We start from the raw sequence: 72,089 nt of genomic DNA, 5'->3' as shown, positions 1-72,089 counted from the left end.
ATTGCGGGTTCAAACCCAGGCAAGCACCACTATATACATGTGCTTAATTTGTGTTTATAATTCATCTCGTGCTCTCGTAAAGGAAAACATCGTGAGGAAACCTGCATGTGTCTAATTTCATCGAAATTCTGCCACATGTGAACAGCGTGGTGGAATATGTTCCAAACCCTCTCCTTAATGGAAGAGAATTTCTTGTCCCAGCAGTGGGAAATGTACAGGCTATTACTTTACTACTTTTTTATATGCCAATATAAGGTATCTTTAGGTACTAATATTATATATTCAAAAGTCCACCATTTAAACCACCTTTTAGATAAAATTAAGTATGGAGATAGTTTGAGTCCCGAAGACGGATAGGTTTTTATTTTAAATCAACCCTCGAGGGGGTAAAATTTAAGGTATAGGTTACTCATGTTACTCCTGTAACCTATACCTAATAATAAGAAAAAATGGTGATAAACGTCAAATATAATTAAAATGGCCGCCATTTCTCATACTTGATACTTAAAAATACTAGAAACACTGAAGATGAATTAAAATATAATACAAATAATTATTACTTATTAAATCCACAAGCAATTTTATTTGTTATTTAACATGCACATGTTTCAGACCAATATGAATCTATCTAGATAGAAAGATTCATACTAAGTAGATACAATTTCTTATAAGAACAATAGATGAGAAACTAAGTAGATTTTAAATCAGTTTAATTAGTATAAACTTTTTTATAAAACATTTTATTCTCCTTTAGTTTTATTTATAACAGACTTTTTAGGGCGTTTGTTGTAATGTGTTAGGGGAAAAAGTAGCCAAAGGTAGAAAAAGGGCATACTTTCTTGGAGTTCAAGTTTTTTTCATACCAAATTTCATCAAATTCGGTTCAGTGGTTTGGTAGTGAAAGATCGACAGACAGACAGAGTCACTTTCACATTTATAATAATAACATATATTCATGTATGTTATCATTTCTATCACATATCCCGAGACACAGACATATTTAATACCTAAAAAAAAAGTTGTTATATACATCCTTTTTTATCTATTAAATATATAAATTAAAAAAATTACCTTTCGTAATTTTAAAATTGGAACGTTATTGATAATAACAACCTTTTAACCCAATAGTAGAGGAATGTACTACAACTAAATATTGTGTGGTATTTTAACTGCGTATTGAATTGTAATCTTAAAACAATAGGGATTCGAGTTTCTGTAACTTCAGTGCTGGTCCTTCAATTAATATTTTCAATTATAGAACTATTTCCAAATTACTAAGTTATTTATAAATATTATTAAACTTACTTTTATATTTGTGGCAGTATAAATTAATACGTTCTCCTTATCCCGTGCTTTTAAAAAATACATATTCATATTCCTAAAGATCTCAAAATAAGTTTTTTGAAAATCGAACGTCCAAATGTAAGAAAATATATTAAAGTTTTTTTATTTATTTGATTAACACTAAACCTAAAATTAGTTTTTACTAAATAAACAACCATCACATCTAAGAGTATTATAATATTTTTTCGTAATTGTTCAAGTAATTTCGTTAACATAGTTATAACAAAAGCCAGTATAACCTATAATATAACAGCAGTTACGCGAAGGCTGTACCGCTATGCGCCTCACATAAATTTTATTGGCATTATCTGACCTACCCACAAGATTCACTGGGTGGAAATTTTAAGATATACGAATCTTCAACGGTCAGCAAAATAATTATAATAAATAATTTAAACACAACTAAAGTATTTATAATTACTATAATTTATTTTATTATATCATTTTATGATTGTTAACTTATAATTAATATTTATTTAAGTATACCAAAGAGGGTACTATAGTATATTTACTAAAGCAATTCCTTCAGTAAAAAGTATTAGTATGAAATACATAACTTAATTCTGTCAGATCGTTTTAAACTCAGGAATTCCTATTCAAACGTCATTAAGTACCAAGAAAGGATTTTTCAAAATTGATTTTCAAATGTTTCTAAAAGTGGGATGAATGAAGTTAGGTGGAATAAGTATGGTTATTAGTATTTAGTCTAATTGGAAAAAATCCCTAAATGGGTGAAATTTAGGATGAAGCTTGGGTGTGAAAGTTTAGGTCGTAATAATATTTAGATATATGTACAAGAAATCTCTTAGACCTTTTTTGAAAATTTATCAACCAAGAGGATTAAATCGATATGAAGTTGAAGTTCAGAAGTTAGCTTTAACGATACCTATATATTGATTAGTAAAAGGCTGATCTTACCGCATCTTAAAAGATCATCACCAAATATCAAACTCAAACTCAAATTCCTTTATTCAACATAGAAGTATTACACTAACTTATTGATGGTCAAATTAAACACTAGGTACCACCGGTTCAGAAAAAGGAACACCCAGACCTAAGAAGAATCGACGAAAGAAACTCAGTGGGGAAACAACTTATTTTCATGTCATTACAGCTAATATTAATAAGGAATGGTACTTAATGTACTAATATGTTTCTGATCACGTTTTTTCAAAGGACAGATACGATACGAGTTCTATTCAATATTGGGACTCAAAAAACGACTCGAATATGAGTCCTCAAATACTAAGTCCCACCAAGAAGGTCGAATGTGAGACAAATTTCTCTGCCAACGGTACCCTTTTATTGGTTGAACTTCTAACAACGTCTTTGCGTTTAATCAAAGGAAATTTCCAATTAAATTGATTACCATCGAGTCCTATCTACATTAATGTTCAACAAAATTGTTTTACTCTATACGTTGTATAATTTATACATATGTGTATAATTTATACGCTCCTGTATAAACTGATTTTGTTTTCGAATATATATTTGATAACTTAACATAATAATCTTGATGTTTGTAATATTCATGTGATGTTGAAATTTCCCATTGGTCGTTGGATCTATTCCTCTAGAATGCTGGCTGGTGATTGGCTCATTTAAAAAAATATGTAATTTTCTCAACACAACAACAACATCAGACTGTAAATTTTCCACTGCTGGGCTAAGGCCTCCTTTCCCTTTGAAGAGGTTTGGAACATATTCCACCATACTGTTCCACGCTGTGCGGGTTTGTGGAATGCACATGTGGCAGAATTTCTATAAAAAATTTCACATGTTTTCTCATGATATTTTCCTTCAACGCTGAACATGAGATGCATTATAAACACAAATTAAGCACATGAATATTCAGTGGTACTTACCAGGGTTTGAAACCGCAGTCATCGATTAACATCCATTCCAACCACTGGGTCATCTTGGTCTTTTTTACCTTTGTCAACAGCCTGAATAAAATTTACGTTTGCTAGTCATTTATCAACCAACATTGATACAGCATAGCTGGATATGCTCAGACGCTCAATTCGGAATTTGCGCGTGGAATCTAAAGGGCCCTTCACACTGGTTTATATCACACGAACTTTTAATTATCTTTTGACAATAAAGGTGGTATGTATGTAATTAATATACAACATTATATATTATTAATTTACATAGGTAGGTGTTTATTTATTTGGTTTACTAGAGATTTTTACACCGGTATTTCTTATATACATAAACAATTATATTATCTCTATAGATTATGTAATTTTAAAAATAGAAATATGCTTATTAAACTGTTATTTTTTTATTTTATGGAATAGGTTGGCGGACGAGCATATGGGCCATCCGATGGTAAGTGATCACCATCACCCATAGACAATGACGCTGTAAGAAATATTAACTATTCCTTACATCGTCAATGCGCCACCAACCTTGTGAACTAAGATGCTATGTCCCTTGTGCCTGTAGTTACACTGGCTCACTCACACTTCAAACCGGAACACAATAATACTGAGTACTGTTGTTTAGCATTAGTTTTGTTTAGTTTTAGGTAGAATATCTGATGAGTGGGTGGTAACTACCCAGGCGGGCTTGCACAAAGCCCTACCACTGTTTATTACTATTGCCTGCTATGACAATAAGTGTGATAAAAACCAAAACAAAAACTAACCAAAATAGAAAAATCAGAGTACATGCACATACATATATTCCACTTTAAATATAATTCCGATATATTAAACATTTTTTAAGGATGTTCAAAAATATTACTAAGACATGCGTACCTTAAATCTTAATTAAAAAAAATTAAATATTCGACTTATAAGCAAAACTGATGACGACCTCCGTGGTCGAGTAGTGTGTACACCGGTTTTCATACGTACGGTACGTTACTCCGATATCCCGGTTCGAATCCCGGCCGAGTCGATGTAGAAAATTTATTAGTTTTCTATGTTGTCTTGGGTCTTGAGTGTTTGTGGTGCCGTCGTCACTTCTGATTATCCATAACACAAGTGCTTTAGCTGCTTAAATTGGTATCAGAGTAATGTATGTGATTTAGTCCAATATTTATTTATTATTTAAAACCTTCATAGTGACTGGCTGACTACATCCTTTGTGATGAATTTGCGAAAAGTGTTAAGAATATTAAAAATATAATAATAACAAACAGGTCATGAAATACGCAATGCGGTAATACTTGAAATAGAGATATTTTAAACTAGATTAATGTTAAAGAATACGTATTACGTTTAATGGATGACTTAGCTGTAGACATGTTTGTATCTAAAAAAAAAGTAAAGTAACAGCCTGTAAATTTCCCACTGCTGGGTTAAGGCCTCCTCTCCTATTAAGAAGAGGGTTTGGAACACATTCCACCACGCTGTTCCAATGCGGGTTCGTGGAATGCACATGTGGCAGAATTTCGATGAAATTAGACACATGCAGGTTTCCTCAAGATGTTTTCCTTCACCGCCGAGCACGAGATGAATAATAAACACAAATTAAGCACATATACATAGTGGTGCTTGACTGGGTTTGAACCCGATATCATCGGTTAAGATGCACGCATTCTAACCACTGGGCCATCTCAGCTCTCCGTATCTAAGAGATGGTCAATATTTCTTATAGTTAAAGAGTATAATAAATATATATATGGTCATGGGTCACCTGATGGTAAGCGGTCCGTAATCATTCCTTACATTTTAAACATTACCCCAGCAAACTTGGGAACTAAGATGTTATGTCCCTTGTGCCTGTTACACTGGCTCACTCACCCTTCATACCGGAGCACAACAATACTGAATACTTTTGGCCTTTCAATGAGTGGGTGGTACCACCCAGACGGACTTGAACACATCCCTACCGCTATACAAATATCTATATATTAAAGAAAAAAATATTTTGACAATTAAAAATTCGATTACGAGTGAAGTTTATTAATAGAAAAAAATATTAAAAAATAAACATATTTATATAATAATACGTATTTTATTTTAAATTCATCCTTAGTGCCCTGTATTAATTCTACAAACAAACACTTTTCTATATTAAAATGAATATAATAATATATTAACTCCCTTATAAATAGTATACTTTCAGAATTGTATGTGAATTTTTAATACAATATTTTTGAAAGTCACCGCGTTTTATTTTGCAAACAAAGAAGAGCGCAGTGAAAAATTTGACGTGTTGACATCGAACACAAAGATACGCTGTGAATACTAATGAACTAATACAGCTGGAGGTACAACGGGACAAATGTATAATATACTAAAAAGTACCAAATTTATTTGATTTATATTTCATTATAATTTACATTTAAACCTATATAAAAGATACCTACTTCAAATACTTTTTTTTACTATACATTAATGTTTAATTGAACGTAGGAAATAATATTAATAAAATTATAATGTAATGTTATCAAAGCTGACAAACCGAAAGCCCTGCAGTTTGACAACACAACGATGAAACAATTTAATCCTGATGCTTGACATTCAACTTCAGTGGGAAAATTTGTCTACAAATGGAAGTAATAGTCATTGATAAATCTAATTTAAAATTATGTGTCATCATTTAAAAAAAAAACATTAAGTAATTCCTTCGATACCATAAAGTAGTATTATTTTAATTAGAATGTATTTCATCGCCTTGAAATTAAAAATTAAAAGTTGTAATTTAAAAGAATTCATAAAACTTTAGTCAGTGTATCCCAAGCATTACAATACAAGCTGCTGGTCCCGGAAAAAACCCCGGAAAACGAAACGGGCGAACGTAAGCGGGACAGTTTAATGTAACTCATTTCACCTTTCCCAACTATTAACATTCTTTTATTAAATTAAAAAAAAAAACGAATGTAGAAAAAAGGTTTTACTATACAAAAATATATTTAGCTGTCGTTTTAATTGGTTCCAACATTGGTTCCAACAATGGTTGGTGAGCTAGATTAATACCTAAGGTACCAATATATACACAATCTGTTTAGTGTCCTTACTAGACCTACACCTAACAATGGTCTGATTAGGTCAGCCAGTGATTATTACTGACACACCATTATGTTGACTCCCCCGTGTACATATGTGTGATCTGAAGTGTGAATACAAACAATTCCAAAAGGGCTTAAAAATACTTGTCCTCACAGTTAAATTTCAAGTAAAAAAAAATAATACTTTTAAATTTACTCCTAATGAATCCAGCAAACGATAGCTTCTTCTTGATACCTCAGAGGGGATAGTTTCACATATTATGTTAAAAATATAGCTACACTTGAAGCTTAATGGGGAAGATCATAAAGTTACCTATTATATAATCTACATATATAAATGATATATTTAACTTTTGACGATGCAAAAATTAAACATTGGAAACACCGTTGGCCTGAAATATAAATTAATATATAATTGTAAAACATGCTTGTTTGTTTTTTTTATAAAAGAAAGCATTTTTTTTATTATAAATATGTTTTATATCTGAATTAAAAAGTTACTGTATAAATCTTGACAGCGTGGAATGCTGGCAAGAACGCTAGCAGCATTTCCCCGCAATCGCAATTCCGATCAAAAAATGAATCAACCCTTATTTTTTTGTGAATGCAATAAGGTGTTATATTTTTAATTAAGTTTTATGCATTTAGAGACCATTATTATTATTTTCTGAGAAATGATAGTTAAAGTAATAGCTTTAAATTTCATTTTTCAATACAAGTGTGGTGCTTAAGCTTTTTCTCACTCCAGTATTTAACGCAATATTATCGTTAATAATAAAAAAAATATCTCTATATTCATTTATTAAAAACTAGAGACCCGGCCCGGCTTCGCACGGGTGCAATATTGATACTAAATATATTACAGAATTTGTTTATTTACGACATCACATTAAAGACTTCTATTATAAAATGATCAGTGTTTCTTTGCTATATTGTCCATGTATTATATACAAAAACCTTCATCTCGAATCACTCTATCTATTAAAAAAACAGCATCAAGATCCGTTGCGTAATTTTAAAGTTTTAAGCATGCAAAGTGATATAGGGATAGAGAAAGCGACTTTGTTTTATACAATACTATGTAGTGAAACTGACAACAACACTTTGAAGACAAAATAGTTCCCATTCCACGACCAGTGAAGGTGTTGAACCGTGAAATCAATCAAGAGTTCAAACGCCCATTATTAATATCTGTAACAATTAAACAAACACACGTTTGATGTCCTTCTGACCGATTTCGGCCGCACCAGCCTTTCTCGACTACTAACTCTGGTTGATACCCAAGTGCTTTATCTATAGCATTGATCTTGTGTTACGATGATACAAATATTTGATATAGCTTTACGTGCTGTGATGCCTTATTGCCTCGTTTGTCTAGTTTCATATAAGGCCTCGAATCCTGAAGTTCTTTATACAAACCAGAGGTTAGCTGATAACAGCTTATTAGGTTTTTCTGGTGATGTATTCTCAGTAACAAACCATCATCCTCCTGCCCTTATCCCAATTTTATTTGGGGTCGGCGCAGCATTTCTTCTCCTTCCATACTTCTCTGTCAGACGTCATCTCACAAGTAACATTCTTTCTAACCATATCGTCTTTCACACAATCCGTTCATCGTTTCCTTGGTCGTCCTCTATCTCTATATCCATCCACATCCATGATCAAGGCTTTCCTCACAATTCCTGAAAATGGGAGTATTTTCCTTGCTCCGAACAGTACGTGAAGTTAGTGGTCCTGCACCTGAAATCGTTCTGGTTATGTCGGAGTCGCTCATTGGATTATGAGTCCTAAGGGTTAGAGAGTGCATCGGAATTTGAACTTAGTTTTGTATAGATGACTGGTCTTTCAACTTTCAAGAAAGACGTACTCATTTCTTAAAGAACGGCAATGCAACCTGTTGGCCCCCGGTGTTGCAGATGTCCATGGGTGGTGGTAATCACTTTCCATCAGGTGAGATTCTCCAGCTCCTTTGCACTCTATAACATGACAAAAAAGGTTAGCCACTATGTCCAAAATCGGCCTGACGACATCATGTATTTCTAGGGAATTTACGCAGTGATAACAGGATCGCCGGTAGAAGTTGGATGAGGAACCGAGGACGAGCACTGTCCGCCCTCTGGGGGAGGCCTATGTTGAGCAGTGGACATCAGCGGTGTGATGCCGATGATGCTGATACACCCTGAGAGAACTTCCAGACTTTGGATTAGACCCATAAGTTTTTATATCCTGACCCGCGGTTTGTACAGTTGGGGTAAGAAACGGTCGAAACCTTAAGATCTATTTACGTGTGTTCAGTATGAGCGATAAAGTTTTACCGATTGAGAATGACATATTGCGTACCTTTTTGATGTTTAGATTCAAAAGGTACTAAGAGCTTAAGACTTCATAGAGGAATTAATTTGAAAACTGAGGAAGGTTTTCTTTGACTGTACCTAACATTACATACTGAGTCGTTTTTACGTTTGTATCCCATCTCTTTTAAAACTTTGCTCTTTCATATATAAATAACTCAGTTATTAAAACCCCCCTTAACGCCTCCCCGGAGGGCGAGGGTAACTTTTATGTTACACGCAACATTTACGACCGCAATTATGTTAAATTTTAAAAATTTACACAACATTAAAACAAAGCTGATTTGCACTTTTTAACAAAAAAGAGATCTTATGATATTTACTTTCGACTTTGAAGTACTGTTATAATTTGAACATATGGGATTGATCAATGTATATTATTTTTAATCATACAACCACTTTATAGAAAAAAAACCCACTGAGTTTCTTTCGCCGGTTCTTCTCAGGTCTGAGGTATTATATTCAGAACCGGTGGTAGATTTTCGACAATCAATAAGAAAGTGTAAACACTTCTATTTTGAATAAAAGTTTTTGACTTTGACTTTCAATTTGTGGAACCAGCTTTCGCCGGCGGTTTATCCCAATCAATACGACATGGGAATCTTCAAGAAAAGAGCGTACTCCTTTCTTAAAGGCCAGCAACGCACCTGCAAGCCCCCTGGCGTTGCAGATGTCCATGGGTGGTGGTAGTCACTTTCCATCAGGTGAGCCTCCTGCTCTTTATAGCAGAACGTTTGCCAAGATAATTTTGAAATGTAATTTTGTTTTTAATGTAACATTGTACAATGTATTCTACTGTTGGATGTTCTACTTATAACGTACTCAGTCAGTTGGAATTTGTTATGATGTTTAAATATTAAGTACAATATTTATGTTGTAACACATTTACTCATAGTAACAGACACTGTAAAAAATAATTAAAAAGAAATGCTTACATTCGGCTTCAATTGAATCAAATTGAAAATATCAGAGAAAATTTAATATTGAAAACATCACATTATCTCAAGATGTTTTGAGTCAGAGCTTTTATTTTACATAGTTATACATTGTTTTATCAAGATCGTGAATATCTTTATAGCAATAATTGTCAGCAATTCTAAAAACAAATATATTTTTATTGCATTTTTGTGTAAACATATTATTTGACGACACTGAAAAATATCCTAAAGCGAGTATTTTTAAGTATATATAAATATTTCTTAAATTTTCCCGCGTTTTTTAAATTGTATGCCCCTTGAATGCTTTTAGTAAAAACAAAAAACTATCAATAACACAATATAATAAGCTTATAACATCGATAGAGTTTAACCTCTACTGGAATATCTAAAATAGGCATGATTTTATTCATATCTCCATTTATTTTAAAATTGTAAAATCTTCTTATTGTAATTTTTCTAACGAACATATAACAGACCTGCCATTGTACGTTCGTTTGCGACACTTAAAATCATACCTAATTTTGCCAATCGCTTATTACTGAACTAAGAAAAAAAATATATATACGTAATCATACATTAATAAATTACGTACATTTTCATAGTAATCGATGAATACAAATGAACATTGTTTGATCATAATTTATCGAATTACAAAAAGATACATCAATATATTTTCCCACAAGTGCCAATAAATAACAAACATTCATCCACCAACCGATAAACAAAAAGATCACCAAAGAATAAATCCACGAAATAAAAAAATCAAGTCTTCCCTCACCCATTTCACGCTTTTTCCCGCTATCCGCAAACGGGACAGCGTCGAATATAAATGCCTTTTTAAGTGTCCCGTGGCATTTTTTCCCCGGGACGCTGCGGAGGGCTAACAGATTTTTTTCCCGTGTCCCGGCGCGGGTTATTACAGTGATTAATTCACTGACTCGACCGCTTGCTAACACATTTTTTTTTTCATCCTTTTTTAAACCGTACCGTAATTTGTCCGGCGATTTACTGATGAGCCCTGCTTTCGTAGTTCACTTTTTGTTTGGCTAATTTGCGTTTTAACGCCGTACCTGTTGAATGCTGATGGAATGTTTTTTTTTATTTTTATTGCATAATCATGTATTGCAAGGGGAGATCTCAGTAGATCAGATTGAAAAAAATCTATTTGTTTTGAATATATTTTAAAGGGAATATTTATTAGCTGGCTTTGTTGCTTGTCTTGTTGTGGTCCGGTTTGAAGGTGGCCAGTGTTATTACAGACACAAGGGACATAGCAAGTTCGTTTCCAAAGTTGTGGACACATTGTCAACGCCAGGGATGGTTAAAATTTCTCCCAGTGCCGTTGTCATTAGACGGTGGTGACTACTTACCATACCTCTTTAAAAAAAAAACAATACAAATCATCATTTATTAAATTTGACAGATGCAATTGTGGGAAAATAAAAATATTAAAAAAAAATCTGACATTTTTTTGTTATCATATTATTTTAACAGGCAATCTTTATTGGACGAAAATCTTTTTATTCAAATAATACATATCTCCTCATAGGGAGAGGAGGCCTTTAGCCCAGCAGTGGTTGTAAGGCATTTGCTAAATATTCGAAATAGACTCAATAGCTAACACCTAATTTTTCCAACATCAATCATAATCGCATTTCATATTCAATATAATTTCACAGCTTTCTCTCCATTTTCATAACAGCAGTTATATAAAATATTTTTATAGATGAACCGAAGACGATGATACCATCTTCGTCTTTTGTTATGAAAAACAGCTAGCGACATCTGTTATTGACTAGCATAAAACCAAGACTAGAAAAATATAAATGTTGTTTAAAAAAGTGTTATTCATAATTATTAAAAATCGAAATCAATGTAAGTCATTACTATCAAAAATAATATATAAGTAATGGAATAAAATAAATCAAAATGAATTAAAATGTAATTTATGACTGTTAGCTATTGGTAGCCAGATGGCGTGAAAATAAGTTATAGTAACTCAGCGATAGATGGCGTGATTTACTTTTAAAACTATTCCATAAAAGATGGCGCTAAATAATTGGCTTTACATCACTAGATGTCGCTGATAATTTCAACTATTGAATAATAGATGTCACTTTCCCAAATTTTAATTTTTTTTTAAGCAATCGCTGTAAAACTAAATTCATTAATGATAACAAAATAATTAATAGGGAACCTTTTCAGTTAGTTGCGTTGTTAAACAGGTCAGACATGTTATATGAAACATGTATGTATAAACGATTACGAAATTTAGGTTTTAGTGTAAAAAATATTGTTAATTCGAAATATGGTATTTAATTTTTACTTCTTACCTACCACCCTTGAGACCTAAGATGTTATGTCCTTGTACTTTTAGTTACTCTGGCTCACTGACTCTTTAAACCACTGACTTAATACAACACTAAGTATTGGTATTTAACGGTAAAATATTTTAAGAGTGGTAAGCCCCAATATACCTAATATAATATAATAATAAGTCGAACGATGTAATAAAAAATAAAATAAAGGGTTCTAAATTTAAATTTAATATAGTATAGTAAAATTGTATTCAACATACTTTATTGTAATGATATTTCATTGATATTATCAATAGATACCTATATATTTTTAAATTGATACAATACTAGTTTCCGTCTGCGGCTTGTTCGTCTGTGTAACGAGCCTTAAAACGCCTTCGTTTTAGGTTAAAGTAACCTGTGTAGGTACTTCTCTGAACCCCTGAATGTGTGTATGCGAAATTTGGTAAGAGAGCGTAACGTGCGTAACGTGGTAGCGAAACGTGGGCCTTGACTAATCGCCATGTCTAGTGCTTGCAAGTGGCTGAAATGAAGATGCTTCGGTGATATGTGGAGTGACCAGACTTGATAAAATTCGCAACGACTACGTACGCGATAGCCTGGGAGTACGTGACATTGCCGACAAGCTCCAAGAAAGCAAACTGCGTTGGTTTGCTTTCTTGGAACATCAGAAGATCTCCAGAGTCTATAGGAAATTTAGTGACCAATTTTAACGTTACAGGGTCAAGATCCAGAGGGCGACCTAAAACCAGATGGACAGATGTCAGAAAAGGTCTTAGTTCCTGCAATGTTACTGAAAATGATACGTCAAATAGAGCGAAGTGGTAGTAAAAGTCCAGTAAGGCAGACCCCACCTTCATATGGGAATAATAAATGCACAGGAGAGAGAGGTAATATAGCGTAAAAGACAAACAAAATTGCACATTTATTGCAACACTAATTAAATTTCCCGGACAATAATATATTCGATCATCAAGGCAAAATTATATCAAATTAGAATTATTTGATTTTGACGAATAGTCCAAGCAAATATCAAGTGGACTTTCAAAATCAAAATCAACATATCAATACGCTATATTCAATTAGACTTACAAGAATAAATAATTGTTTTAATAAATCTATAAAAAAATAGAACGTGTTCCAATACTTTCTCGTTTCCACCATTAAAATATTACTCCACAATAATTAAGAAACAATAATCAACCCTTACAACGTCTCGGAAAAAAAAGCATCTCAACAGACTGGCTATAAAAATCCCATCATCATACACTAAGATAACCCTTGCGATGCTGCAGATGAAAAAAGTCGGTCGAATGGACCGCGCTATTGTTATTCAAATTAATGGCTCCTTATAACGCCCCAAGGGTGAGACCGTTACGATAATGTTTGTCTTTCATTGTTTAGTGTTGAATGGGACAGAACCTGAGATGTTCTAAGATCATGGTCACAACTAATAATAATATGTATCCGTTGGTACATCGTGTAAAGAGTTATTGTTTAAACGTTGCTATCAATCATTACACGAATGAAATATACTTTGTTGTACACCAAACACAAAAAAGAAAGCTTAAAATTAAAAATAGAGACAAAAAAAGAAAAACAAAATTAGTAAAATACAAATTCAAAAATGTGTTGTACAATGGATTTATGGCTAATTAGCCATTTCTTCAATAGATATTATAAAACAAAGTCTCCCAGCTGCGTCTGTCTGTCTGTATGTTCGCAATAAACTCCAAAAATACTGAGCGAATCTTTATGTGGTTTCCAGTAATTGATAGAAGGATTCAAGAGGAATGTTGAGGTATATAATTCATTCAAGATTTTTGTGTAAATAAGTCAAAATAGAACGACAATTTTTAGAAATGCTGGAAAAAAGCAACGAAAAAATATAAATAAAACGTAAAAATATAAAATAAAGTACTTACGTCCATCCGTGCGACGCCGGGACGGGCCGCTAGTTTGAACTATAAGTCGGAGTTAAAGTTAAAAATAGGATTTTATTGAAGTTATACTTTGATCAGTTTTCAAGGTTAATATGCGTATTGTAACGTATCATACATGTTCGTCCGTTTATACTTATTCGCCGAATTCTTCTTGGTCGACAATGACCTTTACTAGCCGAAGTTAGGTATAGGATTTCCGTACAAGTACTCCATCACTTTGAATGTTATCAGACGGAACATATGGTACATATGGTGTAAATATTAACTTTAGATAAAAAAAAAACACAGATTAAACATAGGTAATAAGCAAAATGTAAAATATCCAAAACATATACACGTATGTTAGACTAAGTACGGGAAGTACGTAAAAAGCTTATAAAATCAAGATACGAGTAATAAAACATATGAAATAACTATTAAATAAAATATATCTCACTGTTTGTATGTAGGTATATAAAATAACTGAATAAATAATTATAAAGTAAGCACACTCTACGCCGTAGACGCGTAGCAATATTATTCATAATATTTTTTTTTATAATATAAAATACTTACGATACTTTTGAAAAATATTAAAAATAATAATCTTATGAAAATATCTACATAGTTTTTATATAAGAATATATGAACTAATAATCTAATTATTATAACACATTACAAAAAAAGCTGTGTGTGGAGTAATTAATACTTTTGTTAACTTGGTGGTAGGGCTTTGTGAAAGCATACCTGCATAGATACCACACACTTATCAAATATTCTACCGCCAAACAGCATCACTTAGTACTGTTATCATCCGGGTTCAAGGGTGAGTGAGTCAGTGGAATTACAGGCACAATGGACATAACATCTTAGTTACTAAGTTGGTATTTTTTAAATAAAGATGGTTAAAGTTTCACACGGTGTTAATGTCGATCAACATGTGACCACTTACCATCAACTCATTTGGTAAACCGTCTACCGATACCATAATTTAATAAAACGTAATTAATGAATATAATAAAAGTGACATCCTTTTAGACGGTAAAATATACATTCCATCTATTATTTTACGTATTGTAAAATAATAGTTGGCGCCTGCGGCTTCGCTTGCATTGTAGGGGTGGTAAACATACAAAAGTAGCCAATGTCTATCCTTAGAATTCATGCTTGATCCATACAAAATCTCATCACATTCGATTCAGTAGTTTGCCCATAGAAGACCAACAGACAAACAGCAAACAACTTTACTTGCTGGTAGGGCTTTGTGCAAGCCCGTCTGGGTAGGTACCATCCACTCATCAGCTATTCTACCGCCAAATAACAGTACTCAGTATTGTTGTGTTCCGGTCTGAAGGGTGAGTGAGCCAGTGTAACTACAGGCACAAGGGACATAACATCTTAGTTCCCAAGGTTGGTGGCATATTGACGATATATAATAGGAATAGTTAATATTTCTTACAGCGTCATTGTCTATGGGTGATGGTGACCACTTACCATCAGGTGGCCCATACGCTCGTCCGCCAACCTATACCATAAAAAAAACAGACAGATTATTTTTTACATTATTATGCATATATTTTAATAATATAAATTCAAACTCAACACTTCCATATTTCAAATCGGTCAAACAGGGTCAAAGCGACCCCGCGTCCACGAGGTGTCAAATAGAGACATGTGCTACCCCCGTGAGAACCGGTTATACCGGAATGCAAATTCGGCCTTTGTAGTGTGGACGATTCTTTATTTTTAATTGTTGGGTTTTTTTTAATCGGATGTCTTGCGGCTTCCCTTTTATCGACTATCGATATTTAATTAGCTGTAAAAATGTATTCCATTTTTGAATTATATTAAAAATATGATATTTAATTTAAAATTCAAACGATGTGTATCAATCATATATGTTTTTAATTATTCAATTTATATTTTTGTAATAAATTACACATATTGTGTTTAATTGTGTAATAACTCTAACGTGTAATATATTTTAATGAAAAATATATGTATTGCGTCCCAGTTAAAAAAAACATCGATAAAAGTTTTATCGATACGAACATCACTAAAAACCGTCAAAACCGGTCAGGTCAGTTTCGCAACAACAATAGGCAACCCAATGGTTACTTAAATAGGTCCAAATATTATAATGCAATCCGGTATTATTAGAAATCGCCTAACCCTTCGCTAAAGGTGATTCTATTGTCCAGTTTAGCCCTTAACTATCTTTTGTCGGTCCCCCAGCAAGATAACTGGTAAGACAACTTTTGACCCCATACGGCTCCGAAAGGGTTAAGTCAGTTGCATTTTGACCATGTCGTAGTATCCTTGTTCCTGTGCTCAGATACTAAATTAAACTAAATTATCAATTAAAAAGTTAAAATGTTGGATAAATCACTCAAAAAGGTAAGATTTTTTTATTACAACTAATGTATAAATTGAGTGTAACGTTAATTATATTTTATCTACCGTCAAATTCAAATTTAGAACGTCAAGTCAAACGGTCCATGTAAGTGACATAAAACCGTTCGTAACGATGAAAATTTAAAATTAGAACGTCGTCCACGAAAAAGGTTTTTCTATAAATTATTATTAAGAACAAAATATATTCAACTCATTGGCTCCGCTCGGGAAGTCAAAGAGGGTAACAGATTAAAAATACAATTCGGTTTTTTATCAAAGTCACCACCCTCGCTATCGATTATATTTTTAAGGGTGGCCGTCATTGGTTCGCATTTTTGTTCGAATTTCTAAAGCTTTTTCTCGTGGGCGTCTTGGGGTGGGGGTGGAGTGGAGGGGGCGATGGCGTTCCTTAAAAATAAAGAACCCTTTATACTTAATATTACTCATTTCGAAGCGAAAATTCGTATTCATTCAATGGCTTTTATGATATTTTGTGCTTTTAAATAGTTATCGCGTCATTGATGTAAAGAAATATTAGTTGTATTCAAGTATCGGTATCTTTTAAATAAAATAATATATTCTGAATTTGTTGTTTTTACAAGCACTTTAATAATGGTTTCATTTAAAACTATTTCTAAGATATTTTTGTGAAACTGTATGCTACATTCATAACATTCATATAATATATGGACGAGTAACTAAATAACGTCGATGAATATGCTTTTTAATTGTCATATTTCAAACTAAGGTAAACAGCGCCTGTTCAGAATGTAGTTTCTACTGAAAATAAACAGATATATATTTATATATCCTATTTGAAATACAATGATGTTTGAATTGTTTCTATATTGTGAATGATCTGTACATAGTATATAAAACGAACTCACTTCCCGCCGTCTGTACGACAAGATCTTTTAAACTACGCTACGAATTTTATTAAGAAATAAATTGATTCAATAGAAAGATCATACGAGCATACGTGTGTATTACAGCAGCCGAAATTTGAACTTTCTTAACTTGAAAAAACATGGATTATTTTATGTTTTACAATCTCTTATTATAGAATTCGACTCTTATTGTGGATATGTGAAGTCAGGGTGAACAGCTTGTGTATGAATAAATAAAAATAGTTTATGAAACCAGTAGTATTTACTTAGTGGTAGGGCTTTGTGCAAGCTCGTCTGGGTAGGTACCACCCACTCATCAGTTATTCTACCGCCTAATAATAGTACTCAGTATTGTTGTGTTCAGGCTTAAAGGGTGAGTGAGCCAGTGTAACTACAGGCACAAAGGACATAACATCTTAGATCCCAAGGTTGGTGACACATTGACGATGTAAGGCATAGTTAATATTTCTTATAGCGTCATTGTCTATGGGTGATGGTGACCACTTACCATCAGGTGACCTATATTATGTTAGTCCGCCAATCTATACCATAAATAAAAGTATGACCATCGATAGTCTTATAGTAATGTATTTATGTTATGTAGTTAGAAAAACTAGCAAGAGACTTTTTAATATACCTACTTATAAAGAAAAATTCCGTACTTATTACTAACATTTATTAACATTCGTATCTTTATAGCGATTCGCTCGTAAAAGTATTTTATTGACGTCATATTAAAATGTATTTAATTCATACATATAAGGATTAATAAAATTAATACCTTATATACAGATAAATATTAAAAAACAAGTTATTTTGCAAATCAACCGTATGGAATGATGGAAATAATGCTAGCAGCATTTTCCCGAATCACAATTCCGATCCTCTGAATAAAAATGAACTAGCCTGTGACTAGTTCATACGTCACCAGTGGAGTCTTTAAGGTGTTATATATACTCTGTATACTCTTGAGTTTTTTACACTATTATTCCAAGGTTCTGTATGTCAACTAAAAATGGGATAAAACATCGATTAAAATAAGGTACTGCAATATTTGGATCATTCAAACTTTCTTTTGCCGTGTATGTTCTTAAAACTGTTACCTTGATATGAGACGGTTCAGTGTATCAACGCATGTATTATTATAGTATTTAATTAGATATAGATATAGAAAGCCTTTTATTTCTCGCATAAAATTAAAAATGAATAATGGTGTAATCTAGTTAAATAAAATATATATAATGAATTTAATATAATTTAAATTAAATGATAAAATCTTAATGTAGTATTTAATTAAATTAAGTTAAAAAAAATTAAGATTGATGTTCAATTCAAAATTTATATAATGTAATGATTGTAGTATTTCTGATTCAACAAGTTCTAATATGCACGCGCTATGATTTATTTTGCTAAATAGCCAAGTGATTAGAACAGTTGAATATGAATCGATGATTGCGGGTTTCGAACCCGGGTTAGCAGTAGTACTTAACGGATCTTTTAAAAACATCAGTTTTACTGATAATCCACTAAACCATATTTGAGCAGAGTAATGAGAACTCTAGCTCGTCCTCCACAAAAAGGAGGTTTTACAGACTTTTATAATTTATTGTTACTAATATTAGAAGTGTTTTACATTTGTACCTGCTTTTATAAATCTTATATAAAAAAGCGCCTCCTTAAATCTCTTCGTTAAAGAAGGGTTCCGTTAAAACTTTGTAATGACAAATATAATTACAAGTGATCTCGAGGGCGACGAGAAAAACTTGTGAAATGAAAACGGAATTGATTTTATTTGCAAAAGAACACGATTTTTTAATAAAGGGGGATTTCTAATGATACGCGTTTTATCGCTGTATAATATGTCTCGCCTTGAGAATAAAAAATACTAGCTTCTTTGATTCTTTTAAATATTTTGCGATATCATAAAGTAAAATTCATATAATGAAATAATAGGTAATCTGCTATCGGACGTACGGAGTATTACTTACAATGCTAAAATAAAATAATTTTCTTTATATTAAACATAATACATAGAGATACTTATTTTGTGTTCGCTAACTTAAAAAAAAACTGCTAAACTAACTTAACACTTATAACAGAAAATTCAGCGCTTAGGATGTAGTCTTAATATAAATTATAACTAACATTTCGTATAAAGCAGATTTCATATGTCGAAGATTTTATTTGTATTAAATAAAACAGAAAAAATAATTTAATGCATTTAATTCTTTATTCAAAACATATGAATAAAATCAAACCTTTCATAATAATGGTAATATATTATTTATTATATATTATTAGAGCTCTGTATCAACCATGTGTAGAGACAAGGACCTTTGCTTGTGTCTATAAATAAATAAAAAAAAAACACAAAACATTACATTACAACAACTGAAATATGTACATGATGCTATTATTTAAAAAAAAATTAAGATCGTTGTAATAATATGAAATATTTCGAGAAAAGATGATAGCGTTTGCAGTTAATAATCACGTTTATTTATATACTGTTGATATGAACTATATACTAAACATTTGACATTCTCTGTTATCTGTATATTCTCTGTATATATTTAACAGATGATGGAGCTTAAGAACACAGTCTCTGAAATCATTTTGTACTATTTTTGTGTTTAATTTTTTATTATATTAATTTGATAATTCATCATCATAAATAATCATTAAATTAAATATAAAATCCAGGATATCAAGCGTCAATAAAATGACATATCAATAAATTTTTTATCACGTCAAAAGTCGTATACGTAATTCCATATATTGTAACCTTTTTCTACAAATAAGTCTACGCGATGATTATTGAATGATAATGTGTTTTTGATTATAACGAGTCAATAATGTTAAGTATGTCACGGTGTGTATTTTTCACTCTGACACGTCGTTCGGGGCCGCGGCGAAAACTTTGAGAGCCAATTTGCTCTTTAAGTGTGCTCATTTGTCTAAAAACATCGCGAACCGCTCCGGGCTTATAATGTGAACAATAAATTTTCAAACGTACAAACGTTTCTTAAAAATGTATACATTTTTTTTTCGTATATATGAGATTCTTGACAGTAGATGTGTAGGTCAATTTTTTTTATTTTAATCGTTAGTACTTACTTTAAAAATAAATTAGAAAATACTGATAAATAATTATTTTTTAAAAGTGTTCGTAAAAATTTAAATGTTACTTTTTTGTTTAAGGAGAACTAGTCAAGTTCCTTTGTCTTACCGTTATTAAAAAATAAAAGACCGCCATTTTGAAATACGACGCGATTAGAAACGAAAATTTCGCGATAGCAAGAAACGAAGGAAAAATATTTAATACCGAGGGAGAGGCGATCCCTCCTTGGACGCCCTCAGGGCCTTAGGTACTTTTTTGACGCCCACTAGCCCTTTTTTCGAAGGGGGAATTTTGCAATTTAAATTTTATCTCTTCGTAATGAGTCTCTGGATTTTACTGGATTCAAATTTGTAAGGAACGAGGAAATAAAATATGTCCTTAATCTTTATAATACTTCTTTTAAGCGGTTGGAGTTTATGAAGTTTTTTTTTTAAATATTTTTTAATAACTAAGCAAATGACGGTCTAAATATATTCGTATGTCATTATAAAGTAATTAAAACGTACGAAATAATAATATTTTTTTCTATAATATATTAAGGCGGATCGGAAAAAGGGCCACGTGGTGACAGTTATAGATAGAAGTTACCACCGACCATGGTGTTTAGCACCGTGAGAATTATAAAACATTCCTTACATCGCTTCCATACCAGACAAGATGTTATATCGCTTGTGTCTGTAGTTACACTGGCTCACTCACCCTTCAAACTGGAAAACAATAATACTAACTATACCTATACTGGACTTACAAAAAGCCTTACCACCAAGTCGTATATTTAATTATGCCTATGAAATCCTTACGTTGACAAATAATTTATGTAAAGACATGATAAAAATGATGAAAATAGTTACTCTAAACAAATGCACTTTGTTTTTTTTTTTTAAATATATAAATGTAATCTTGACGTGGACATAACGTTGAAGGGTTATAAGTTTCATCACATTTTTTTAATAAGCTAATCTAAGTTTGAAAAAAATTCAAAATGGCTCCATAAATTATCAAAATAAAAGCGTAGCTGTTTCTCATTCATTATATCCAATTGGAAGCAAGGGGTTCACAATCAAGGTATAATTTTCTTTGCATTTCTTCCCGGACGCACCCTTCTTCGATTACAGATAAATAAATTCACGGGTAAAGCGACAACAGATAAAATATTAAAAAAAAAACTAAATTAAAGAATAAAATATTTTTTACTGGAAATTACTAATAAGATTTTCGTTTACCTCTTGTGAGTATTTTCTATGAAAAATATAATAATATATCATATGTTTTAAAAATACGTATAAAAATTTTAGTATACATAAAATATATTGCATATAATATTATTAAGTAATTCACTATATTTTTATATACTTAGAGTATAGTACAACTAATAATTCAACAGAATAATCTACAATTCTTTTTTTTTAATATATTACCTGTAGCAAACTTTATTTCTAATAAAAACTCATAAGATACAACATTTTGCCTGTACTTAGTGTTAGTAGACGTGGGATGAGCATAAATCCAGTCAGAAGCTGTCTCCGTGTAGATTAACAGGATTGTATCAGTGACTTAGTATAAATAACATTGATCTCTACGACATTGTAGGGTTCTTTTTTAAATTTACATAACAAATCTCCTTGGTTAAGTTTCTTAAAAATAATGATAAATTGTGTTTGCATCTTTTATTATGGTTATTGAAGAAGGTTTTATATATATTTTTAATCTATGTAAATAAATACAAATAAATATTTGACCGAATACTATAATACCTATTATCGTAACGAAACGTAGTAACGTTTTTTTCAGTTAAATACTTTATTATATTAAATAAAATTCGGAAAAAATATTCTCCTCAATAACCAAAGCCAAATAAACGTGAAAAAAATTAGACCCATTTATCCAGAAACGTCATGACAGAGTGAAAATTAAAAAGTTAAGCTTTCAACCAAAATGGCGGCGGGAATAGTTGGCAATTCGAGAGGGAAAGTGTTCAAAACTTTTTAATTTGCGAACGTCCATGTTCGAAAGTCGAATTTTTCACCGCCAACTTCGAACGCTCGAAGCGCGGAATAGTTTAATAGACTATATTTCAAGTTTATGTACTCGTCTTTAACTTTATAAACTGAATAAACAAAATTATTTACTTATTTATTTTTTAAAAACTAACTCAACATTGAAATGACAAAGGTATTACAATATAAGGACAAAAATATAAAATTAAAAAGTATCGTAGCAATGTTTTTTTTTTTTAATTTTACTTTGAAAAGAAGTAGCCCTTGTACGTAAATAGATAATGAGATTATACTCTCATAGACACTATGTGCCATCCGGCAGTACATCCTGTCTTACCGGAAGCCAGCTATTACGTCACTTCCGAACGTGGAACGGGAACTTTCGAATTAATACGATTTTTACAAGCTCTTATAAATTACTGCATAAATCAATATCTCGGCTGCAAAAATATCGATTTTCCCATTAAGAAAAACTTCGTATAAATATTTCAAATCGTTTATTTTAAGTTACCTATATCTATAAATCTTACATTACTTTACTGTTGAGTTGTATAATTAAAATGAAATAATTGTTTCAAAGTATATTTACATATGACTGGCGACCCGCCCCGGCTACGCACGGGTGCAATGATATGACATCACAGTAGAAACATCCAAAATTATCAATGTTTCTTTATTAAATTTTCCATTTATTATACATAAAAAACTTCTCGAATCACTTTATCTATTAAAAAGACCGCATCAAAATCCGTTGTGTAGTTTTAAACATATATATATATGCATACATAAGGACATAGGGACAGAGAAAGCAACTTTGTTATATACTATGTAGTGAAGACGTTTGTTTTGGTTGTGTAAGAAAAATATATAAAGAAAATCGTCTTAAGCTCGAAGCGATTATTCTTGAGAACAACACAAAAAAGTCGAGGATTTCGAAGGATTGGTCCAATTTAGATTTATTTTTCTCCCTCCGAGAAAGTTTGCCACCCGCGGGGGAGGTCTGATGGATACTGCTAATTACCTTTATTTGAATATTTTTCCCTTAATTTATAAAATATAAAAGAGTTTTACTTCATTTAATTTTATGTATTACGTGAAATGCATAAAGTACAACATTTTATAATTTATTTAAATACATACATACATAGTAGTTAAGTAACGTTTAAAAGTATATCATAAAAGAATATCAGCCTATCGCGTAAGATTATTATTTATTAGATTATTATTATTATTAACAGTTAGTTCCTCATGCTGATTGGAGATAAATGAGTCATATGACATAAAGGCGTGTTCAAACATCTCAGTGTGTAGTTGTCATAGGTGAAAAAAAAATAAAAAAATATATTAAAAGGTCTCAAGTATTAATTATCTAATAGCTATAACCTGTGCTTAATTATATACTCTTTATCTCATTCCCTCATCAGCGGATTGTCATTGGAAAGAAGAAGACGACAATGCTTAACTAATTACCCATATAAACATTTGTACATAGATAAAATTGTTTATGTTTAAAAAAAAATCCAACAAGATTAATATTCGATATTTTTAATCTAATAATCTAATTAAACAATTCCTTATCAGTTTAATTAGTAGTGTACTAATACAATACCCGAAAAATAATAATAATTCGGCTCAAATTCTAAGATATTTGCTGGAAATACGTAAAAAAAGACTAGCAAAACACCGCGGCTTCGCACGAGTGCAAAGGCACTCAATATAATACAAAATGTCTTACAAAATTCACAGTTTTCAATTATTAAGCAATACAAACCGCTATGTCTAATGTATTATTTAGTATATTATACATGATCCATGTGTTATCTCTGAAATCACTCTATATATTAAAAAAAAAACCTTATTTATATCCAGTATGTAATTTTAAAGATCTAAGCATACATACTTCGTATAACTATACTTTGTTTTATACTATGTAATGACGATTAGATGAACTTGCGGCTTTACGCAAGGGAAATTTATAAAAATTCACTCTCTTTTTCTCCATAACAACAACACCATTTCATCTTCTGAAGAGATGAATTAAAAAAGTAAGCCTAAGCCTATTTCGGATCTCAAACTATCTCCAAACTAAATTCCATCTAAATAGGTTTAGTGATTTAATCGTTCAGATGTAACAGACCATCAAATCTAAATTATTTGTTTAGATATAATTGAATATTTCCCATTTAATAACAACAACTTTATTACGATATTACGAAAAACTGTCGTTAGACTCGTGAATTCATTGTCATTAATTATCTAAACTAAATACTAACTAAATATATATAATAAATGTAACGTACAAAAGCAACTAACACAAGAAGAATTAATTATAATAAATTTCATACTTTTTTTGCTCAAAGCGAATTTTTTTTACTTTCAAACGTAGTAAAGCTAAAAAATGTTAACGTTTTAAACAGTTCAGTAACAGTTTCTAGTAGCAGTTAATTGGACTCCGATAAAAAATAAGGGTGAATCACCCTTTTAAAAACTTCAACCACCCTTAGGTAAGCTACATCTGTTTCCATGACATTGTCGGTATATAATTGAGATTTTTTTTTTAATTTATACGTTTGCCAATCCCGTTGACAATATTTAAAAAAAAAGTTTTGCTTTACTTATGTACATTTTTTTTTAATTTCATACGAAGTAAATGGCAAAGGTAATAATTTTTTGTTCCTAATATTGTACATCTTCATTACATAGTATAAAACAAAGTCGCTTACCACTGTCTGTCGCTATGTATGCTTATATCTTTAAAATTACGCAACGGATTTTGATGCGATTTTTTTAATAGATAGAGTGATTCGAGAGGAAGTAAAAAAACGTTTTGTAAAAATGGTCATGGTCAATTTAGTACAGACACAGATAATTTTAGAAGTTTCTATTGTGATGTAATTTCATTGCAAACGTGCGAAGCCGAGCGGGTCGCTAATTGTATATCAAAAATAATGCTAAGTTAAAAAAATAAAGATAAAGAATCATTAGACGTCTCAAATAGTCTCAAAAAAGTCGGGTGTAAAAGTAAATCTTATAATACGCAAACGTCATGACCTAGATGACCTCCGTGGTCGAGTGATGTGTACACCGGTTTTCATGTGTATGACACTCCGAGGTCCCGGATTCGATTCCCGGCCGAATCGATGTACATTACCATTAGTTTTCTATGTTGTCTTGGGTCTGGGTGTTCGTGGTGCCGTCGTTACTTCTGATTTTCCATAACACAAGTGCTTTAGCTACTTACATTGTGATCAGAGTAATATATGTGATGTTGTCCAATATTTATTTATTTATTTATGACCGATTAAAATACTAACTTAACAAGTGCGTTCCAGCCCTTATACACTTAAAACGCCACAACCAATAAATATCTCCGGTAAAAGTATAAATTGTACATTTTGTAAAGACGCCAAATGCAAAGAAAACATTAAACGCGCATTGAAACATATTTTCTGGGTTTTGCGGAAACGGATGGAGACAGACAGACAGAGTCGCTGGAAACCAGCCAGGAATATTCCGAAACAATGCTATTTTTTTTCTTCGAGTCTAAGTTTAGGTTGGCGAGTGTCCATTCTGAACACTCATATCTTATTTGAATACTTCTTTAATACAATAAAAGTGAAATTGTTTTTCTTTCTCGTTATTTTCTTGATAGTTATCAAATCAAAATAAACTTTATTCAAGTGGGCTTTTACAAGCATATTTGAATCGTCATTTAACAATTAAGTGAAGCTACCACCGGTTCGGAAAGATTCTACCGAGAATAACCGGCAAGAAACTCAGTAGTTACTCTTTTTCAACATTTAAAAAAAATTAAATACAATTATACAAATATAGATATACTGTTTTTTTTCTTTTAACATAATGCTATATATGTGTTGGTGTTTATGTGATATATTTTGATGATTATCATATGAAACTAAAGTATATTTTAATATAAATGTTAATTTAAAAATACGTTTAAAAATGTTAACTAAACAAAACGCTACACAGAATTTTTATTTCATCCAATTTGATCTAGTAATTTTTCTCTTTGAAACTCCTCGGCTTTTCTCATTCCGTGCTTAAATTAAAAACAATTATGAGAGAGGGAGGAGGGAGGGCCGTCTCCGAGATGAAAAATTAAGACAATTTGAGCTACGCCCGCCCCTGTATAGACAGCTACCTCGCTATGATAGACTGGACACAGATTAAAAAGATAATTAAATCATTGTTAAAAAACAGTTCACAGATAAAAAAAAAGGTATTTAGTGTAACTCAAAAATGAGAACCTTTTTAATTTTTAAGTATAAAATGTTGTTTTTTAATACTTATAGTTGAAGGTCTATACCGTTGTAATTTTTTTTTATAAAAAAGCATTATTTACGTTTCTTATTTATAATATGATTTAATGATCCTTATTAAATCATGTAATATTTTTTCTCTATAAATATATTTAAATTTTAAATATTTATACATGAAATATAATTCAAAACCAGGGTATGAAAAAGCACAATTAAATTTGACTAACAATATATACTCGTATGTATATATTATACTAATAGTGATTAAGGAAATTAATAACATTGTTAGTTGTTATACTATTTTATAATAATATACCTAAATAATAAAATAACTATCGTTGCTTAATTAGAGCGTAACTACTTTGTAGTTACAAAGAGGTTATTTTATGGTGGTTATTCTTACTTTTTCATATTGACTTGAAAGCTACATAAGTATTTTTCATTGTCCACTTATATTATTTAATTACTTTAAAAAAATATCTGCTTCAATTGTTTTAGATACCAAATCTAATTACTGGGTGATACACTCATTATTATTGAAGATATATTTCTGCTTAATTAAATTTCTCAAAATGGATAAATTGTACCGAAGAATAAATTCAAAAGCTAACTTTGTTTACTAAAAACAGTAACTTTCTTAAAAATGCAAATTACATTTTACGAAGCGTAACGGAACCGTCAAGAGCCACTATCATTACCATTCCAATAACATCTGGTAACCCCACCCATTGAGACTTCGATCACCCTACTTTTTTTCACCCTGCCGCAAAAGGGACAACAATATGGACGTTTAATGAGTTAGAATGAGAGAAACAGTTGACCGTTCCTCGAATTTTAATTTTCTTACTATTTGAATCTTAATTTTTCGCGGGGAGATCGTCTGTTCTTTTCTAACTCGTGCTGAAGATTTTCTTTCTCTTGTTTTTTTTTTTCGGAGGGGGATCTTATTATCGTCGGGTATAGCTATGTATTTTAATTTATTTCTTAAGCCTGTCAGATAAAGACGGATTTGTTTGTTAAATTTTGAAATTAGAATTCGATGAAGATGTTATTAAAATAAAAAAAAAGTATACGAACTCTTTAAACGTATTCCTTATTTAAATAATAACATCATATAAACACTAATAAATACTTAATATATTAAGATGTGCATTTTGGTATGTGTCTTGATGCTATTTAAGGTAGATGCATCAAACATTTTTTTCACATGACCGGGTATATATATATGTGTGTAGATGGTATAGATTGAGTATATATAAGTAAGATAAGCTGTCTATCATGGCTGTGGATTCTATAAGGAGCGGAGCAAGAATCGACTAACATATAGGCAACTAACATATAGATTCGGTTTGTATATGCAACAATTTATAATATAGTTTAATAAAACATTATGTTTAATTAATTACTAAGGAATCTTTTAATTTCTCCTTTTCTTCGCCATCTTGTGTCATAGCAACATAATAAAAAGGTACAGGTTGTGTTGCAATGGTCGTGCTGTCCTTACATCACAATTTTCACGTGTTATACGAAGATTTCTGAGTTTAATGGAACTGAATGGAACGTTAAGTAAACCTAATATGTTAAGTAAATTTGATTGCAAGTTTTAGGGATGATTGCCGGGTTTGAAGACATTATCTTAGAAAGAGTTTCACGTGTTCCATTTAATGGGATGTTTCGCATGTTACGTATCAAGGTAGATTTTTTATATGATGTTTATATTAATTAACTAGGCTAAGATAAAACTGCAGAACAAATTTAGTCACCAACACACTTTAAAATATGAATTTATTAGTAAATCTTAAGTTTTTTACTTTAATTATTCATGATTTAATTTTTATGATGTATAATATCAATATACGAGATTATTTTGTCAGTGCATAAATACATATATATCATAGGTTTTATACGTAGACATTTTACTCATTTTACTTCCACCTGCCTGGTGCCTAGACATATTCCACGTTACTTCGTAGTAACGTGGAATATGTCCTCATTATTCTCTTTGAGAATATAAACGAAACGAAATATAAACTTTTAATACCAGGTTATGTATATATATATCCATGTAAATATACATAATTTTTTATAGTCAATACTACCTCCCTAAAAAAGGGTGGGTATTCGTTTCAATAAATTCCCAACAAAAATGTCATTGGGATAAAAGCTGTTGAGTGTCTTATTGGTTCCCGTTAGAATCTACATTCAGAATCAATATTTAATAACCTTATAAGTATGTAATACTTAAAATAACCTACCTACTAGAGTCTATTGGTTTTATTCATTTGTTTTGGATTATATACAACTTAATATGAATATGATTATTATTATATGCAATAAGTTAGGTTAGTCTAGATATTTAGAAAAAACTATAGAATATAATTCAATGACGTCATAACTATTTCACGAAAATGTCGTCTTAAAAATCACCTTGCCAAACTTTTCTTTTTACCCCTTTCCTTACAAAAAACAAAAGTTTTTTTTGTTTTAATTAAACGCTAAGCGTTACGCTGATCAAAAGAGGGCTCGAGACATTAAAAATGTCCCCCCATCGGGTGGGGGTATTTCTTTGTTCTGTTATCTATACAATTATTTGAAAGTCTCGCAAAAAGATAGCTCGGACCTCCTTGCCGCGTTGTGACGCCGGTTTATTTATACTTAACGTAAATTTCGACCACGTAAAATGATACTTTTTGCTTGGAAACTTTGCGCTTTTAAATTTAACAAGCGTTCAGACCTGATTTGTTTTTTTTTTTTTTTTTGACAGGCGAATATTTCAAACATCCATTTTCAATAAAGTATTCGTTTTTAGGTTAAAATTACACAGATGATATGTTGTCTAAGTTTTCTTTTTTTTTAATTTACAGACCACTTGAAAGTAACAACGCTCTTCAAAACGATCCACGGAAGGGGAGTCGAGGCAAAAATGACGCATCAAATAAAATAAATAGCCATCCATTATAACCGGACCTCCCTCAGCGCTTTCTTCGAAGTAAAAATGGACGATTTCGGGGTAAATTGTTACTAAAACAGAGATCATTTCAACTGGTTCTTTGATAACTGTCTTTGGCAAGCGAAAAGTCCTGAAATATATAGAGTTTTTACTTGCTTCCGTTTATAATATTTAACAAAACAAATATATTTATTTAATTTTGTTGAATTCACACTTTTGCCAAAGGTACGTACAATGAATAATACTAGAAGGAGATTGAATATATGTCGTCAGTTGAAAATATTAAAAAAAAAAACAAACAATTTAAGGTCAGACATATGACGTAACCCAAGTACTCTGTTAAAAATAATTCAAATTTAAAATAAGACAAATCTTTTTTATTATTTATACAGTTAATAAATAAATAATAGTTACAAATTTTACACTAAATATATTATACTATTATACAAATCAAAGTTATCATCCCTCCTTGTCTTGTTATTTACTAGACAGAAAAACTTCAACCCTATTCCGTTACAGGTTGCCAATGAATCTAGACGTAACTATTTAAGATTAAAAATATTATCAAAGAAAAAAAAAAACCATTGTCATATAGTTTCTAATCATTTTAAATTGAATGATTAATTTCATTCCAGTTTTATTTTCATTCATTAGTCCTTCGATATTATGTATCCAATCACCTTATTTTTTTGAAAATGGAACACCTTTAAACACATATACAACAGATATGAAGGTACAAATAGTATATCACACCACCTTTGAGGATTACCCCAGTCACAATCATACAAACTCATAATGCAGTTTCTGAAAAAAAAAATGTTACATAAATATACAAACGGAAACGATAAAAAGCCCGTTTACACACGCTCATGTAATTTAATTAAAAACATTACCTTAAATAAATATTATAAACGAAAAAAAAGGTAAACTATTTAAAAAAAAACATCTTTAATAAACAGTAGGTATCAAAAGGCGCGCTATAAACGCCGGTCACGATGCCGAGAGAAGGCGCTGGCAATTTCCTATCTGACTGACAATTTCCTTGGCTCGCCCGATTTTAATATAAAACGAGAAAAAACACTGCCGTACTCTCTCCAACGATTTGTATGGACATTACTTTCGAATTTTTATTACGCTTCTAACAACGAAATAGGTTGTATATATTGTTGATTGATAAAAAGGGTGTATTGTTAAATATAATTATACAATATAGATTAAAAAAGGGTGTTGGTTTATTTTTAGTTTTTATGCTATTGTAATATATGTAATGATAAAAACAAGAAAGAAGAAAGTCTATTGCAAAATATTTACATTTAGTTCAACATAACATAATACAACCTAATACATTTGGTATAAGGCTGCTGTTTAAACAAAAGTCGCGTGATCGGCATGAAATAGAAGAAATCACTAAAATCCATCATAGATGATAACAACTTTTAAATATGAATTTATAAGAATACATTTATATAAGATTAAAAACTTAAGCTTCTATTTATGAGTTAAGGTTTTTTTTTTAATTTTATATAATCAACTTTAATAAAAGTTTTCTACACCTTCAGGGCGAAATTCAGGATGAAATTCGATCGAGACCTAAACGATGATACCAATGGGATACCCTAACAAGAACACAGTTAATTAATTAATCTATCTCTGAGTCGTATCCTCACTATTTCAACTCACATTTTGGAATGGCTTTGGCGAGAGAAAGAAAAGTGGCGCCCCCCTCCCCCCGCCCGCTTTATAAGATGCTATTTTATTTCCCTCATTGTATTTTTATCGATGTTTCAACTCAGCTCGCTTTTCATGTTGATAAATTTCGTTCAAAAATGTTATTTAATTGTGAAACAAATTATAATTATAGCAGAACAGTATTATTATACTAATATCAAACACTAAGGATATTTCGGAGACATGCTCATGACTTTTTCATCTCATATTTTTCATATTTCGAACATGACAGCGTCTTTCATTTATTATCTATATATAGTCTCTATCCATTCAATATCATTCAATCTATATCAATCGATCCCAGACGTTTTGGAGAGTACTAGTAGACTACCCAAAAAGCTACGACCACACTCTGCTGAATGAAAACATCCTTTTACATTTAGAATAGGCTAGATATTGTATTAGATAGTATGAAAAAATATCGTATCATTTTTATTATACCAATCGCTCTAGCCATGTGTCCGAACGTTTTATTCTTTTTATATAGGTATATCACCCTATCCATCTATAAATATCATGAAACATTTTTATTATTAAATACAGCTGTTTGATTGCCAAAAAAAAAGAAAACCCGCTGAATTTCTTTCGCCGGTTCTTCAGTCAGGGTATTTTCTTTTCCGGACCGGTGGTAGTGTTTCAATTGACCATCAATAAGAAAGTGTAATGCTTCTATATTGAATAAAGTTATTTGAGTTGAGTTGAGTTAATATTACCGATACTAAGTAATACCTTCAGTATCTCATTTATTACAGACTAGAATGTTTACAGTCTATAACGGTAAGATTACACGAACGCAAGCTGAAGTAGGCAAGACAAGTTTGTACAAACTTTGGATACGTTTGGATCAACGGGCTGGTTTCTAGGTTCCAGATTTTTGTTTTCTTGTAATGATGGACATCTGAGAGCCTGTACTTGAGTGTGTAAGTTAATATACATGTTTATATAAATGAAGCAGACTTTAGTTCTGAACATGCATGTTGCCTCGCGATGTCTTTCTTACTTTTTTATTTTTAATCCTCAGTGCATTAGATTTATTATAGGAACGTAGTAAATTCATTGCTTACGTAGATTTTAACACAGAATTGAAAGAATAAAAAATACTTTTTCAAGTATAGGGATCACTTTTGAATAGTCAAAATACACAGTTAAATTAAATTTTAAGATACTGGTTTCAGATCAATGTGTATATTGATCTGAAACCAGTATGTATAAAAGTGGAAAAGTTATTTCGTTGGACTTAAGTTAGAAATATGAACACTGCTTATTGATGTGCCTTTTATGAGCGAAAGACTGCTTTTGCAGCCTTTTTGAAAAAGGCGATTTTAAATTATGATAACATAAAGTGTAATGGTGTTCAGTGAAATATTTATTTTAGTAAAAGGTATTTCTATTCGCCAAAAAGTGACTGTTGCCTTTCTAGACCAGAACAAAATCTGACCTCTAAGTGGTAAAATGTGAATTAATAAAAAAAAAAAATTGGCTTGGCTGTTATAAAACCATTAATACGACACTTTTGCAAACGTTATTTGCCTTAATTTAATTCTTTAATATAAAAAATAAAAAACTCGCCTTTGGAAATCGCTGTGGGCCAATAATCTGTAAATACGAAGGTCCTCAAAAATGAATTGAGTAGCTGACATCCACTATTTCATAGCAAATGTATTTTCAGTCTACCCGTGACCACGAACGCTGTAAAGTGCTCGAAACGTCGGGATGTCAAAAATAATTAATATACGCGATTCAAAGCCGTTATAACGTTTCAAAAGTATTTTTGTTTTATTTCAAATGTATTTTTGTTATAAAAAATGATACATATTTTTGTTAAAACTAATGGTCTTCCCCAAGGCACAAGTCGAAATTTCTACAGCCAAATTTAATAAAGAAATTATGTAAAAATAAAATTATTTGTTTCTTCAATATAGACTTCATAAGATATAACATATCGATATTGATAGTGTAAATAACCATCAAACTATAAACTGTTCTACGACGTAAGGCTGTTGATCTGTTACCTGAACTATTTCCGGTCGAATCGGATTGGCTGTCCGATCTATACTCACTTTTCTACTATCATATAGTGGATTAAAAGTAAGTACAGCTCTATTGGCACACACACGTATGCACGTATTATCCTATGTAGTTGAATGATTTGCAAAAAAAATATATCCGAATCTGAATCTTTTTAGAAATTTTGGAGGTAAAATTAAAGTGGATATAAGTAGTTAAGTAAAATAGCGTGGTTTAAAAATAAAGATATATTAATAATAAACTATTAGTAGTGCACAATACATATATGTAGTTTAGTTATGAACAAATAAATAAAAATTTTAACAAAAGGAAAAATCGATTTCAAACAAAACACTTTTTAAAACAAATAAATATGCACTAAAAAGTAATAAAAATAATTGCGTATTGAACATATTTTTTAGAGTCCTCCTAAGTAAAATGAAATTGAAAATATTAGACTACTTAAAAGTCGATTTACGATTATATAACGTTGTTATAGTTATTGTTATATTTTGAGCAAACAATTTAATCTTTGAGTGTTATAAGATATCACATTATAAAGAATATATTTAAAGAAATGTTCAATAATTTCTCGAAAGGTGGTATTAATATACCCAAAACTTAACGATTAGCTAACCGCGACGTTTAAACCGGGGAGTTTTATGACGCGTGACGGAATAAGGAAACTTACTTTATAACGAATACTTTTAGAGAATTCTGTTTTAATTTTATTATATTATAATATATTTATTTATTATGTTATATTTATTGAAAGAAAAAAATAAATTAGTATTAGTGGCATTGCAAATTATTATCAGCGCCATGGCATAACTAACAATTTCCTTTGCTTTTTTATTTGTTTTTTTTTTTAATTTAATGTCAGCTAAAATGTTTTTCATTTGTTATTGTTTTCAATTTGTCATTTTAAATCAATACAATATGGAAAGATTATTAAAAATCTTTTGATATTAGTTTATTTTTATATTTCATAATGTCAAAACCTTTGTTAAAAGAGCTGATTAATTTTGGAAAAATTTTAATACTTACCTACCTATGTATATATTTTTTGCATGGCTTAACAGCTCGAGTACATATACTAACATAATTATTATAATCATATGAAATATTTTTTTTCTGTATATCAGTTTTACTGAAAGAAAAACTTTTTATAAGATAAAATCTAAAAATTATAAAAACAATAATTCGTAAGTGACAAAATTAACTAAATTTAAAATGATTCTAATTTTAAATTTATGTAGGCTTACACCAAGATACTCATAAATTTCTGAACTACCTATTTGCTAAGTACCACATTCAAAATTCTTGGATGATTCGAATTTTAAATTCGTTTAGAATATTCTAGATATAAAATATATACTATATACATAATGTTATATAGAATCAACAATGTCTCAACGAAGCTATCAGTCCGTAGTCTAACATAACATCTCACAATTAAGTAATCCATCGTGAGTAATCATCAAATAAACTCAGACGAATATTACATTAGCATTATAAACATTACCGACGTGAAATAGCCAAGACGAGTTCGAGATTAACAAAACACAAACCGATCTAAAACGAACTCGATTGATTCGTATTTTCAAAGATAAGTAATTACGCAGTCGGGGCCAGATCTATAAATCTGAGGGAGGCCTCCCTTTAAAAAAGGGTGGTTCTTCTTATATTTAAATATCGTATCCCCTTCCGGGTAGGTGCCACGGTTTTTCCAGTAAAGGGGTAAGTGACAGAAGCAGGGAACAGAGACTAGTGTCGGGCTGTTTTGATTTGTTTGGCAATTTTTTTTACATTCTGTTAGAAGCTTTAACCACGCTTTTACAATGGGGAATGGAACATGAGCAGGTTTCTTCACGATATTTTTCACCACAACCGAGCACAAGGCTACTTATAAGTATGAAGTAATTTTATGGTATAGGTTGGCGGACAAGCATATGGGCCACCTGATGATAAGTGGTCACCATGACCCATAGACAATGACGCTGTAAGAAATTTTAACTATTCTTTACATCGTCAATGTGCCACAACCTTGGGAACTAAGATGTTATGTCCCTTGTGCTTGTAGTTACACCGGAACACAACAAAACTGAGTACTGTTATTTGGCGGAAGAATAACTGTTGAGCGGGTGGTACCTACCCAGCCGGGATAGCACAAAGCCCTACCACCAAGTGATTAAGATTTACAGCTTCCAACTATCATCATGACATTCTCGATAGCGTGTCATTCCCTTTCTTAAATATAGAAAATACTTTCGGGAAATTTGTCTCAGAAATCAATTTTCTATTAATATATATGATTTATTGAGCGCTAAATATATCGAAATTAAAACAACGCATCGAAATACTATGTACTTAAATATCCACATTGTGGATTTGAAAAAAAATGTTCCAAATACATACTTAAATCTCTTTTAAATAAACTGTATTAATATGGGTCATTTTTTACTTCTTTCTTAAGTAAATAAGTAAAAAATGTTTACTCGTTAACCTTTGAGAATGTTGTTTTTTTTTGGTTTTTTATTTACTTAAAAATATGTATATTCGTAACGTATCTTTTAATTAATTAAGTTTATAAGTATAGTATGCAAACTAAGTACAAAAAATATATTATTCAACAAAACATTTAAAATAGAATTTTAAATTAGAATTTAGCCTTAACAAGGGATTAATTTCTAAATTAAAATTATCGATAGTATTTTATAACTTATTAACAAAATAATATAAATTGACGTAACATTTATTCCAGACACGGCGCTGTTCCGTCTCAAGATGGACTTAAGAAGCAAAAAGGAAAGAGTCCGCGGGGGGGTGCGCCCCCACCCTCCCCCCATCGGAATACAGAATAATAATCGCCAAAAGAAACGAGAGGGAGGAAAAATATAAATAGCTATATCTACCTCTTGAAGATATTAAAATTTGTATAAGAAATACAAAGGGCCGGTTCAATTTTGTTAAAATATAATTTTCAACAGAAGCTAAGCGCTGAGATGTGTTAATAAAATACTCGGTGTTCTTATTCGGTATTACGATAAATAAATTATATTGCTGTGATAAAAATAATCAACAAATATCGTACTAAAAGTTCCTAATAAATTGTTACAAAATATTCTCCTGAGGAAATATTTCGAATGATATTTAAATTATTTTTACGTCTTTTTATGTTGCTTGTCATTTTGTGTGTGTGTGGAAATATCGCGTAACAATTGGATTCAGATGATAAGTACTTATTTTTGAACTTCACTTATGAGCTCAGTTTTTTTTAATTTATGCATAATAAACATTTCTGCTGTTATTGGTATAATGTTTTGTAGGAAGTCTAAAGAGAGCTTGTTTCTCAAAAAAATCATTTTCAATTCTTAAAATTATTACCACTTCTTTAATTTAGTATATCTTGTAATATATGTTAATTAAAATCCTAAAATCGACTATCTATTCTTTGTTATATTTAACAAAGTAACGTTGAATAGACTGCCCAAGACAACACCGATTTTTCAAATGTCCTTTTTTTTATTTCAATTCTCTTTTAAACAAAAACAGAGTGTAATGTCAAAAAACAGAGTAAGTATATAAACATCTGTGTAATTTACACATATGTTTATATACTTTGTAGTTTGACAAGTTAAATAATTTACAAATAATTTAATCTTATAAATAAAATCTATATCTAAAGTCTCTCAATTAAAATATTTTATTTGATTTTAACGATTAGTATGTGTGATCAAATGTTGCAACTGAATGTTAAGGCAATTTTATTCAACTGATTCTGATTGATTAGACTCTATTGATATTGTGAAACAAACAAAAATTATAAATAAAAGTACAACATCCTTACATGTATATTAAATAATAGTTTATTTTAATTTCTTTAGTATATGAGAGTCATATTATAAGGAAAAGGTTTTATATGAACAACACTTGTGTATTACAGCCGAGAATTTTAACTATCTGGAAACAAAAATTTTTATTATTAAGTTTGTTCTTCAGTCTTAAATAATATATGTACGACATATAAAGCCTTTTTGCGCCCGTTTGAAACCGTGGGTAGTAGGTATATTAAACACTAAAATCTTTTTCGATACGTGCTGCATCATACGATATAAGTTTTATGTATATTGACTTAGTATTTTATTACCTAACCGATTACAAGAAAAAACCGTTACTTCCTTTAATATAACTGATTTGTCTTTTGTTTCGAATCAACCAAAAAAAACTTTTCTTTTCATTTATATTGTTTATAGTTTATAAAAAGTTTTCTAAGCAAATGAGCATTGTATAAATAAAATAAATGATAAATTATACATACTTTTAAATGATACAAAATAAAAGTTTTGAAAGCAGTGCAGTGTGAAAGTGAAGTGAGCCCAGGGCGTAAGTGAAAATCGCCAAACTTCGCACTTAGAACAACTTAAATCGCGTTAACTTGGAGTGTCGGCGTACCGTCGCCAGAAACATTTATATTATTTAAATCTTTGATGCCGTATTTGAAAATGTTTTGACAAATTTAGATTCTGACTTACTACCAAAAAAATTTCATTTCATTAGAATTGTATAGTAAGACACAAATTAGATGTAGCATCGGAAAATGCAATGGAATGAAAATAAAACCGATTACTGCCGATTTACACAACCAATACAAATAGCTCCCTATCGCGCCATTCGACGCTATTCGTCGCTATAGATTCACGCGTCAGAGAAAGCAAGTACATGTAAATCGACGCGTCAAATTGACGGATATATTAGGTCATATAATATTACAAGTTATTATGTTTGTGCAAAGATCATATTCGCGTAAGAAATAAATATTGATGACTTGGGATAGCGTACTTAATTCGGATGTGATCGGTTTTACGAATTTTGCCGATGCGACATCTAAATCGTGTCGTACTTATATTTCATTATGTAAATGTATTCGACTACTTATAGAAGAATGAGTATCACAACTACATAAATACATCTACAATATACGAATACTGTAAATGTCTAAAAATATTAAATAATTAACATTTTTTTAATTCTGTTTGCCACAGTATCTTGTCATTTAGCAGTGAATATCATCCATATACATATATGTACAATTTATTTCTTACTGTATTGTATCATTGAAATTTTTAACAATGTTAAAAATGATAAAAAAAAATTCAATAAATACACTTCTGTTGATTCTAAATCCATGACAATAGTTGTTTCATTTATCATTAATAATAAAAAAAACAAGTAAAATTACTTGTTTTTCTGACGGTCCTTTGACACACAGAAACCCACCTGTTAATCACGTACCACGTACTTATATTAGAACCGTTTATGTATTACAAATGTCCTTATATATACAAATTGTATTATTTAACATCTTTACAACTGAACCATAAAAGTTTACTATTTGATAAATATTTGGATTAGTCAATTTAAAAACTATATTGCATTATTATATACAATAATACAAAACATGTTCCATATTTAAAAACGAATTCAGTTATAAATTATTTTTAAATTATTTACTATGACATGGTTCCAAAGTATCCAAAAAATCCTTTACTTTAAAAAAGGGTAAAATTTACGTTAAGACATCGTCGTAAGAAAGCTGTCTATCAACGTTACGCAGGATATCATAAGCGTAACACTAATTACCACTGATAGCACCCCACTTTTACTCTTTTAAAAACGAGCCAATGACATCGTAAAGAGTGAGCGAGACAGCGAAACAGGGGGTCATTTTTGCCAATACTTAAACGAAGATAGATAGCGTCCACCCCTTAAGGGGTGTTTTAAGAAAATTTTAACTTTTCTTTATTCAAAGCAATACCCCCGCGCTGGGGTGGCCGCCCCCTGGGTGGACCCATTTTTCTTCTTGTATTCTCTTTGGCCAGTCTCAAAGCAAAATAACGGCTTTCCTCCTCGACTATTTATTAAATCCAACATTCAGAGTGAATTGTTAAAAAAGTGCTTCGAATTTATAACAATTTCTTGAATACTTGTAAGCAATTCGTTTCGAAATAAAGTAGAATTAAACATTCGTTTGTTTTATTTTGCAAGGGTTGTTATATTGAAGCGTTTTAATTTAAATTTGTTGCCGTGTTACAAAGGAAACAATTAGACAGGGGCGAGGCGAAGTCCTAAGAATATCATTATATTTTTTTTGTAAAGTCACGATTGATCTTATAAAATGATTGAAAAGCAATGTGAACGACGTAAATATACCAATTGTGAGTGTGATTTTTTTATGGAATATTTTTTAATGATATAAGTATTAAACATATATTCAAGGTATAAATAAGGCTAGTAGGGTATACATAAGATTAAATAATAAATACAAGATAAAATATGTAACCTGTAAATGCCCCACACATGTTCTCAGGCAACTTGTCCTTTTACCTAGAGAGAGTAGTGTTTTTAGATTCTTATCTGACACATGCATGTTCCTCGCGATGTTTTCCTTCACCACCGAGCATTAGATGAATTATAAACACAAGTTAAGCACATGAGTCATGAAATTCAATGGTGCTTGCCCGGGCTTAAACTAAGACAGTCATTTCGTCCAAATTATTTATTAATGTTAGATTTTAACTTAAAAAGCCAAGGATAGGATTTTGTACTAAAATTAAGCGTTATCGAAAGCGGACAAAGCTTAAGAACAACCGAAAAAACAATCAGGTACAAAAAAAACTGTATCATCATTAGCATCAGGTAGCCCTATTCAGGTAGAGTGCAGTTAAAGTATAATATACGTTTATTTCACTTTTCTCTTGACCAGTGGCGGATTTACCAATAGGCTAATTAGGCTGGAGCCTAGGGCGGTAGATTTAGAGGGCAAATTTGGCCCAAATTTGTTATTATTTTACAGAAATTAAAAACTTATAACTATATGTATACATATTACGTCCGTAATCCGTATACTAGTCACTACATAGCGGGTTGCAAAACTAATCTAGTAACTGACAGAAATATAGTTTATATAGCATAGTTTATAATCATACTTATAACGGGAAAAAACCGATGTAGTGAGGACGATAGAACACAAATCATAAATGTTGCAAAAATAAGTAGGAACGGCAAAAATTGAATAGCCTACTAGCCTAGTAGTGGCAGATTTGTAAATCCGCCACTCTTCTTGACTAGATATTGATGAAAAACACATTAAAATCCGTTGCGTAGTTTAATAGATCTATGAATACAGACGGTGAGAAGCGACTTTATTTCATACTACGTAGCGATTCGTAACTCACTGCATAATAAGATCTACAATTCATTATAACATTGAAGCATCGAAATAGCGCATCACTTTTAGTCCGTTGTCATCATTGATATACAACAACAACAACAACATCTTACTTTACTTGGTGGTAGGGCTTTGTGCAAGCCCGTCTGGGTAGGTTTGAAGGGTGAGTGAGCCAGTGTAACTACAGGCACAAGGGACATAACATCTTAGTTCCGAAGGTTGATGGCACATAGACGATGTAAGGAATAGTTAATATTTCTTACAGCGTCATTGTCTATGGGTGATGGTGACCACTTACCATCAGGTGGCCCATATGCTCGTTCGCCAACCTATTCCATAAAAACAAAAACAAAAAACAACAATATATATAACAACAATATATGATATACAACAACATAATTGATATACGCAGTGATGGATTTACCAATAGGCTAAGTAGGCTGAAGCCTAGGGCGGTAGATTAAGAGGGGCGGCAATTTTAGACCAAATTTGTTATAACCTTATAGAAATAAAAAAAAAACATATCATATCATATCACCTAGTTTATAATCATACTAATAACGGGAAAAAGCCGATGTAATGAGGACGATAGAACACAAATCATAAAGTTGCAATTACAGAATCATCATCATCATCATCATCATCTCAGCCTCTCCCAATGATTTCCACCTTGACCGGTGAGTAGCGGCCTGCATCCATCGATAAATAAATTTCAGAATAAATGTAATTAATATGATTGTGAACTAAACATTCGTATTGAATTTCAAAACAGTCAGTAGGAGCGGCAAAAGTTGAATAGCCTACTAGCGGCAAATTTGTAAATCCTCCACTGGATATACGAAGTTAATTTGTAGAGACGACCGTACAATTGGTTTGAACCAGGGATCTTGAGGAAAATACAATGACAGAAGCGATCGGATATTCGAAATAAAAGTCTATCCAGAACTGTAACCGAAACCGATAAAAACATATTCATTATAATTTTGTTTTTGCATTATAATTGTGTTACATTTAAACATAATTATATGTTAAATAATAGCCTACAAATAAATTTAAATTATTATCATGTAATTTTTTTCTCAAATCAATTTCTAAATAATGTAATATCCGTAACCGAAACTATCCGAAGCAATCGGATAATCCGATATCGAATTCGTTTCCGGTAAAATACTATTAATTCATCCGTATCCATATCCAAATTCGAAATGACATATCTCTGGTTTAAACTTCAATAGCGTCCTTAGAAATATTAATAATTATAATTTACATAACCAAAGAACTGTTTAGTTTATTCTGATTTTATTATGTAGGTACCATACTGCTCTCAGAGTACTAAGAATATTATATTTCAGTAAGAGCTTTGTGTATCATATAAATGAAATACTAATAGTTGCCCGCTGATTCGCTCGTTTAAGGGCATTAATTGACATATGTTAGGCAAAAAAAAATAGCCTATGTCCTTTCTTAGAGTTAAAGTTTGCTTCATACCAAATTTCATCAAATTTGTTTCAGAGGATTGATACTGTCACATTTATAATATAGATGTTATTGTAAAAGCGCCATCTAGTAGAGAATTAATAAACGAGCTCGTACTCTAAATTCCGATTGTAAGCTGCGAGTCCATTAATTGTCTAGGCCTGAAGGTACCAGCTACCTTACCAAGTTCTTTAATCTTAGCAGTCTAATCGAGTTCAGACGCTTGGAAACGAAGGAGTTTGTAATTTGAGATTTTTTTTTAAATATATGATCCAGTGAAAGTACGTAAGTGTTCAAAGTACTTGAGCTGAGATGGCCCAGTGGAGCTGAGATGGCTCAGTGGTTAGAACGCGTGCATCTAACCGATGGTTTTGAATTCAAACCCAGGATAGCACCACTACATATATGTACTTAATTTGTCTTTATAATTCATCTCGTGCTCGGCAGTGAAAGAAAACATCGTGAGGAAACCTGCATGTGTCTAATTGCATCGAAATTCAGCCATATGTGCATTCTACCAACCCGCATTGGAACAGCGTTGTGGAATATGTTCCAAGCCCTGTCCTTCATGGGAGAGAAGACCTTAGACCAGCTGTACTAAATTTACCAGGCTGTTACTCATTTACAACTTTACACACATAAATAAAAACGTGAAACAGATAAAATAAAAGACGAAAAGATTTAATGTATTTTTTAATGAAATTCGATTTTATTTTACATTCTTTATAATAAATTACAATTAACTCGGACACAGTTGTCATGTCAATCTTAACAGTCGAAATTTTAAGTTTTAATTACATACATACGCACGAAATATTTATACTTCCATACATACGGACACGCTGACTTGGTTACAGGTATATATTCTGGCTGTAAAATCACTAACCGTTAAGTTTGGATACAAACTAGGCAAGAGTAAAGTTTATTATTACGAAATTAATTCTCAGTGATATAAAAATTAAAAAAAAAACGTTCTTTTTTTAAAAAAAGCGTGAGACGTTCTTAATTTAAACAACATGAGTTTAGAATCAATAAGCGTATCATTAAAAAAATATTTGGCGGGTTTTTGGCATTTACGTCTTATAAATACAAGTATGGAATATATTTTAAATCAAATATCTTAAATTACTGACTAGTATAAATTACAAATAAAATTAATATAGAAAAAATATTAAATTATTCTCCTTAATGATAATAAAAGCGTTTCCAAAATAATAATACTGAAATTCACAAGCCTTTGTAATAAAAATATCACAATAAAGGGATGACACTAAAAAAAAAATATCACCACAGATTATGATGAAATAGAAATGGCGTCGATTATTTTGTACTATATATATAAAGTACTGGATGCCACTTTTAGAAATTTAATTGCTATATTACAAGCAATTAGTCACGTAGAGGTATTCTGTAAAAAAACTCGAAACTCAGCGAAATGTTACAACGTCATAAGCGACATCGACGGTGTTTATAAAAGTTATAGGATACGCGTATCAAAATGGCGTTTCTTAAATGAGATACGTAGTGATTTCTTACGGTATCGCTCTGCTGAATAGTACAAAATTAAATGCAAACGTAAATTATTTATATAAAATGATATTCAATTAGATACATTAAATATAAAAATAAATGAATCAAAAAATGACTTTTTAAATTACAATATTAAAAAAATCAGCACAAAAGGCAAAAAATCATTTGCGCACTTGATTTGTGCAACGTGCAATGCCTATAAAATATAAATAATGCGATTACAAAAAAGACCGCTATCTCATTCTTATTATATAAAATTACAAAGGATAGCAAGTATTATATTTACGTCAAAATAAATAGGCAATAGTAATCGCACTTTTAAGTTCGTTTATTGTGCTCTCTCTTTAATAATCGGGCAGGTACGCAGTACGTACTGGAGAAAAATATTAATTTTGTTGATATAGTAAAACTATAACGTACTTTTACATTTTTAAAGATATTTTGTTAACAAATCAAGTTAAATTTACAAAGATTTCCTTCCCCCTGCTCCTCATTGGCACAATTGCATAAAATATGACAATTAATATCAATCAAAGTTTTGTTTTTAATTAATAATTTGAAATGTAAGACTCATTTCATACCATCCGAAATAATTATAAGTACATTATTCTCAACAAATGCATGAATATCTTATTCATTTAGTCTTTTGAAGATATATTCGCAATAAAAATACATTAACAAATGTAAAGTTATTTTAAACAAGCAATACAATGATTAATTTACTTTTTTTAAAAAATAATTTGGCAAAGACCTTTGGCTATAAGGTTTCATAAACCATAATATAATCTTTTTTATTGTTTCAAACAAAATCGCAAACTTCTTATTAACATAAAGAAATTAAATTTCATATTAAAAACTTTTTTCAATCATTTTCATTGTTATATATATTTTTTAATATTCTCTATTTAAAAATGGAGTTTTAACACTGTTTTTATGCTCAAAGCCGTATTTTTATAATGTTTATTATTGGTTTCACCACAAACAGTTAATGTTCAACATGGGTGTTGAAAATTTCAAATAATATTTGAAAATTCATGACAGACCTCATAAATAAACAATTGTTTACAATAACAAGACATTTCTACATCATTTCAAACTATCTACATTAAAATATAAAATAATGGAATACAATAATCAAGAGAACGAATGATTCGGATTTCATTCACTAAATATCTTAATAATAAGGTAAATAAACAATATCTATAAAACTTATAAATAAATTTAAACCAAACAATTTTGAATATTCTTTGGCACATGATTATTTCGAATTTTTCAGTTCAGTTTTTATATAAATACATTTTTGAATGCAAAAGTAATTGTACGAAATGCATCAACTACGGCAAAACCGACTTTATCGCTATTGTACACAATCTTTAAAATGGTCTAAGACTTTTGCTCTTCAATCATGAGAAATTAACTTTTAAAAAATCATTCTAACCAATAGGAATGATTTAAAGACTGTTTACAATAGAATTACACCTTAAACTCATATTTAAATTGGCCTTACATTTGTCATGTCATGACCACATACTAAAACTAAGAAAAAAAAACAAAATGTTTTTTTTTTTTAATTTGTAATGTACATCATGACCATAGACTAAACTATAATAATTGCCATATTTAAAAAATGGGACTTTTTTTCCATTGATGTTATATGTAGTCCGATTTGTTGTTTTAAAAACTTGTAACGATAAATAATATTGATAAAAATATGGCACTTCCAATCAATTAATTATAATTTTTTATATAATGTTTAATTACAAATGGAACAATATTTTAAAAACACAATAAATAATACTGGTCGTTATAACAATTAATACTATTTAAATTTACAAAGATTGATCGTTTTTATAATTTCATTACTAACAGAAAATAAATAACGATTCAGGATCTTTCACACATCAACGTTGACAATTTTATGCATGACCGACTTCGTACCATAATGTAATATAAAAGCCTTCTCAATTTCAACTTTAAATCATATTTGTTTAAGGTTGAAATTCCCAAAAATACTTTCATACCGGCAGTTATGACTGTGCGTTGATATTCAGCCAGGACAAACAATGTATACTAATATTATAATTGTGAAAGTAACTCTGTTTGTCTGTCGCTCTTTTCAACCAAACTATGAACTGAATTTAATGAAATTTGATGTGAAACAAACTTTATTTCCAAGGAAGAACATAGGCAATTTTTTGCCTGACGACCAACCCTTTAAAACTAGTTACTAATATAGAAAATTAATATTGGTATGTTAGATATTAAGACTTCTGACTGACACTAGATATTCAAGTGTTTTTAGATATCGAATTTATCAAATCAAATCAAAATATTGTACACCAGTAAATAAATCACATAGTAAGATTAGAAAAGATGTACTAACATAACATAACATTTATGTAAGATGATTCCCATTACGTTTATATAGTATATAAACACATAGTAAGAACTGCGTTTACTTGGTTTTATATGTAAATTAATTTGTCACTTTAGTTACGAATGATAACTCAAACCCAGCTAATGGGAAATAGCTCTTTAGTATATTTTAAGAAGATAGACGAGTGAATGAACTGGTCACCATCATCCTATCATCCATATGGGCAGTGTAATGGGTATAATTATCTAAGGTCTAACTCTATCGATAATCGTTAAAATCATACTAAGATGTAAATGTTGATTCAAATTAGGAGAAAATATCACTAAATATTACGGTTTCACAATGTTTAGTAGTAGAATGGATGGTATGTGGATACCACCCAGATAGGTCCGAACAAAGCCATATAAACGGTAAAAAAAAATTGACTTGATTTTTTTTTTTGATAAAAAATTATCTAAAAAAACAAAAATCAACGAATCTGTGTGAAAAGATCCTAAATCCGCAAAGCGTAACTATATTACAATATCTACAAGAAGCCAAGCCGTAATTTACGAATTTAAAAAAAAAAACCGCATCTACCCACCTAAGTGTAAAAGCTAGATCGAATCGTTAACTACCGCAAAATTCAAGTCTTTTTTTATATTAATTGGCCCTTTTAAGACTAACCTAATACACGTCACTATATACTCGCCCGGTGCGGCGGTAGGTTGAAAGTGAGGGTATCATTTACGAAGTACTGTTCCTGTTCATCATCAGGTAGGTAGTAGCCGTAGCTACCGTCGTTCGAAACTTGATCGTATATAGAATTCTTCGGCAGTTCACACGTAAACTCCTCCCAGTTGCCCTCAATCGATTTTCTCCTCTTAGCGAATAATATCGATCCATCGAATGCGTACTCGTCATCGAAATGCAACACTGCATCATCGTAGAAGTAATTCTCAACCCGCTTGTTATTCGTATTCCTCGCGATGTTCTTCATCAACTTCTTCTTCGCGTAACTCGATTTCTCGGAATCGTAATCGTCGACTAGTGGATCATTGCTCCGATTCTCGGATCGAATATTCATCGAGTATAGTGATGAGCTGTGGGGACTCGTTTCGTTTCGATTGAAGCTGTTCCTATAAGGGTTTAAATATTGTTCGTTAGTTATTTCGTAGCCGGCCATCCCTTTTCGCAACTGTTCGCGTCTCTTCGCAACAATCTCGCGGAAGTCTTCGGGATCGAGTTGGAAGTCGTTTGTCTTGGCGTTCATGTACAAGTAGCCGGATGCGGAGTTGAGGCGGAGTGACTGGGAACGGTTCTTGGACGACGATTTCTCGATATAACGCGGTATGTTACCTAGTTCGCGATAGTTTTTCGCTTTTATCTGCTTTATGTTTGTGGGCGGTACGGGCGATAGGGGATCTCGGTAGGGTATCGATCTGGAAAGTTAATATTGAGATCATTATGAAGGAGTTTCTTTGTATTCATATCAATAAAGACCTCCTGTATTTTACTTTCGAGTCGAGATGGCCCAGTGGTTAGAACGCGTGCATCTTAACCGATGATTGCGGGTTCAAACCCAGGCAAGCACCGCTGTTTCATGTGCTTAATTTGTCTTTATAATTCATCACGTGCTCAGCGGTGAAGGAAAACATCGTGAGGAAACCTGCATGTGTTTAATTTAATCGAAATTCTGCCATATGAGCATTCCATCAACCCGTATTTGGAACAACAGGAATATGTTCCAAACCCTAAGTGGGAAAAGATTTCTTAGCCCAGCAATGGGATATTTACAGGCTGTTACTTTACTGTACTATTAAAAGAGGCATACAACTTTGGCGATCTTGTTGCTTATATACATAGCGATCTCTTCCAGGTAATTAACGGTAAAGGTTAGGTTAGTTCATAGAATATAGGTACCTTCTTGGACAGGTAAAAAGTGGTACAGATTTTATAGGTGTACATACATGCATATATATAAAAAAAGTACACAAATATAGACAAACATAAGCGTTTTATAAGATATATATATGAAACAGTGCTCTAAAGCTTTACAATTAGACAAAGCTCATTTACTTTATTCATTAATATTTTGACGTTTAAACAAGTTCCATTGTTATAGTTATATATTAAAAATCTGAGTTTTTTTTTAAATCGATTGAATAATTATGATTTTTAATCTTACTTGTTTGGTCCAAAGCAGCTACACGAACAACTGCAAACGCTCGGAGGATAATCTTCGTCTACGTATAACGGAATCATTGACGTGTCACCTAAAACAATGTAACTTTATTAATGCATTAATTTCAAATTAATAAATATATGAATATGAGCCGAGATTGCTCAGTGGTGAGGACGCGTGCATCTTAACGATGATTACGGGTTCAAACTTGGCAAGCCCCAAACTTATCCACCAAGGAGTATATCACGAGGAAAATTTAATGTGTCTTATTTATGGATCCTACCACTCGCATTGGAACAGCGTGGTACAGTAAATTCCAACCCTCGCCTCAAGGGGAAAGGATGCCTTAAATCCAGCAGTAGAATATTTACAGTTACTTTACAAAACTATAACTATAATTTAGTGTATGCAACTAAAATGATCGTTACATTTTTATGGTATAGTTAGAAGGAGCGGATAATAGACCATCTGACGGTAAGTAGACGGTGGTACCGTTAAACACATTAATAATAACATACAACGCCACTGCAACACCAACCTTCATTATAACATTTTGCTTAGTCGAAACATGTAATGTGATATAATAAATAAATTAATAAGTATAAGCTTTAATGACCTAGTAGCTAAAACACGTATAGTCACAAAAAACATCACTGAATTTTCATGCTCTTTTATGGCGTAGATAGGGGTGCAATTAGACCACCTGTTGGTCACCACTTCCTATAGACATTGGCATAGTACAAAACATTAAGCATTGCTTACTTCGCCAATGCGCCACCAAGATTGGTGAAATGCTACACTGGCACACTCTTCCCACTGGAACACAACAATACTAGTATTGTTGCAATACAGTAGAAAGTTGAATCGATGGTACCTATCCTACCTATCTAAATAAATATTATATTATTACTCTGTGAATAGGCTATTTGACAATGCGAAAAATAAATTGTGAATTATTGTAATCAGTGTATATGATGAGTTTAAAAGTGGCTATTTACTAACGAAAGTTGAAAATAATACTTAATTGATTCAAAAATCCATAAATAAAAATGCTATTTTTCAAACGTTTTTCACGTGACACAAAACGCTCCTGATTGGCCCTGCTTATGATGAAGTCACATTCTTGTTAACCTTGCTTTTCTACTATATGTACCACAGTTTAAAATACAGCAAAGTGACGTCACCGACCCCATTGCGGCGCCATATTGTCCAAGTAGCGTTTTTGCGTGCTATTTAAATATGGAATTTTTAGATGATATTTTTCGGCAAATATGTGCTAGAAATAAAAAAAATCTACTTTTACTGGATTCCTCAACTTGTACTAAATAATATAAAATGAATTTTAAAAACCAGTCAAATAGCCTATTGTGGGTTAATTATATGATATCATACCAGGCCTAACGAGCCTGGAAGGCGCCGGGAGCCTCGTCCCGCGCGCCACTCCGCGCAGTACGGCCCCGTCTGCCGTTATGACGTCACCTTCTAACCTCACCGCCACTTGTTGAGCCTGGAGGGTAGTTACAAAAACATATTATTACCTTATTATCAATATTTTTTATTATTATTAACTCGTTGTTGTCGTTGATGAGTTTAATTATGGTAATGGCTATCAGTGACAACTTTACTTAACTGTCTCCTAAAACTTAAATTATTATCTTATTTTAATATTTCTTACCTCAGAATTCCAAATTTTATGAATCGAATGAAATCGATTCATATATGATGTTGAAGAAAACATTTCGAGGTACTTATTTGTCAAAATTTTATATTATTATTATTTTTTTTTTATTTATTTATTTTTACTCATATTATATTACATTTTTAAATATAAAATACAAACATATGTATAAAATATATTTAAAAATATAAAATACAGAGGCCAACCAGTGACGGGAACAGGGTCTAAGCCACCGGTGGTCAGGGCTCCAAAGAGAGGAACTTCCTCAAAATACGCGCCGTGCCGAGGAGTACTGCCTTCTGCATCAGGCCCTTGACCCAGCTGTCTAACGAGAGTCTCTTAAGATGTTGGTCGAGGCTCTTGGCCATTAGGCCATTCGCTGAAACAACTATCGGCACAATAACTGCTGTATCCACATCCCACATGTCGACAACCTCGTGAGCTAAGTCAAGATATTTTATTTGTTTATCCTTCTCAGCTTTCACGAGATTCTCATCATGAGGGATGGTGATGTCAACAATTATCGTGCGGCGCTCTGACCGATCTATCACCACTATATCAGGCTTGTTGGCGACAACAGTCCTGTCAGTGATTATAGATCGGTCCCAGTACAGTGTGATATGACCATTCTCGAGAACTGGGTCGGGCACATACTTGTAGTATGGTACCTCTGATACCACAAGACCGTATCGAAGTGCAAGTTGTTGATGGATAATCTTGGCCACTTGATTATGTCTGTGCAAATACTCTCCGTTAGCAAGACGAGAACAACCGGAAATAATATGTCTAAGGGATTCGCCCGGAGTGTGACACGCCCGACATATGTCCACCGTGCCATCCCTCACAATATACCTCCGGTAATTGTTCGTCATGATAACTTCATCCATAATCGCACAGACAAAACCTTCGGTTTCACCAAATAGGTTACCGAACCGTAGCCAAGATACGGACGCCATAAAGTCCACATCGGGTCCATGAAGGGCCCGATAGAAGCGTCCGTGTAACTCCTTGCTCTTCCATACCTCCTTGCGGTTCTCAGTACTTAATACTACAGGTTTGTGCCAGTTCTCTTTGCCTAAAGAGAGCGGAGTTAGTCCCTTGTCCATTGTAACTACATCTCGGTGCATATCCAAGTCAGTGTGGAGAAAATACTCCCTGAGTTTGTATACCTCACGGTTATGTAGGGTCTTGGCATTTAAAAAGCCACGGCCACCACATCTCCGTGGGATGTACAATCTCATCACCGAAGACCGAGGATGATGCATTCGATATGCAGTCAGCAGGACACGAACTTTCCTATCCAAGGCGTCTAGTTCTTTTTGAGTCCACTTGAGTATGCCGAAAGAGTACATCAAGACCGGCATGACCCAACCATTGAAGGCGCGAACCTTATTGCCACCTGATAAAAGACTTTTGAGTACCTTTTTCAGGCGACCAAAGAAACGCTCCTGCAATGATTGTTTCATGTCGGTCACATTGATGCCTAACGCTTCCGACATACCCAAGTATTTGTATGATTCGTTTGCGGACAGTGACTTAAAGTTTATGGAATCTGAAAGTTGTAATCCGTCAGATTCCATAATCTCTCCTCGCTTTACATGCATAACCGCGCATTTGTCAACTCCAAATTCCATTCTAATAGAATTACTAAAAGTTTCTGTTACCTTTAGTAACTCCATTAGTTGTGAATCTGAAGGTGCAAAGAGCTTTAAGTCATCCATGTAAAGTAGGTGGGATATTACTTTACCTCCTCTCCGCAAACGATAGCCTAGCCTTGAACTCTCCAAGAGAGTACTTAGGGGGTTCAAGGCTAAACAAAACCACAATGGACTCAAACTATCGCCCTGGAATATTCCCCGCTCAATCCTTATCGGTTCGTCATTACCATGAATCGTTCGGCATCCTGGATAGCGAAGGACTGTCCGCCATTGCCCCATACATGATCTCAAGAAACTGCATAGAGTTGTATCTAATTTATACAACTCCAGCACCCTCAAGAGCCATGTATGCGGCACGGAATCATAGGCCTTCTTGTAATCTATCCAGCATGTCGACAGACTCTTTCGAGAACGACGAACCTGTTGGCTAATGGTCATATCAATGAGGAGTAGCTCCTTAGTGCCTCGTGATCCACCCCTACATCCATTCTGAGAGACAGACAAAATAATATTATTCTGTATGTGACTATTAATCTTATCTCTCAGAATGGCGGTAAGGAGCTTATAGACCGTCGGTAAACAAGTAATCGGTCTATAATTTTTAGGATCCATTGCACTACCTGACTTATGGAGCAGGTGGGTGACTCCGGTGGTAAGGAACTGTGGTAGCGACCCAGACTCTAGAGCTGACTGGAACTGGGATGCCAAGCATTCATGCGAACTGCGCAGCCATTTTAGCCAGAAGTTATGCAGCCCGTCCGGTCCCGGAGACTTCCAGTTGGCAACGGATCGAACTGCAGCAGCTACATCTTCAGAAGCAATGGAAATTTTTCCCATCACTTCCAAAGGCTCGCACGCTTGCCTGACCTCCAGCATCCAATCACCTTCAATGTGGTCGACGGGCACCGACCAGATGTTGCGCCAAAATGTATTCGTGGCATCATCATCTGGGCGGCACCCATCGCTCACATCCTGGTCGAGTCGCTCCCACGTTCTGTACACCCACCTTTGATCGCTCTGGAATTTGCGATTCAAGTGATAACGGTCCACTCGCCGCCTGTACCGACGGATGCGGCTTGCCCATGCATAAACTTTTTGTTTTAGGAAGTCAATACGCTCCACGACATGGGATGGATATTCTTGCGGACTGATACCAGTTCCCAAGAACGCCCGCCCCACGAAACGCATTACACGTGGACGCGTATTCCCTTCCTTAAAACAATATAGTTTTCCAATGAGCACTCTGGTCTCATTAATACGTTTCTCAATCCTGCTCTGCCAGGCCGGTGCAACAGCCTTTGGTCGTGTAGCACGTTCGGTGTCTTCAAATGTAACACCAGCTACACGACATGCTGCAACAGCCGCACAAAACAGAATTGAGTGCGTATCCTCGAGATTTTCACTGCTCTCAAAATAATCTGCGAGCAGTGAATCCAGAGTGCACACTAGGTCCCTATTCCGTTTAGTCATGGGTAAACGTGGCAAACGTGGCCTAAGCTCAGCGGGAGTGTTACGATACTCCCGAATCGCATCCCCCAGTGCGCTCCTCAAATGATCACTGTACTTACTTTTTGTAATATTATTATATTTATTACTCTAACTAATGCATACAATACCAATATTTATTAAATTTCATTTCTATAGTTTTCCCTTCTAATCTATTTACTTCCTTCACTTTGAAGTACCTCAGTTCAAGATCAATAACATACTTTTTTTAGCGAAAACAAAATACATTGAATTAAAAATTCTACAGTCAATTAAACATCAGCACTTATAACGTACCTCTATCATAAAACAGCATATCATAATGTTGTCTTAAATTTGCGCGATTATTACACATTTAAATAAAACTAGTTATAACGGATTTGAATCGCGTATATTATTTTTAACATCCCGACGTTTCGAACACTTTACAGCGTTCGTGGACTAACTGGAACGTGGAAGACTCTACCCGTCGGGATGTTAAAAATAATTAATATACGCGCTTCAAATCCGTTATAACTAGTTTTATTTCAAAGCATATCATAATTTGGAACAAACTCTCAAGAACTGAAATCCTATAAAGTTTACTTAAGATTATTGATCTTACCTGTTCAGCTTGTTGTTGATCCCTCTTCTCGTCCTCAGTGTTCATCGTGACAAAACGCAAAACCAACAAGTTGAGACAAGCGGCCACAATGGCGAGACCGAACAATATAAAGATCAACGCGAACATCACATATGACGGTTTCCGGTTCAGTGCGTTGTCTTTCTGTAACGCTACCATATCTCCGAAACCTGAAATAATCACCGCTAGTGAGTTATTTGAAATATTAAAGTTAAAACACACAACCCTATTATCTTAACTCTTTACTCAATCAAACTAAACCAAAAACGATTAGACAAACATCATAATTATAAGTATTTTAAAAGGAATAATAATCTTAAAATGTAACTTAATTTATAAATATAAACATTGGTACACGATCTTATACATTGTAAAAATGTAGTCTTGAATTGTGCTTTTTTTGTAACTCAAATATTAAAAAAAATTAGCGTAGCAGGACTTCCAAATAGAGAAAATTCAATCTTTATTTTATGCAATTAATAAACATACATACAGATGCGATAGGGACTTCAATTTATAAAGTATGTACCAAATTAAATATTTAAAAAAATAAAATATTTTATAATACATTATATTTAAATTACATATGAAACAATCGCAATGCTTCATAAACATATAATTTCGGTTTCCATTTTATATATCTGTATATTCTTGTCCCAAGAGGTTTTCTGTGACGTATAAGAGCGGAAATCGGGGCTTGTAAGTGTAATAACTATTGATCTCATTACAAAGGTATACTCTAATCGAATCATAACAGGAAAAAAGCAAAACAAACAACATTTGACAACAATTTTACGCTTGATTCACTACTGCCGAAACGAAACGAATTTTGGAAGCAAAATTAAAGGTCGAAATCATCATAAACTAGTGCACAATATAGCTGATTTATTAGCAAATAGCATGGAAAACGTAAATATAAGTTTTGTTTCTGTTTTCTCCCTACTTCCATTGGAATATGCTATAGGTAATACGTATTCTTGGTACATTCAACACTATTTTTTTTTATTTTATGGTATAGGCTGGCGGACGAGCATATGGGCCACCTGATGGTAAGTGTTCACCATCACCCATAGACTATAAAGCTGTAATAAATTTTAACTATTCTTTACATCGTCAATATGCCACCAACCTTGGGAACTAAGATGTTATGTCCCTTGTGCCTGTAGTTACACTGGCTCACTCACCATTCAAACCGGAACACAACAATACTGGGTACTGGTATTTGGCGGTAGAATAACTGATGAGTGGGTGGTACCTACCCAGAGGGGCTTGCACAAAGCCCTAACACCAAGTATATGATATGTGTAATATGATTTTCTTATTATTATAACAGTAACCACCTATTATTATTATGAGTAAACTTATGAGTAGTCAACTTATAAGTAAACTTATTGAAGTCCATAACATAAATGACCCTAATGAGACTTTTTTATTGTTTAAAAATAGATTTAATAATAAACATCGGTGACAGAACTTAACCAAGTTACACTGACCGTTACACGGTAGCATTCTGATCTCGTGGCGACCACCGCAAAGACGAAGAGGGTATAGCACGACACAACTTAGATGTACCATCGGTAAAATACGTAAAACCGATCACATCCGAATTGAGTACGCTAACCCAAATTATCAATATTTATTTCTCATGCAAATATATTCTTTGCACAAACGTAATAACTTATAATATCATATGACTATATACATATATTCGTCAATTTGACACGTCGATTTACATGCACTTGCTTTCTCTGACGCGAGAATCTATAGCGACGAATAGCGTCGAATGGCGCGATAGGGAGCTATTTCTATTGATTGTGTAAATCGGCAGTAATCGGTTTTATTTTCATTCCATTTCATTTTCCGATGCTACATCTAATTTGTGTCGTACTATACGCTGGATTTTAGTAAGTATTCCGGTGTACCGGGTACCCCCCCCCCCCTTTCCATCCACGTGGGGGAAACGGGTAACGCGATTTTCCAGCGACATCAAAAAACAAGTTACCATAACCGTTACTAATATTACCTATTGTGGTCAAAGTGATGAAACAGTAATAGACACTGTCGAAGTAGCTCCAGCCCTCGAACTTGGAGAAGGCCGCCGCCCCACCAGCGATGGTCAGCGACGACAGCGTGGTGACCACGCAGATCAGATCCACCTCCGACGCACTCGTCTGCTTGCAGTTCATGGCGCGCTTTATCGACTTTATTATTACACTGGAAATATAAAACATCGGTCAACCAACATCTCCATTTAACTTACATATATAAAGGGCATATTAGGGATATTTCTATTTCTTTATTTAAGTAACAGACTTTTATTTATACAAAACAAGCCAGTCAAATTGTTCTCCTACGATTTTTCTTATCGAATACACCACATTTGAATACGCCTACTTATTTCTAGAAATTCATAGAACTCTTGGCATTGAAAATTAGGAATATATTGGTAATAATTAATTTGTAACATATGTAGATACTTTACGTTCTCAAAAAGAACTATTTGAAGCCAGAACATCCATTACAATTTTGAAACTTTTGAATTAAACCTAAAATTACTTCATTTCGGCGCGCCTACAAATTCGGGCTTGCACAACCCTATTATCATAACTCTTTACTCGATAAAAATAAATCAAAACCGATCAGACAGACGTCATAATTATCCATAATGATCAAGAAACAATAATCGTGAGACCTAATAAGAATCAATCATATACATAACTTTATATAAACTAACAACCATTGAATGTTCCACTGTTGGATTAGTCCCCCCTTTTAAGGAGGCATAGAGCTTATATCACAACGCTCGACAAGGTTTTCATGTAGCAGACTTTTAGCCTTCATTGACATTTTGATATACCGTTGAGTACGAGATCAGTTTTAAAGGAAAAATTTTTTTATGCTATTGGTTGGCAGACGAGCATTTGAGCCATTTGGATGAGAGAAACATTAGCATTCCTTTCATCACCAATGCGCCACCAACCTTGGGAACTAAGATTCATGTCCCTTGTGCCTGTAGTTACACTGGCTCACTCACCCTTCAAACCGGAACACAATAATACCAAGTACTGTTGTTTGGCGGTAGAATATCTCATGAATGGGTGGTACTTCCAGGCGGGCTTACACAAAGCCCTACCACCAAGAAGCATTTAGCATAAGAATAAGAAAATAAATAGGAACCACAATTTACCTGCTAAGTCTATTAACCCGCTCACCGATACTTTGAAACATAATCAGACCAAGTGGTATCCCCACTATCGCGTAAAACATTGTGAACAATTTGCCACCAATCGTCGCTGGTGTTGAATGTCCATAACCTGTAAAGAAAATCAAACCTAAGTTACCATTATATCTACATATCGTTGATTTAGAAAATCTATTCTATAAATACAGGTACCTAAATACCTCTTAGAACTAGCGCGCACTGGTAACTTGTCACGGTGACTGTTTCGTCACTCTTGTCAAGTCCGTGTATATGTACAGATGCAGACACGAATGTTACCTAATTGTCACGTCGTAACATGCGCGCACCCCCATACATATTCATGGACTAGACAAGAGTGACGAAACAGTCACCGTGACAAAAGTTACCAGTGCGCGCTAGTTCTTACTCTAAAGAACGATGCGTATACCTATAATTAATACCTATAATACAAAAAAAAACTGATTACTCACAGAAAATTCACCTAAAATTAACACAACTGAATCTGAACTTAAACAACCAAACTTATAACAACACATGAAAATTTTGCCTATTACTATACATCCAGGCAGCGGCAGATTTATAAATTTGCCGCTAGTAGGCTATTCAATTTTTACCGCCCCTACTGATTTTTGAAATTCAATACGTTACTTTAGTTCCCAATCATATTAATTACATTTATTCTGAAATGCAACATTATGATCTGTGTTCTATCGTCCTCATTACATCGGCCTTTTCCTGTTATTATAGTTACTAGATATTTTTTACTACCCGCTATGTAGTGACTAGTATACGGATTACGGGCGTAATGTGTATACATATAATTATTTCTGTAAGATAAAAAAAAAATTGGGCAAAATTTGACGCCCCTCTAAATGTGCCGCCCTAGACTCCAGCCTACTTAGCCTATTGGTAAATCCGCCACTGCATCCATGTGTTACCGTAACATGATGTAGAAAATTCTAGAATACTTAAATCATTCTACGATTCGTTGTAAAACTATATCATACCAATAGTAGTGAGCACAGTTGTAGCATAATAGAACGCTCCAGTAAACTTCCACTGCTGGCCAGCTTTATGCGGTTCAGACTTGAGGACCACCGTCTCCATCACGCGAAAATCCTCCTCTGTTATATTGTATTTCCTTATTATCATACCTTCGATTGCTGAAAGTATTAAATGCCACATATGTCATATATGAAATCTTTAAATAATAAATTTAAAGAAACATCTGCATACTAATAATAAATAAGTTTATTAGTAGTACAAGTAATATCAGGCACAAAAAGATAGCAATTTTTACGCAAGAACATTGGCGAGTCGTTACTCTATGCACTGACTAAAACAAAGACTATATAGTCTATAGGCAATAATAACCATTTATCCTGATGGTCATCTTTGCTCAAAAGGCCAAGGGATTATATCAAAGACAGAATGTTTAAGTGATAGAGATTAAGAATTATATTTAAATATATAAAGAATTGTTTATTACCTTGTAGTACTTCAAATCTATTTTTCTCAGTTGTAGACTCGAGTGCATCAAAAACAGCGGCACCGACCAGTAGATAAGTAAATGTGCACACAATTAACGATAAAGTGCGAACATTTTGCTTCTTCATTACTGACTATATCCAGCCTTAGGGCGTAAGGCCCTCATCCAACCTTCTATATTCTCAAACTACTAACCCCATAGTACGGATCCAGAGCTCCATAATATGTTACAATAACCCATGGTTTAAACTTGGACTTGTTTAACTATCGGTTTGTATTAAACCATGATTAATTTATGGTATTTAAAGGGTACAAAATTCTCACTTGACTTTTAAGCTTAACATGACCTAATCAATGATTTATTCTAGGTTTTTATAGGATTAATGAAATTATATCAATAATAAAAGAATCTTTTCTATTGATAAATTGATCCCTCAAAGGAAGTTGTTTCATTCACACTTTGACTATTTATTTATATTTACATCTCTTTAATGTCATTTATTATTTAATTTCCACTATATCTGTAAAATAAAATACAAATTTTTTACTTAATAATACCAAAGACAATGGCCCTGAACTTATAAATTTATTTGTTTATAAGTGCAACTTGGATAATGTATGGGTTGTAACAATACCCCCAAAATGCACTGATCAGGTACTTGAGTTATCGTGCAAGAAACTCACACACATTACATTATTTTAGACAGTCATGTAAAAAAGTTTTGTCTGATACAAGTAAATAGTAATATTTACTTGTATCAGACAAAACTTATAATAATATTCTTAAATATATTATAAGTGTCCAATTTCATTTACATGTTTAAAATAATTCACTGAATTTAAGTCAAAAAACCATGATTGAAATAAAAGAAAAGAAATATGAAAATAAAAATTTATTGAGCAAAATACAAACATAACAGAAAAAACCTATTACATGCAAAATAACACTAAAAAATAAGCAAATAAAATAATTATAGAAACATATATTTCTTGTAATATAATTTACTTAACATTAGGAAATTACTCACTCGATTATGAGGTCTATGTAACTGCTTATATTTTTTAGAAGCATTTACTTGACCATAAGATAATAGTGAGTATATGACCTAAATATGTGTCACATTTCAGGTTGTAACAAGCAGCATAGTATTTAACATAACATCAAAATATCCTTTCAATATTAAAGGCATCATGACCTCATTCAATGAGGTTTAAGACTTTAATGAATGTATGTATATACAGCCAAACTAAACTAACTCACTTATGACTCTTCACCACTAATATTCCTATATAACTATGTTAATTACTCTGCTTGAAAATCAATGAATACTATCTCCAAACTTTTTAAATCATCTTTAGTGTTTTACTGAGTAATAACCCTTAAATACAATTATTTTTACTAAACTATTGAACACAATTGAAATTAAAATGACATGCTATTAAAGCTATAAATAAAAATAAAGTAAAAAAAAAAACATGAAAATTACTTAAACTTACTTTTAATATATTTAAATACAAGATCATATTTTATTTTTATTACTATATTTCAAATTTAAACTGAGTTTATCATTATAATTATAACATATATTTTATTAAAGCTTCAGAAATGAGGTCTAAAATTTTATTTGGTTTATAATATAAATTGATAACGAGATTTCATTTTATATCAATATGATGAGAATAATTATATTATTAAACATTAGTTTCGTGTTAAAGTATTAACAAAGAACTTACCATATTCCAACTAGAAAAATTCGGGTAGATCTTAGGCAGAATTTGGAATTGTAATTGTGCATTGCGAAAGACATTTATAAATATTTAATTAGCTGCAAAGCTACATCCTAAAAATAACATTGCGCTCCGTCCGCATTCATTTCCAATAGGTCAACCCACAACTCACAAGGCTCCGTAAGTGGGTCAAATATTATGATGTTTATATCACATTAAAAAAATTAAAACAAAACACTGATAAATATCCTCCGTTAAACACTCATACACACATGAAGAACTTGTAAATGATAAACGAAGAATAAATTAATTATTTTCAAATTCGAGTCTATGCGGTATTTTCTTCTGTCACACCTGCTTCTCTTGTCCTACTGAAATTAATTGCACTCGCCCTGCACATACACTCATTCATCTCGGTATTATCTTTCCAAATCGTTAATCGATTTATTTAATAGCATTTCATTGAATAAAAATAACAGAAAACAATAATTTTGGCTAGCAGATCCCTGCACTTCCTTGATTGAGCTTGTGGGTGACCAGTATTAAAAATATTGAATTCAGGAACTGCATTTACGAGGGTTGCAAAAATTAAAAATCTTGTACTATTATTTACTTAGTTTATTAAATTAGTAAACGTTATCACGTAAAGTCAATCATTAGTGTTAGATAAATTGCTTTTTTTTTAATTTATTAACATCATTATACATTAATATTTTATTTGTCACCAATGTTTCCTATAAAATAATCATAGGTGTCGTTGTAACACAATACAGTTGTAGTAGTACCCTTAGTTGGAACTATTTTCGGTAGATGGCAGTTTTTACCAATAAACCAAGAGCTAGACTCTCTGAAGAAAAAAGACAATGAATGCCAACTAGGGGAAGTAATATATGCCTAAAATACTCCAGACTTAACCAGAATTGAGCTTTATATAGCTGTTCAGATGAATGTTATTTATTCTATATTTTTAAATACATTTGCCGTGAAGTTGACTCTGCTTAAAATGGACGAATATCCTAACGATACCACTGTGGTTTCGAATCTGAAGTAATTCGGAAAATTGATATTAATATTATAGATACACAAAGATAACTAATGTTTAATATTAGCTCATAATTTTGATATCCCATATTAAATAAAATAAGTACTAAGGATTTTATCATTTTTTGCAATTAAAAACCATACACACAACTATATGTATAGATATTGCATAGATCAATCGTGTATGTCATTTTTAAAAAGTTATGAATTATCGTTAATGAACGATACAATAAAATACTATGTAAAAATACGAAAATTTCTTAAATTGATCCTTGTGGAACGCCCAGTCTTAGATCAGATTCAGAATACATTCCTTCATTATTGGTGCGTTATTGTACTCTTTGACTTGAATATAAATTAATTAGGAGCTATAATATCATAATGTTTTTATGCTTTTATAAAAGTGTTCATGATCAACACAATCAAAAGCCTTAGATTAATTGGAGAATACGTCAATAGCAATTTTTAATGTCTAAATTGTATGTTATATCTAAAAAGTTCCATCCAGCATCAGTAATCGAGTGGCCCTTACTGAAGTGGAATAGTATGAACAATATTATACTTTATATCAAATGAAACAAGCTGTTGATTTCAAATATATTTTACTTAAAGAAGTACCGATCCCAAAAATTTATTCCGAGACTCGCAGCTTTCCTTACGATATTTTCCTTCTATATGAACGCGAGAAATTTATAGAATATAAATTAAGCACTCCCACATTAAACATTCTGTATCTTCTACAACATTTTCACTGGAATTATTATAACAAATCTTGGATTAATCCCTGCCGCTTATTTCGCCTTCGGACATCACGTCAAAATTCTGTTTCATCCGCACCACCTAGATATCCGAAAAACCAAAACAGCAAAAGTATAAGAAAAGTATTTTCAGTCTCGCACAAACACACTGTTGATCTAGGTTTCGCCGGCAGTTATTCTAGACGATTCGACTTGGCAATCTTTAAGAAAACATCCTACAGATTCCTTAAAGCCCGGCAACGCACCTGCAAGCCCCTGGGTGTTGCAAATGTCCATGGGCGTTGTTAGTCCCTTTCCATCAAGTGAGTCTTCTGTGCGTATACCACTCATTCCAATAAAAAAATTAAAAATAATAAACCTGTGTCTGGCATTATATAAAACATTCATAGTCCAAGATTTTTAGATATTCGCTCTGCATAAAATCCTTCTACGTGATTTTTCGATTGGATTATGTCGGAGGGTGCCCCCCAAGTATAAAACCGAGTTTCTGTCGCCCGAAACCGCGAGCGTTGGCCGCCATCTTGGAAAAAGTTTTTTTGCTTATATCTCGGAAACGGTAAGTTTTACGTTAAAAACCGAAGAAATCTTTTTTGTAGAGAACAAAATTTCCCACCTTTTTCTTATCAAACTTTTCCTCCTATTGTTTATATTTTCCGATATATTTAAGTAAATAAAAACCAAATTTTTTCTTTTTGTAAAGTAACTCAATAATTTTTGTATAAAATTAGTAAAAAATTTCATGCTCTCCAACTTTAATTGAAACATTTTTTTCGTATCTCCAAAAATGATTGAGTTAGTTTACAAAAACAAGAAAAGTTGTTTTCATTTTTACTTAAATATATCGGAAAATACCAATAATAGGGGGAAAAGTTTGGTATAAAAAGGGCACCCTCCGACATAATCCAATCGAAAAATCACGTAGAAGGATTTTATGCAGAGCGGACCGATTTTTGATGCTAAAATTCCTAGACTATCAGAGACAGTCATGAAATAATAGTAGCTTGTTACAATATATAAATTATAGCTATTATTGTTTTATAAAACATATCTTAGAAATTAATCACATATAAATAAATAAGCTATATCAAAGTCAAACATACCGCATCAGTAATAGGGGAAAAAAGTAAGACATAAATATTTTAGCAGGCAACACTGTAAAAAAACGTATCTGATGGTTATCTTTATAATATTATTGGAATATTTTAGTGTAAATAATAAGTCTATGTAATAAATTATTATAGTAAATTAAAATGTGCTTTTTTTGTTCATAAATTATTGTTTAAAAGAAAACCTCCATCCGCAAATGTCATATATAAAGAGCGCTGGCAAGTATGAATATTATCTGTAGATTACAGTTTATATTACAGGTATTATAACAGATTCCAGTCCATCCGTTTAACCTAGATATATCTATGACCTATCACTAGCGTCTGGTCGCTAGAAAGCGGACCCTACTAGCTTTCCCTTCACGGACGCTTGCCCGTATTAGGGTTGCTAGGTTGGAAAACTTTATAATTATTTAATATCTATCTAACGTCAAGCAAAAAATTGTACCTATTTCATAAAAAAACGAGTGTAGGAATATAAAATTTGGCACAGTGAAATAATATTTTTAAACAATGTATATGTATAAGATATATATTAAACAAAAAAGGGCTTACAGTATTCGCATATGACGTGTGACATTTGAAGCCTCAGTTTGTTAATTAATAATATTCTCACTGAAAATAGCTTGATACCGTTTTAAGACAAATTCCAGCATCCAGCGTGTTCATTGGTCAAAAAGCGCATCTTCGGCTTCCTGTTCCATACTTCAATCCCTTTTCACAAAATCCCTCCCATATAGTACAGTTTATTTTTGTGAGTGTGTGTATGTGTCACCTATACGTTTGACATGTACACTTCTACATATTCAATATTAAACATTCATATTCATCATCATCATCATCATCATGAATTACTCTCATATCTGATGACTACCTGATGACATCATACCTCATGTCAAATCTACAAATCATGATGATTGTAGAATTGGCAAGGTATCATCCAACTGAGCTCCATTTTTCCTTATCTTTTGAATTTATGTATCATATCATCATTAGACTTATGAGTGTTTATTATTAATAATTTATTATGAGTGTTTATTATGATACCCATACAAAAATTTTGTAACAATATATTAGATTTATGAATTAAGTTAATTGAATAATGCAATTTCTATAATCATTTAGCTCTTTTCAGTATGTAAGAACGCACTCAGAGATGGGAAGATAGATTTCCCGGTTTGTCTCATCACATTTAGAGCTTGATAATGAATCATTTACAGCTTAAGATGATGAAGATCGTCAGATACAACATCATCAACAGCCTGTGAATTCCCACTGCTGGGCTAAAGGCCTCCTCTCCCTTTGAGGAGAAGGCTTGGAACATATTCCACCACGCTGTTCCAATGCGGGTTGATGGAATACACATGTGGCAGAATTTCTATGAAATTTGTCACATGCAGGTTTCCTCACGATGTTTTCCTTCACCCCTGAGCACAAGATGAATTATAAAGACAAATTAAGCACTTGAATCAGCGGTGCTTGCCTGGGATTGAACCCGCAATCATCGGTTAAGATGCACGCGTTCTAACCACTGGGTTAACCACTCGTCAGATACATTCGTGGCTAATTAAATGTTTCTAATAACATCTAAAGTCGACAGTCATTCGGAGGCAGAAATCACAATTTGAATGTACCTCAGGAATTGCAACCATCATTCGATATCGATGCGAGTCTTATATAAATGATTATCAGAACACGATTACTGTATTCTGATTACTGACAATCACTAAATCTAGCCAAAAGTTGTTTAATCGTTAATTGAAATAGTTCTTTTAAAACTAATATAAATTTGTGCACAATTTCATAAATAAATCCTACAATTAAGAGTGGTGCTATGGCAGCCCTATATTTTACACGAATCAGGCGCGTGCGCAAATCCATGGATAGCACTTTCAGACTGAGCAGTTTATTAACTATAGTTCGTTTAATAACCAATTTGTACAAGATAGGCTTGAATGATTACCTACAATGTAACTTAAAATTTTCATAATATTTTAGTCCCTAACATGGAATTAAATTAAATGTAATAATCTTAGTATTCTTAAATTTACAAAGAAAACCGTAAGCGAAGTCTAAAATTTTGGAAAACAATACAATGAAACGTTCATAGTGACTCCTCATACATCTTCAAAGGGTTATCTTTGTGCTTATATGACCTGATGATGACTAGCTAGATAGACTTTAATCAAACTTTTCAAGCCAATAACAATTGTCCATGGAACTGTCTACCATCACACGTATCCCTCTTCTTAAAACCTGGGTGCCTTCAAATGAGGTGTGAAAACGCATCTTGCAGCCTTGGCGAGGGCGACTAGTGCAGCTCATTCTTGCTGATTGTACGGATCGTCTTCACGTTTGGACTCCATTTCCACTTACCATCAAGGGAAAGAGTCGTATGCCTCCCGGGAAGTATAAAAAAGACACAATATAATACATAAACATATTAAAAAGAGTCATAATATAGTTGTCTTCTTAGTTGTCGAGTGATGTTTTTTAGATGAGATAAATTGGCCTGAAGGTCAACTATCAACCATAGATTTTGGCGCAGTGAGAAACTTTGATGACTCCATCTTTTTTATCCTTTGCCAGCCACCTTGGAACCAATATATTATGCCAATTATGGTTGTAATTATGTGCATTTACTCATCGTTCGAACCTGATCACAGTATATAAATAATTGGCGATTGAATAATTGATGAATGAGAATTGAAATGTATAAAAAATCATCTTCCCAAACGAATCTATGAAACAAATTCAGTTTTGTTACAAGCATAAATCCGTCACAAAGATTTCAATTACAATGGCTATTGAATTATAACAGTTATAAATGCGCAGTGGCATACTTGAGATGCAAAGTTATCAAAGTGGGAGATGAATGGGAGGGGGGCGCCTAGACCTTTCTCTCAAGTTCTGGGTCAAGTCGGTTTATGTAAGAGGTATTATGTTTACATTTGGATATTTTGTTTGTATACTCATTTAAAAATACGAGACGAATGACGAATTTTATAAGTGCTTACTTAAAGTTTTTAAATTTAATTTTCATAAGTACTCTTACGAAAACACGGTTGAATTTTGTCAAATTATTATATATATAGTTTTATATACAATTTCATATTATACGGTATTTTTTTATAGGTAACCTACCTTTAATAAATAAAGTTAAACATAAGTAAAACAAGAAGCTTGTATACATGTTATACCTGAGATAAATATTTTTTTTAATTTAAAATCTTGTAATGTAAATAAAAATCAAAATATATTTAATCAAATCAAATTAATCTTTTAATTACTTTATATTAATTTATCGATATATTTATCATTTTGGCCCCATCCCTAATAACTTCTAAATGAACGAAGAAAAAATGAACTTCATATTTACAAATATTACTCGTTCGCTATAACAGCATATTTTATCTGTTTTCCTTCGAATTATAAACTGTTTGTATTTCTAGTTCAGACTTGACCACAGAGAACACAGAACCTTCTAGAGGCCCTTTCACTAAGAGAAAACCGAGAAAAGTGGAATAGCGTTATTAAATAAACGTCATAATATTCTGCAATGCTAAGTTATATTAAATTAGTTATTACCATTTAAAGTTCATTGATTACATACATACTAATTTCCTTATTTTTAAAATATTAATCGTTTTAATTTTTGACTCTTCTATTTGAAGTCAAAATATAACTATGTTGTTTAAATAATTATTACATTATCCGTATAAAATATTGATACATTACAGTAATACTCAATCTATAAGTACATAATGACTTAAAAAAGGGTAAGATAAATAAAACATAGCTTTGCTATATTGTGGACTATTAACATTTCTTGACTAGTATAATATTTACAATACATCATTGGTACCTTCACTTAATATAGTTGATAAATGACGATGCAAATATACTGGAATAAAGCATATTTTGCTTTTTACATTATTTACTTTAACTGCCAAAGTTGCTATTACAGTTTCGTCGCCTTTTTTATAACGCCATATCGAATATCATATTGATAACATATAGGTATCATGTTAATTAATTGGGGATGGAGCTGAGATGGCCCAGTGGTTAAAACGCGTGCATCTTAACCGATGATTGCGGGTTCAAACCCAGGTAAGCACCACTATATGTATGTGCTTAATTTGTGTTTATAATTCATCTCGTGCAGTGAAGGAAAACATGTGTCTAATTTCATCGAAATTCTGCCACATGTTCATTCCACCAACCCGCATTGAAACATCGTAGTGGAATATGTTCAAACCCTCTCCTTAATGGAAGAGAAGGCCTTATCTCAGTAGTGGGAAATGTACAGGCTGTTACTTTACTTTACTTTACAATTCAATGTCAAATGTTATTTATTTGGCTTTTCTCCTTTGATTCGAATAAAATATAGGCTCTATTGCAACAAGGCTCTTGAAGTGTCATTTTACGAGATTGATATTATGATATAAAGCTACCAGTAGTTCTGAATGAAGCTGCAGAAGAACCTGGTCGCTGTATCTTATCTATTAATCAATTATATACGAGATAAATGTGCTTTGTTTGATAATTAATGATTACTGAATCAAATCCTTTCATATATGCACATATTGTAATACAAAATAATTGTATATCTTGTCAAATCAAACATTTGAAATTATTCAAATTCCATTAAGAAAAAAGTATATTTTATGTATAAATTTTTTTTTTCTAATTTTTTTTCTAATGTTACAAATAATACCTGTCGAAACAATTACTAGTCGACATATAAATCAATTGTATATTTTTACGTTAGATTTTACAATTCAAATGTTGTATCAGTGCATTCAAAAACATACTATAAATATCGGTAAGGCACAAACGGGTAACAAATACCGCAATACCAAATTAATTAAACAAATATATCGCCCGAGGCGTAGCTTCAAAACTGGACGCGTTTGACCAATCGCTTATTTTAATTGCTTGTTCCGTTTTAACTGAGCCATCGCCCGTCAAACATTATGTTTGTGCCCATTTCACCTAGCTAAACACCTTTCTTTACCCACACAACGAAACACGTGTACGTACACTGTAAACTACCATCTATGTGTGAGTTTGTTTGCACAGATAATAAACTGTTTGCATTTCATTTACATTTGCATCTGTGTGGGTGAAAGGGGGGATACGTCACACTTTCGCACGATGCTACTCGAACGGTCCGTTGCGTTTGTGTGCGTGTTGCGTATACGCACGCAATGCCAATGCCAGGTTACGCGTACGGAAAGTTGCTTATAAACTTTTACGTTAATATTACATGACCGGAAAATTAGCCGGTAGGAAACGATGCTACATTTTCTGTAAAAACGTCAGTTTAACGACAGTTGTTATAAGCGGACATTTATTGTTTTATGTAATGTTTTTTTTTTACTTAGATTAGTATTAGAATTATTCGTAACAGTGAGTGTATATTCCTAAAATAAGTTAATATCTGTAGGGATACAATAATAAATATGCATCCCTATGATTGACTGATTGTTGTCAATCACAGATTCGATTTACATTAAAACTCATACTTAGACTGTGAAACGAAATAAGTTTTTATTTTCGCACGTTTGTTGCTATGCTCAGGTTCATTGAACCTTTGACACTCGTCGAGACATCTTTACTTTAAACTCAAAATTAAATCAGTTGTTCATCGAACGTTTAATATAAAAATAATCCTAATGTGACATCTTGTCTGAAATAATGTATTTTATATGTATACTAATAGTGCTACTAATCGTATTATCAGAGATATAATATGTATACTATTATGTTGTATAGTAAACAGGTTGATTGAATTGGAATTATTTTAAGCTACACTAAGTTACTACGTAACTATCACCACATAATTGAGGTCAAAGAAAGCAACCCAGATTTATTATTATGCCATTGATTTTAACTCGGCTCATCATTTATTTATATCTTATGTTCAAAAATATATATCTTCTACGAAAATAGCGTAGTGTTAGTATTTTTTGATATTCAAATTTTATTTTATTAAATTTGTTATATTGTTTATAGAAGTCATATTTAATGTGGTCATTTGATTGTCTTGTAAATCTTCTCGAATAAAGTCAATTTGGATTGGACAAAATCTCTAATATATTTTTGAATCAAGAGCATCATTCTGCTGCTATAAAATATGATGTTGGTAGAGCCTCTAGCATTTTTGGTCCATTGTCTTTGGTTCGAATTACTAGTTAGATCTTTGATTCAGATAATTCAATCAGACTGGAATGTTGAATGTTTTAAGACGCAAAGTAATAAAATTTAAACAAATTTCCCTATCGATAAAGACTAATTTAATTATTATTTCACATAAAACACGACACAATTATAAATTCAACTGTACGTTACATGACAGGTATAGAAGTAATTACTATATTATTAATTGTTGATTATGATAGCCTAAGCAGCCTGCACCGGTGCAGTGAAAGCTGACAAATGCATGTAGTTGGAATAAGATGTTTTGATAATTTCTGAAAGTATTAGATTCTAAATTACCTTAGGGAAATTTTTATCAGTAACGAGTACCGAAAACCCAAGTTTCAAAATGTTCAGAATAAATAATTCTCTACAGTACATAAAAATAATACTTTATTACAGGAAAAAATACACAATAGATGGAATACAAATGATTATTATTATAAAATTTATTACAATAAATTATAATGTAATTCGTGCGTTTCTTTTCATTTACATTTAAATTTTATCTATTTCAGTTATTAAATGGAGTGAAAAAGCCAATTTAGTCATGGCAAAGTATAAAACGATCAACATTATTTTGTGAGTGTTTCAGTATTAATAGTATTATTATTAGGAGATCTAAAACCGGGGAAAGTGTGCTTGTGACTTGATCGGAACTGTCTGAATCGCTGTGCTACGAATAACATTAATTAATCATTAATTATCTGTCATATTTGACATATTTTGGGACCGCTTAAAGCGTTTTGAATTTGCAATGATACAGATTAAATGTAAATGTTTTGCATTTTATCGATGAAATTGTATTTTTTTTTTTGTAGTTGGAACGAACAGTGTTTTATCGTAAGTACTTTTGTAAATAATAAAAAATATATATTTATAATATTATTATAAATCATTTTAATTACTTAGTGAAATTATTGAAGTAAGTTCCAAATTCATAAAGTTTCAATACAAAATGTAATTGAATGGTGATCTTCGATTTATTTTAGACAGTTACAAGATTAGTATGAGAAAATTAATTAAATGAATGTCACTTGGTTCTCTTCTAAAACAAACAGTGAATTCAAATTAAAGAAATCGTAACAAATATTTCAAATCACTGATTGAAGCAGCATGGTGGATAAACTTCGAACCCTCACCTCGAAATGAGACCTTAGTTACACTAAAATACTGTTACTTAATATGCCCATATTTTATTTTTATCATTTGGCATAAACTTTGCTTACAGTATTAACAGTGGAATGGAAAAAACAAAGTAACAAAAAAGTATCTATGGCAGTAACGGTAAAGGTTTGACATCGATGTTAAAACTGGTGCATACAGAGTACAATAATGAAAAAGAACAATAGCAACACCGATAAAAGCGGTGAAAAAAGTTAGTGTTCCAAATTCAAATAATTTCCCACACGTAACGTTACGCGGGAGGACATCGAGCGCAGGCCGTTATACGAGGCACTGACCTACATTTGCCTCACATTTCGCTGCAATTCTGTACCGGTTCTGTTACTAACCTTATTGTAAAAAACTCATGTTTTACTGTACATTGCGTATTTTTACCTACGAATTATGACTACGTCGATATATACACAGCAATGTATATCATAAATCTATACAACATTGTAACAGTTACAGGTTATTGACGTTGTGTAGTGACGGTTGCCGGCCGGTGTAAGTTTGCCGCGCTTTCTGATTTTGAGACGAGAAATTATTGTGCGGTTTCAAAGTCACGTACCAACTTAATGGACTGTTACGTAGGATGTAGCAATTATTTATTATGTAGTTTCATTAGGCATTAGTATCATTCAATCGGTTATTACTTGAATATAATCAAAGATAACGGTATTCTTTTTTTAAATTATTTTGTATGAGATTTATAATAAAACATAGATGAATGAAATTAATTTCGGATTAGTTGCAGATATTATAGTGATATTATCCAATTTATTTAAGTCATTTTATCCATAACAATGTAAGAAAAATTACATGTAAGTACTTACATACGCGCGTGAGCAGTTGCAATTGCATTCAAATAATTATTTTAATTTAAGCAATAAAAATATATGTATTAATTTTAAAATATTTTTTGTTCTTATTATAAATGTAATTTCCTTTTTCTTTCATCATTCAAGTAATTCAAAATATAAACATTCATTATTAAAATTTGTTATAAAATAAACATTATAAAGTAGCATAGTGTGAAGTTGTCAATTTCTTGCGACTTTCTTGACACTTCAGTTTACCGAACAAGTTTATCATATCCTTTTCATTACTTTTATTAGGCATTATAAAAATTTACTCTTATCATATTTTCAAAACACAACAAAAGAAGCTTAATTAAAAAAAAAAAACTAAAATGTTTGTATATTGGCTAAACAAGCCGTTCATTATTTAGCGGTATTAACACCGTGTTACATACAGTTAATCGTTATACATAATCTACTTATGATTCAATATATACTGTAACGAGCACAATGGTATAGTAACAACGCCTACATACGCTCGAGCAGTTTAGCCTGATTTATGTTTAATCTGTAATAACGATCCATATTCACAAGTGAATATTTATGCTTGAAATTTTATTTCATGGTCTACATTTTGAAATAAGAAAAAAAAAAGAACGTAGCTTCGAAATTTAAAAAGTATGATTTAGACTTTTCAGACTAACCCAAAAGTAGAACAATGCTATATAATAATAATTCAATATTCCTTACCTATAATTTGCCAAGTCATGGTTTGAACTTTTTTTTCAATATTATTAGTCAGTCTACGTGTTTGTATTAATATTTATACATTATGATATAAGCTGTTTATTAAGAATATTCATTTAAATTTGCGTCTTTTCCTTGTCTATGATATTTGATTTTAATATAAGATCATTTTAAATAAAATTTTATACCGAATGATCGAGATCCAATAATCACTGTGATTACCTTATTTTATGTTTTTTATGTTCATATTTATTTAGTATATTTTTAAAATTGTGTGATCTTTTATTTAATTTATATTATATAGTTTAAAAGAATACCAAAGAGTTGTAGAAAGATTTATCTTTAAAGGTTTTATAGTATAATAAAAGGATAATAATACACGAAACTCCTTTTCTGATCGGCAATGATCATTCCTATTTTTTAAATTGAT

At 31.8% G+C, this 72,089-nt stretch overlaps 1 protein-coding gene across 1 annotated transcript; it reads right to left on the bottom strand.

The window, feature by feature from the left end:
* Positions 1 to 46,071: 46,071 nt before the first annotated feature.
* LOC124540500 (potassium channel subfamily K member 9-like) lies at positions 46,072 to 58,620 on the bottom strand. The gene is made up of 8 exons (XM_047118121.1): positions 58,116 to 58,620; positions 57,634 to 57,789; positions 56,612 to 56,738; positions 55,448 to 55,638; positions 53,407 to 53,594; positions 49,374 to 49,488; positions 47,985 to 48,072; positions 46,072 to 47,238 (listed from the first exon to the last, which is right to left on the bottom strand). Exons 1-8 carry the CDS (start codon positions 58,240 to 58,242, stop codon positions 46,497 to 46,499), a joined length of 1,734 nt encoding a protein of 577 aa, XP_046974077.1. The 5' UTR covers positions 58,243 to 58,620; the 3' UTR covers positions 46,072 to 46,496.
* Positions 58,621 to 72,089: the final 13,469 nt, after the last annotated feature.

Source organism: Vanessa cardui, chromosome 25, assembly GCF_905220365.1.
Source record: "Vanessa cardui chromosome 25, ilVanCard2.1, whole genome shotgun sequence".
In the NCBI taxonomy this organism is placed as follows: Eukaryota; Metazoa; Arthropoda; class Insecta; order Lepidoptera; family Nymphalidae; genus Vanessa; species Vanessa cardui.
The sequence above is the reverse complement of the archived record's forward strand: the minus strand, read 5'-3'. Positions and strand labels throughout refer to the sequence as shown.

Coding starts and splice junctions, on each gene's coding strand:
- LOC124540500 (XM_047118121.1), bottom strand. CDS start 58,242: ATGAAGAAGCAAAATGTTCGCACTTTATCGTTAATTGTGTGCACATTT. Junction 56,739..57,633: donor AACTGTGCTCACTACTATTG/GTATGATATAGT, acceptor TTTTCTTTACAG/GTTATGGACATTCAACACCA. Junction 55,639..56,611: donor CGGGTTAATAGACTTAGCAG/GTAAATTGTGGT, acceptor TTATATTTCCAG/TGTAATAATAAAGTCGATAA.